We start from the raw sequence: 57008 nt of genomic DNA on the forward strand, positions 1-57008 counted from the left end.
CTTGATTACATGTTTACATTTCAGCTGTGTGCGTATAGTCGGTTGCTAGGTAACAGACACGACAGTAGATTGTCAAGTAAGTTAAGATTTCCTAACTTGAGATAAGAAAAGATGCTGTAAAATAAGATTCTTAAATTAAGATAAGATTTCCTTCTGTAATACGAATTTGTGAAATATCTTATCTTGACCTGTCAGATCTTAAGTTAAGACAAAAAGATAAGAAGTTTCTGTAATACGGTCCCAGACGTCTAAAGAGTGTAATGCCCCTAAAAGCTCCCTCACAGAACGTTATTATATTAAATGGTTGTGAACACATTTCCTGATGCCTGAGACATTGTTTTACAATCATTATAAAAAGGTTTTGGCGTAAAACATATTTTTAAGCCAATCATGGTAGAGAAGATCATGCAGGGTTTTGTGAGGCAAAATAGTCCCCAAAGAAAACTTTATTTTGCCACTATTTTACCATCATAAACATTACATATAAAACTCAGAAGACTTGTGTAGGTTCACTGGTGGTTTTGGCTAGTAAAGAAAATATCTGTATTTATGTTGTAAACATGATGACCCCTGGTTCCTATCACCACCACTGTAAAGACCAATCAACCATTCAAAATTGGTGGAATTCTCATTAATATCATTGATTTCAGACGAACACTGGATGATCAGGTGTCTCCAAACATTTGGACATACATGCATAAAGTTCAAATGTAAGTTCTATAGTTATAGCAGTGAGAAGTTTGTGCCCTTAGGGATAAATCAGTCTTTTTACTGGTGAACAAATTCTATTTTAACTGCAGGTGGCTACTTTTTTAGGTCAGTCTAATATGTGCAGTTAATATCACCTGCTGTAAACGGACTCGTCGTCCTTCAGGTGAATCTACTTTAACAGAAAACTGCTGGGTCAAGCTGACATGTCTAACATTCATGCTAACGATTGCTGCAAACAGGCCACGCTGCTCTGGCGCACGCCTCCAATCAGGCTATTATACTCAGTGGCCTGTGAGAACATTTGGTTCTGTTTATGGCATTAAGCAGATAACAGTACTTAAACGTGAGAAAATTGCTTGAACAAACAGAGAGCAGAAATCCAAGCGCTTAATGATTTCAGAACGGTCAGCAGAGTCCAAGAACAACCTGAAACATTAATTTTGGTTTATTTTGCAAACGAGAGCCATGGCAGAGCGTCCCCTGTGTGCGGGACCGTGTTAACCCCGTGGGCTTTTGGGGCTGCAGACCAGGGCCAACACCACCGGGGGGCCCGCAAAGACAAATACAGCTAGAATAATAGTGAATGAAACTGGAAAATACACTTATGTCCTTCTAGATGTGTAGTTTTGCAGGGAGTTCTTTGCATCTTTTGTCCAACCAGCCATGCCAGCATACCAGCCAAATCCAGCAGGGAAGTGAATAAGAGCTTTCTTAAAGACGTCACCATATGGAAATATGGTTGAATAATGTTTTTAGTGAGTGGACACAGTGGGGTCTACAACACCACCTGTATACACGTGCAAACTCAAAACATCCCTGGTCAAATTATATGTCTTGTTGATTTTCTAAGTAAAAAAAAAGTGAGCACATCATCTACATAACCAAAATTTGGCATTTTTTGCAAATTTTATAGCATAACTTACATTTGCCCAACTCAAAAACTAAAAACAAATATAAAAAGCGCCATAACTTTTGCACAGGACTTATGTTATGTTTAATTTTTTTCCAACATGTTAAACTCAGCAAATAAACAGTGGTTGGAAACGTCCACTTTTCTATCTCTCCATAGGAGTCACTGGTGTTACCGATCATCACTGGTTTCTCTTTGCTTCACTCTTGTCATTGTGTTTAGTTCTGCTCCAGTGGCATAGCAGGGACTGCAGGAAGTTTTGGGCTGAGTGGATGCTCATTAGAATATTAGGCCACACCCACACAGTACTCTGATAGGTCTCATAAGCAATTTTAAGCCATGTTTTATTATATTTCTTGTTGTTTCTTTTTTTATTCAAACTTTGTTGGGTGTTTAATAGAACACTCTCGAACACAAATGTGTATCATATGAACATTTTCAATATTTTATACTGGAACTTTAAGCTAAAGGTAACAGAGGAAGTCTTGAAAAGGATGTGACTATTAATGTAAATTGTGTTAAATGGCAAAAATCCTTGCCCTTAGATGGAGTTAGTCCAGCGCCCTACAGTTCCTTAATACAGCCCAACCTTGGCATGAACAGAAACACTAAGTGAGGAAGCTGCGGGGCGGTTGGCTGTGTTTGGCCCCCACTTTTGTTCTGGGAACTATTTCTGTGTCTTCATTGGCCCCACAGGTTACTTAATGAGGGAGTTTCTCTGCATCCAGACACACACGCTGTCCCTGAAGGCACTAGTCCACACTGTGAGCCTGATGGGAGGCACGTAGCTGTGGTATTTTTCCTCCTCGGTGACAGGCAGACTAACAGGGCTGAGGATATTTGGTCTGTGCTCCGCTCCAGGCCTGAGGACAGTCTGTTTCAGACTTATTTCTGGACTGTGGACACCGCAGCGCATCAGAGATCTGCTGTCAAGGGCAGAAATGTCAGTTTTTTTCTCCACACTAGATCATTTAGCAGTGTGGGAAACCACAAAAAGACGTAAAATCTCTGCAGAATGATGCTGATGCGGCGAGGGAAGCTGGCTGAGCTTCACTCATCACAGTCTGGCTCATAAAAATTCAATGAAAGGCTTCATTTTTAAGAAAACATGCATCGTGTGACTTACAAAGCATATAAGCTGCCATTCAAAAGTTTGGAATCACTTTTCATATTGATAATTGCTGTTATTTTATTTCATGATGACTTGAGTGTAGATTGAAATGTTATAAACTAGATGCCAGAATGTATTTAAGACATTTGTAATCATTAACTGCACTTATTTATTTGCAATGATTCCTTGATAAGATACCTGCCTCAAGATTTACTCACCATTTTTCAAGTACAAAGAATTATGGATTTCATGTAAAGATATTTAATGATTTTATTTACCTTGATGATGTTATACAGCTTCTCTATAGCCACCCTTTCCAATCACACCTAACATTTCTTAACTCTAATAATAACTAATGATTTGAAAGGTATGAAGTAGTAAAGTCATATTGGATTCATTTTATACAAGTCATTTTGACACCATAGCAACCGCCTATCTACCTGCTACAAAATTGGTTTTATTTTATTAAATACAGCAATTTTAAACTTTTGAATAGTTCTTTTTAGTAGTACACTCTCAGATCTCAGTACTAAGCTCTCACTGAGGTGGTGCCCTTCAGGATATAACTTCAGTACATTTAGTTAGAGAACATAATTTGTACCATATTCCTCTGCAATTATGCACATCAAGCACTTTATTATGAACACATGTACACCTACTCATTCACACAGTTATCTAAATAGCCAATTGTGTGACAGCAGTGCAGTGCATAAAATCATGCAGATACGGGCCAGCAACTTCATGTAATGTTCATCAACCATCAGAATGAAGGAAAAAAATGTAAATCTCAGGGATTTTAAGCCTGGCATGATTGCTGGTGCCAGACGGGCTGGTTTGAGTTTCACAGACAACAGGCTCTAGAGTTACTCAGAATGGTGCAATAAAGAAAAACATCTAATGAGTGGCAGTTCTGCAGACAGAAACACCTTGTTGATCAGAGAGGTCAGCGGAGAATGGCCAGACTGGTTCAAGATGAGAAAAAAAGGCTCGAGTAACTCAGATAACCACTCGGTACAGTTGTGAGATAATGAACATCTCAGAATGCACAACACGTCGAACCTTGAGGTGGACGGGCTACAACAGCAGAAGACCATGTTGGGTTCCACTTCCGTCAGCCAAGAACAGAAAACTAAAGCTGCAGTGCGCACAGACTAACCAAAACTGGACAGTTGAAGACAGATAAAGCGTAGCCTGGCCTGATTATTGTCGATTTCTGCTGAGATGGCAGAAGAGATGGCATCCACACAGATGGCAGGGTCAGAATATGGTGCCAACAGCATGAATCCATGGACCCAACCTGCCTTGTGTCAGTCCAGGCAGGTGGAGGTGGTGTAATGGAGTGGGGAATGTTTTCTTGGCACAATTTGGGCCATTAATACCAATCAATCATTACTTGAATGTCACAGCCTATTTCAGCACTGTTGCGGATCATGTTCATCCCTTCATGGCCACAATTTACCATCTTCTAATGACTACCTCCAGCATGATGATGCACCATGTCACAAAGCCGTCTCAAACTGGTTTCATGAACTTGACAATGAGTTCCGTGTTCTTCAGTGGCCTTCCCAGTGACTGGATCCTGAATCCAATAGAATACCTTTGGGATGTGGTAGACAGAGGTGTAAGTAACGAATTACATTTACTCTCGTTACTGTAACTGAGTACATTTTTCCCTGTAGCGGTACTTTTTGGAGTAGAATTAAATTATAGTACTTTTACTCATATTTGAGTTAATTATTAATGAAATACTTTTACTTTGCTACTTTAATTTTCATAACGTTACAGAAATGTCCGGTTTAGTGGAGAAGGACAGAGGAGAACTGAACCAGCACACATGAGGAACAGACCAACATCCAAACGGTCATCTGTATTCATTTTACATGAACTAAAGAAAACGACGTTATTATCAGCAGCCACACACGAAACCTGCTGAGATCCGCTCTCAAAGCTCCACTCCAGCCTGAGGCAGCATTAGCCGAGCTAGCTGATCTGAGCTAAACAGGTACCGTGTTTACAAGTTTCTTCTGTCTTTTATAATGATTCTGTTTATTACATTGGAAATCTGCTGCGTATATTTTATTACAGTGTCTGTCAGCTACTTTAGTTAACAGGTGTCGCCCACAGCCCACAGGTTACCGTTTATACAGCCTAGTTTAGCTGCTGTTTTGAAGATAAAGGGTCGTTTACAGCTGTGAGACAAAAAATCTAGTGTAGGTTCTTCATCAACTCTGGACAGTGATTCTGTCGCACTGTCGTTAACTGGCCTGACCTGATCCCTCCCCACCTCCCCGCTCTCTCTCTCTCTCTCTGTCTCTCTCTCTCTCTCTCTCTCTCTCTCGTCTTGGTGTTTGTCTTTAACTGTGAGAGGCTGTTTAGCTGTGTGGCTGTTTAACTGTGAAATGCAGTAATATTGTCTGATTCTGTATGAAGTGATCTGCATGATTGTTGGTGAAATATATTATCAGTGAAGCTCTACAGTTCGAAGGCTGTGAATGTGTTTACTGTCTGTAGAGGTTCACACCTGTTAAAGTAAGTTAGAGTCCAGGGAGCCGATGGGCAGCAGGACTCTCACTAAAATTACATTATTAATTAAGCAATCTACTCATAATTTTGAGGGTTTTTTTTTTTCTAAAAATAAAGTTAATTAATCGGTAACATCATTCAGGGGTTCTAAAATACTTTACTGGAAACAGATAAACTAGGATGTCTTATATAATCATCTAACCATAAAATGCCTGCAGTGTAACGTAAACCTTGTTGCTGACTCAGCTCACAGAAAGGTGTGTAGATGTGCTCTAGCAGAGCGAACTGTGATCAGTCTCAGCTCTCAGAGGTTTAGCTTTAGTGTTTTTCTGTACAGATTATTTCCAGTGATGTAGCCGAGTAGCTCAGAAATATGTTCAGGTTGTGACAGTGGAAATATGAAAAAGTAACTAAGTAACTCAGTACTTAAGTAGTTTTTCAGCAAACTACTTATTTACTCTTACTTGAGTAATTTTATTTACTGATACTTTTACTTGTACTTGAGTAAATTATTACTACAGTAACAGTGCTTGAGGGGTAGAACAGGAGATTTGATACATGAAAGTGGACCTGAAAAAGTCAACATGGAACAGAATCTCAAAGGAATATTTCCAACATCTTGTGGAATCCATGCCACAAAGAACTGAGGCTGTTATGAAAGCAACGGGAGGCCCTACTCAGTATTAGTATTAGTAGTATTATTAGTAGTAGCATTACAGTTTGAGGAGAAAATAAACAGTACATGTTAGTCTGAGCTTAGCCTGGAAAAGGATGGCATGCAGGTAAGGGGAAAGGACCTGCCCCAGGTGGAGGAGTTTAAGTATCTCGGGGTCTTGTTCACGAGTGATGGGAAGAGGGATCGTGAGATCGACCGCAGGCTGGGACAGGCGGCAGCAGTGATGCGGTCACTGTACCAGACTGTAGTGGTGAAGAGGGAGCTGAGCCATAAGGCGACGGCCTACCAGGACAAGACGCCGGGGTCGTCCTAGGACCAGCTGGAGGGATTATATCTCCAGGTTGGCCTGGTAGCGGCTTGGGGTCCCCGGGAATGAGCTGGAGGAAGCTGCGGGGGACAGGGTGGTCTGGGATTCTCTGCTCTCCCGACTGCTACCGCGACCCTATCTGGACTAAGCAGTTAAAGATGATGATGATGATGATAAACAAGCTAAAATATGGTGAGCATGCGCTGCTGCAAGTCGCCCTATAAAGCCTGAAATTATCACTTAAGAGCCAGAGGTGTTGAGCGTGGAGTTTTTCAGACCATGCTGTATGTCTTTATGTATTAACGTCACAGGCACAGGCTCAAAAAGAAGGTATGGCTCGATGTTCAGGTCTCAAATGAAAAATCAGCATTATACTAATGAAGACATGACGACAGTAGTAGACAGTTCACTCGGAAGACGTGTCCTTTACAAAATTTTTACTGAGTTCTCTTTCAATTCTCTTTCAATCATCAGATTCATTCGCTCGGGGCAGGGGTCAAAAGCACAACCCATGGTACAAAATGTTCTTCCATACTTTCCATGTAACTACACTTCCACCAGAGGGAAAACTTACACAGTGTAGCTTTAGGTTGCATTGACTACACACACTCTGCCCCAGGATGGTGAATGTAATGTATCTTTAAGCTACACAATGGCACCTTAAGATCATTGTTGTACATTTGAGGGTACATTCATCCTCTGCCTTGTTTGTGTGCCACTCCTTCTGCACATATCTGGGCCAGGTGCATGTACAGTCCATGAGGGTAGAGTCCCAGTAAACTGCGGGTGAAGGACAAACACTGCCGTTCTCTCTCGGTCTCGCTTATCTCTGTCACCATGGAGAAACCGGAAACACAGACTGAGACACTTTCATTCAGGACGACGTTAATGTTTTGGCTATTCCCACAACTGAGTCAGAAGGGAAACTGTAGCAGATATGCATTTAATCTAAGCAAACATCCACCCCCATCACCCAGACACAAGAATGAAAGAAACACTAGCCAGGCTGAACAATTCAAAACGATCTGCAAAGCTAAGCAGAATGCAGTGCCTTCAGTCTGGGGTCAGTTTTAGTATTATTAAAGTTTGTCTATCATTAAAGTCTGTGAAGCTCAGCGTGAGTGTGGGACACAGGGCTCATTCCAAACTGTGGAGTTCTTCATGAGCAAAAACAGTGTTGGTGGTTGGTATAGTGTAGTGGGTAACACTTCTGCCTTCTACGCTGTAGACCCCCACTGTAGATCGGGGTTCAATCCCCCGCCTGGGCAAGCACCCTACACTATACCAATAAGAGTCCTTGGGCAAGACTCCAAACACTACCTTCACAATAAATGATTATATTTATGTTTTGATCGTTGTTTTGAAACCATCTCCTTGCTTATATACTCATTGTCCATTTTATTGGCTCCACTGACCATAGGAGCACTTTGTAGTTCTACAGTTACAGACTGTAGTCCATCTGTTTCTCTGAATACTTTGTCACCCTGTTCTTCAGGTCAGGACCCCCATAGAGCAGGTATAATTTGGGTGGTGGATCATTCTCAGCACTGCAGTAACGCCGACGTGGTGGTGGTGGTGTGTTAGTGTGTGTTGCGCTGGTGTGAGCGGATCAGACACAGCAGTGCTGCTGGAGTGTTTAAACACTGTGTCCACTCACTGTCCACTCTCTCAGACACTCCTGCCTTGTTGGTCCACTTTGTAGATGTAAAGTCAGAGACGATAGCTCATCTGCTGCTGCACAGTTCGGGTTGGTCATCCTCTAGTCCTTCATCAGTGGTCACAGGACGCTGCCCACAGGATGCTGTTGGCTGGAAATTTTTTGATTGGTGGACTGTTCTCAGTCCAGCAGTGACACTGAGGTGTAAAAAAACCCCAGCATATAGCAAAATATATCCTTATTATGCAGTGTTTTTGTGTTAGTTGGGCTTATCATAATGTAATTTGACATCCAGTTTAGCGTAGGTTTAGCGGTGGATCAGTTAGACTCGTACTTGTTTTGAAAGAGCAATCAAGTTTAACTCTCAGCTGTGTGTTAAACCCTTCAAGTTACTAGTTTATCCATACCAATGTTAAACTGAGACTAAACGGCTGCTAAGCTAATGATAGAGCAATTGCCCCACAGCGTCCAGGAATTTGGCATTGTTTCATCAACTCCAGCCACAGAACACACACAGGGTTTAGTCTGGGTTTCGTCTGGGTTTAGTCTAGGATTAAGTGGAGTTTAGACAGTGTTTAGTCTGGATTTAGTCAGGGTCTTGTTTTAGTGAGTTTACTTTGGATTTAGTCAGGGTTTAGTCTAAGTTTAGTCGGGGTTAAGTTGGAGTTTAGTCTGGGTTTATTCAGTGTTGAGTCTGGATTTTGTAGGGGTTTAGTCTGGGTTTAGTTTGGGTTTAGTCCGTATTTGGTCTGGGTTTAGTCAGGGTTTATATGGGGTTTAGTCTGAGTTTAGTCAGGGTTTAACCTGAGTTTAGTCTGGGTTCAGTACAGGTTAGTTTGGAGTTTACTCTGGGGTTAGTCTAAGTTTAGTCAGCGTTAGTCTAAGTTTAGTCAGGGTTTAGTAGGGGTTTAGTCTGAGTTTAGTCTGAGCTTAGTCAGGGTTTAGTCTGAGTTTAGTAGGAATTTAGTCTGGGTTTAGTACTTCACATGGGCAGACAGTTGTTTGTGTCATTTCTAAGAACAATTTAAATGAATTATCATGAATATTCTGTAGAGCACAAATGAGAAACGAGGCGTTCCACCCTCATTCTCATCTAATTAATGAGAGAAAGAGAGAGAGAGAGAGAGAGAGAGAGAGAGAGAGAGAGCATGAGATGGAGAGAAAGAAAGAAAGAAAGAAAGAAAGAAAGAAAGAAAGAAAGAAAGAAAGATAGATGTAGGGAAAGAAAGATGTAGGGAAAGAAAATGTAAAGAGGGTGAGACCATAAGAGAATGAGAGAGAAAGAGACAGACAGAAAGGGAGGAGAGAGAGAGAGAGAGAGAGAGAGAGAGAGAGAGAGAGAGAGAGAGAGTGTGTGTGTGTGGGAGTTAATGATGGAAATAAATTCCGGTTAAATAGATCCATTCGACTCTCACGTTGATAATAAACGGCGCTGTGGTGCAGCCGCCCTTTACCCAGTATCCTCCATCCACGTGAGGGAGGGATGAATGTGCTTTGAGCAGGAGAGAGAAAAAGAGGGAGAGAGAGAGAGAAACAGTGGGAGTCATAAAGAGCAGAAGGCAGTCGGTCACTCCTCTGGGAGTAATTAACGGAGCCCGATGTGTTCGGGTGGAGAGGGGTGGAGGGAGCTTATCCTCAGGTGATGATGAAGACTCCTACATATTTACACATGGACACTCTGTTAACACGTCTGACTCACTCGGTGGATGATGAAGATAACCAGACCATCACAGCCACCCAAGGCAGGCTGAATCAGCGAGGCTTTTAACAACTGTCTGACTGACCCGCAGGGCCCAAAACAGCACACTGAGACTCTGCTGAAACAGAGCGCTCTGTATGGAACTGAACACTCCTGCATTACAGGCCTGAGAGAGCATCATCAGCTCGGATATCAGCTACAAAGGCCTTTCTACCCCGAGATTTGTAATGGGTTAAGCAGTAGTCTATGCTAACCATTCTCAAAAGACACATATCATAGAATTGTTCTTGGTTTTTTTAATCAAAGTTTGATTTAAATGTAATTTCTATGTAGACAGTTTAGTCTGGGATTAGGTGGGGTTTAGTCAGGGTCTTATTTAGTTTGGGTTTAGTCTGAGTTTAGTCAGGGTCTGGGCTTAGTCAGAGTTTATTGTAAGGTTTGTTAGGGTTTAGTTTGGCTTCAGTCAGTGTTTAGTCTGGGTTTAGTAGGGATTTAGTCTGTTTAGTCAGGGTTTATATAGGGTTTAGTCTGAGTTTAGTATGGGTTTAGTCTAAGTTTAGTCAGGATTTACTAAGGATTTAGTATGGGTTGTGTCTGGGTTAAGTCTGAATTTCATCTTGGCTTAGTATGGGTTTAGTCTGAGTTTAGTCAGGGTTTATATATATATATATATATATATATATATATGTGTGTGTGTGTGTTTATGTGTAGATATGGCCGTGTGGTTGTTGATGCACAGAGAACCTCCCTGATAGCAAAAAGATAGTGGTCCACTGTCGGCCCGCTGATGGCAAGGCCGGTGGTCCACTGGCGTTTTGCTCAGTGTTTTCCAGGCAGCCCACCGGTGGTCATGGGCTGGATGTTAGGGAACCAGCCTTGTGACCGGAAGGTAGCTGGTTTGATCCCCTGAGCTGACAGTACGTGACTGAAGTGCCCTTGAGCAAGGCACCTAACCCCCAACTGCTCCCCAGGTGCCGTGGATAGGGCTGCCCACTGCTCCGGACAAGTGTGCTCACTGCCCCCTAGTGTGTGTGTGTATATGTGTTCACTAGTGTGTATGTGGTGTTTCACTGCACGGATGGGTTAAATGTGGAGGTCTAATTCTGATGTGTTCAGACACAGTTGGCTAAAAAGGTTCATTCATTCATTTATTAAGCAGAGTATTACTTAAAATTCCACTTATTATTGCTCATTTTCCATTCACAGTCCAAATTACTGATTTTCCCTTCCTTCCTTTGTTTGGTTATACTTTGTAAATTTGTTTAGTGAATAATTTTAATCGACCACAGTGTCAGTTTTCTCTCAGTTGTTAGTAATATTTGTAAGTTTATTTTAAAAAATCTCTGTGCATTTAAAATCTGTTTGGGGAGATTAAAAACTAGTTAGTCCTTGTATGCAGGACAGTAATCTGGGTGGTCCGAGGGTGGACCAGCAGTCAGCAGGCTGCAAACCATACCAAGCCAGAGGACCGATATGCTCACTGTCTGGGCTGTTGATGTGTTTAATTTAATAGTCTATTCAGGGGATCTTAACCTGATGTAGTACTTATTTATTTACAATGCTGGTTAATGCTTTGTAGCTATGTAAGTTCATTAATCCGTGTAGATATTCATAATAGATGAACGTTAGCATCTTCTTACACGAACCTGAAGTTAGCTTCTTAATTGCCAGCCTCTTGTTCGCATTTTCCCGTTCCACCTTAAATGCTGCAGCTTCGGGCAGAATGTAACTGCTGCACCATTTAAGGTGTAACGGGGAAATTCGAACAAGAAGCTGGCGAATAGGAAGCCAACTTCAGCTTCATCCTCTTTACCGTGTTTTGTGGTGGTTTTAGTTTATTTATATGTGTATTAAGATTAGAAGTGATTCACACACTGATGGATTTGCTGATGTGTCTCACTGTGTTTGTACTCGCGCTAAACTCGGTTTTTGACGTCAGGTGAAGACTGAATACTTTTCTGCTGGTCCGGACGGCTAATTATCACGATCAGTTATTAAAAAAATAAAAGCTGCCGAGAGCAGATCCATGCAGCCTAGATTAATGTATGTCTGAGGATTATAACAAAACAGATTTGGTGAAAATCGGTTGAGTAATAAGGAAGCTGTGGCTGATTTAATCCTGAGACTCTTCATCTCTCCATACAAGTCAATCTGTTCACAAGCGGATCTTGACCGCTCCAATATGGCGGACGTGCAGACGTATCGCCTCAGATAGAGAACAACAGACAACGCGGTATCGGGGTATGAATATCTATAGACACAAAAGAACACAGAGTAGCAGAAATGACCTCATTCAGTGCTGTACATCTTGATAAATCCTGCTCTACATCTACACTTCACTACAGTGACTTATCTGCAGCCCTGCAGTCTGTTCTCTCCATTGTTTTTTTTTTCCCCAAGAATTGTGTTTGGTCGCCCCCTGGTGGATACAGCCAGTCATTAGAAGAAGAATTTCCACCAGTGCAATTTAAACCAAGTACTGCCAAAAACCGATTTCTTTCAATATAACTAAAAATAATAAACAAAGAGCGTGTGCTGTGCAGAAGCACATGTTTATTCACTCTCTAGAATATACTTACTTTTGTTTTTTTTTCTGCAAAATAAACTTTCAGTGAGAGGAAACAGATATTCTGACGCTTTGGTTATTGTTATTTAGTATTCTTCCATTTATTCGCTTCAAATGCATACATAACACCTTTTGGCTTTATACTTGTATAAATGTAAAAGACAAACTATACCGTCATATACAAAAGCTTAAACAACCCTTGTCAAATTATATGATCTCTTGATTTTCTAAGTGTTAATACATTAATACATCTACAGAGAACACACCTCAACATGTTTTTTTTGCGCATTTTAGTGCACAATCTCTATTTATTAGCTAAATTTAACACATTGGGAAAAACAAACACCAAATATAAAATGTGCCATAACGTTTGCCACATTTTATTATTTATTTATTTTTCAATATTTCGGATTCAGCATATACACAATCATTGTGCACTAAATTGTGCAGATGTGTGTTCTCTGAAGAGGCTATGTTTACTTATTTACACTCAGACAATCAACAACATGTAATTTGACCGGAGCATCTCAGAGTGCCCAACATGTTGAACCTTGAGGTGGATGGGCTACAACAGCAGAAGACCACATTGGGTTCCTTTTCCGTCAGCCAAGAACAGAAGCTGAGGCTGCAGTGGACACAGGCTCACCAAAACCAGACAGTTGGAGACTGTGAAAAACGTATCCTGCTCTGATGAATCTGGATTTCTGATGAGGCTCACAGATGGCAGGGTCAGAATTTGGCGCCAATAGCATGAATCCATGGACCCAACCTGCCTTGTGTCAGCAGTCCAGACTGGTGGAGGTGGTGTAATAATGTGGGGGATGTTTTCGTGCACACTTTGGGCTGTTAATACCAATCAATCATCGCTTGAACACCACAGCCTATTTGAGTACGGTTGCTGACCATGTTCATCCCTCTATGGCCACAATTTTCTTCTGACTACTTGATGATATACGATGCCACAAAGCAAACGTCGTCTCAAACTGGTTTTATGGACCTGACCACAAGCTCGGTGTTCTTCAGCGGCCTTCCCAGTGACTGGATCTGAATCCAATAGAACACCTTTGGAATGTGGGAGAACAGGGACTCGCAGACTCGCAGCATGAAAGTGCACCTGAACTGCACTGGGATGCAATCAAGTCAACACGGACCAGAATCTCAAAGGAATGTTTTCAACATCTTGTGGAACGCAGGGTGGGATAAACGAAGAGCTAAATTATCTGCTTTTCTTGCTTTAAGTTTGTGAGGTTTTGAATCCACCCTGAGTCGCATAAACAGTGAGATTTTCTCCTCGTATGACTTGGATTTTAACTCACATGTTCCGCTGGCGTGAGGATCAGAACAAACCCTAACGCACGCAGGGCTGCAGACCGGAAAAAAACAGGTCAATAAAAGTCAAGGCATTGTTTATTTTAAAAATTAGCTTCACAGCTCCAACAACTCACCGTTATGGTAACAGTGGCAATGCATAGCACAGACATTCAGGAAGAAAAGGTACTCTCTACAGTTCTGAGTCCACTCACTGGCCACTCTATTATAAGGTTTAAGTACAATGTAAGGATCAAGTTTAATGTTTATTAAAAAAAAAATGGTTCTTCAAGGGTTCTTTAGTAAAAAAAACGGTTCTATATTGAACCATCAACACTCAAAGAGCCCACTGCGAGATTAAAGGGCTCACTGCATGGAGAAATGATTCTTCAGACTTCAGAGAATGTGCTGTATATGGTTCTATATAGAACCTTTTTGAAAAGGGTTCTCCTATTGTTTCAAAGCTTGTATGGTAACAATAGCCGAACCCTTTTTAGTGCTATGTCTTTAGTGTATAGAACCATATACAACACATTCTCTATCAATCGGTAGAACCACGTCACAATGCAAAGAACGCTTTAATCATGCAATGGTTTCCTTGTGTGTTCATGGTTCTATATAGAACCGTTTTCTTTACTAAAGCAACATTGGAGAACCATCTTTTTTAACAGGGTACCCCATCCAGTGTTGCACAGTTTGTAAGTCTTCCTCTACCCCATTCATTACTAGACACTTTCTGACCACAGGACTGCTGTTAATCAACTACAGTACTGTGCAAAAGTCAGAGACCACCATTCATTTAGTTCATTTCCACTCAAAACAGCCATTAAGTATAACTTAAAGAAAGAAATCTGCAGACACACCTTCAAAGTTCCGCCTCAGAAGCTGGTTGATCATTTTCTAAAGTAACCCAAACACATTCAGTGGTGTTGAGGTCTGGACTCTGGGGTGGTCAGTCCATTGTTCAGCTTCTTTGTTTGATGTGTCCGTCTCCTTTTCTCAGTGAGGTTCTTCTTGAACAGCTACACATCCTTTCAGACCCACAGCGCTGAGTCGTCTTCTCACAGTGGAAGGATGGACAGAAACACCTGTGGATGTTTTCAGATGTGAAGCAGCTTGATTTTCTCCTCTCTCTCAAAGATGAAAGCTTTAAGTGCTGTTTATCTGATGGGGGCAGTTTTTGGTGTCTACCAGGTCTTCCAGGTGGTTGTTAGGAGTCCCATTTAATAACTTTTTCAGCAGGTGCATTATCTTAAATCTAATCCCCTCAGAAATATCTTCTGAAAAAAATAACTTGTATTTAATGGTCGTTTTGAATGGAAATGAAATAAACAATCACTTGTTGCTGGGGTTGTTATACACGTCAGGGTCAGCGCTAGGTTGAGTTTGGTCCACCACCCAAAAATATCCAAACAAGAGCAGCTCTGTGGTCAGAAACTGTGCATCAACAGATGAGCTACAGTTTCTTGCTGTACAGAGTTACAAGGAGGGGTTTCTGATAAAGTGCCCAGTGTGGGTAGCTCAGCCTTTCAGTTCTGAGACGAGCTCACAAAATAAAGGTTAGATGATAAAGATTTACTGTTTTACAAAAGCAGAATCTTTGTACAGCTTCACTGATGTGTTTATATTTTACAGAATAAAGATAATCCGCCCACCTGAAAAAAAGACCAAACATCAGCAGACATTTTAGTTCAACAGACAACTATTGGAAAATAACACATTCTTTGCTTTTACGCAATCAAATAAATGCACAAATTCAAATATTCAAAATATGATAGCTTGCAAATTTTCCGTTCCTGTGTTCAGTTAGATGTAGCTGAACTAAAAGCAGACTGATGGTCCATCACCTAAACATTTACAACCTAAACAGAAAGCAAAATAACATTAGATCTGTCAATTTAACCGTATGTTTTGTACAAAAAACATTAATTACAATAAAAGACAATTAAATACATCTGAACTCTGCAATAACCATTTTAAAATGAATGTTTTTTTTTATTACAGAGTAATTTCTACATAACTCAGCATTTGAGATGTAAACAGAGTCATTCAGAGTGGTTTAGTGTGAAATGGTTGATTATAGAGACTCTGATGTCTTTACACTGGTGGTGATAGAAACCAGGGGTCACACAAATATAGACATTTTACTTACTATCCAAAACCACCAGTGAACCTACACGAGTCTTCTGAGTTTATATTTAATGATGATGGTGAAACAGTCATAAATCTGGAAAAAATTGACTGAAATTGTTTTCTTTGGGAACTATTTCATATTAGAACACCATGCATGAAAATCATAAAACAATGTCTCAGGCAGCATACCGATAACCATTTCATGTAGTAACTTTCTGTGAGGGAGCTTTTAGAGGTGGACGTCTGGTTCCTATCACCACCACTGTGAACAATTCTGACTTAATGAGTTTGTCTACAACAGAGCATTTCACACCAAACCACTCTGAATGACTTTGTTCACATCTTTCACTGTTAAATTAACCAGATATTTTGAGTAATTTAGAAATTTACTGAGGCAGCAAACTCCCAATTATGGTTAATAACTTGAACATTGATTAACCTACCACTGTTAGCTATCAAAATTATTGAAAAACAGTCATAGAATATCGTTTTGTCCTTTTAGGTGACAGTAAAGGTTCATTCACATTAAAATGCAGCAGCTTAGCCTACACTTAAACCTAAATTTCAATAGCACATGGCGTGGCTTTAGTACTATTAAGCTTGTGTTGCACACATGCTAAAATCCCTTAAGTGTACTGGAGGTCCATCATTACATGGAAGGACTTTAATTACACTCCGAGTCCCACTGTGATACAGAATTGATTAAATCTGAGAGGTTTTAGTCTTTTTGAGGTTTAGAGGCGAAAGTGTAGTCTGGACAAACTGTCGATATCCTCAAACACTGTGATAGAAAACGCAACAGAGGACAAAGCTGTCTACAAAGAGATCTCAGGGAGCGTTACTCACATATTCATGAACACACGCATGTAAAACACACAAACAAACACACAGAGCTCGTTCACACCTGGTCGTTTGTGACCTGATCAGACTTTAATCACACGCATTTATACCTGGTACCAACTTTTTTTTGATGCTATACAGAACCACATACAACATTCTCCAATCTGAAGAAGCTTTTTACCATGCAAAGATCTTTTTATGTACGCAAATGGGTCGGAGTGTTCATGGTTCTATATGGAATGACTGTCTTTACTAAACAAACATCCTTTTCTTTTAAATGTATCCCAACAGATATTTTATTTCATGCAGTTTTGGAGTCACAGTATTGAATTGGTCGAATGTGGCTTGTAGAGATGCTCTTACGTAAATAATGTCTGGCTAAATGTCTCAGACCACCTCCTGAAAGAGGTTTAAGTCCGTTTTAAACGCATCTTGGGTGTGTTTACACTCACACTTTTATGTAGATAATCTCTAGATATAATCCTGATACTCAAGACTAGTAGTGGGCGGTACAGCGGTTGAAATGCTTCCTCAGGTATGAGTTTTGTCATGACCGTTATACAAATAAACGCAGATAACGCAACCTAGAAATAGCACTAATGTTATCCCGTTTAGCTGAGTGTCTTAGTCAGAGATGTTTCAGTCACATTTCAAATGAAAATGCATCAGACTCTTGATCACTTCCCACTGTCTAATCTGCTTTAACTGAATTCATGCATTTTTCAAGGCAGCAGATGTAAAAGAACGGCTGTTTTTTTGGGCCTTAGCCCAACATTGACACCAGTACAACTGCCTCTCGTACCGCCTCCAGCAGTGTCTGGCGGTCAGGGGGAGCGAGTGTATGGATCGCATGTATGAGATAAATGACTTGAAATACTTGAGGAAGGTGAAGTTGGCTTCTTATTCGAAATCACTGTCTCATCTTAAATTGTGCAGCAGTTACATTCTGTCATCTGTACAGGTGCTAGAATGCAACTGCTGGTCCATTAAAGGTGGAACAGAAAATTAGAACAAAAAAGCTGCTGAGTAAGAAGCCACTTCAGCATTGTAGAAACATTTAGCACCAATTTTTGTTGGGCCTATGCGGCTAGTGTTACAAAGCAATATTGACATACGCTTATCTCCATGTTGTCCAGTTTTATTTCTACTATTTTGCACAACAAAAATATTTCAGATTTACTTTGGCAGGTAAAAATGGACATCCCAGAACTGTAAACCACTGTTAACTTACAGACAGCCTAAAATACCCAAGAAGTTTATTTTAGCATTAACTGTCAGAAACTTTAATTATACCATGATTCACATTTTTGGCTGTACCACCCACTGTTACTTAAGGCGCACAAAACGACGAGGTGTAAACACGGTCTCAGACACACACAGAAAGACAAACATTAATGCATATGTGTATGAAAGGCACATATACCCACACATGCATTAATTAGGGCTGCACGATATATTAGGAATGCACGGAATCTGTAATCAGCCAATTTACTCTGTTACTTTTCATTTACCATTTAAAATTGGTAAAAGTTTTGCTGATTAAAGAGTAAATAATTTTGTTATTTGTTTTAAGTGTGGTTTTTGAGTTAATTTAGCTCACAGAGCGCGAGCTTTGGGTTTACAAATAAAAATATATATATATAAAACAGCCATACAAATTCATAATCGGTGCATCCCCACAATATTGTGTCTCCTAATTGTTATCACAATTGCATGTCTTTTTTAAGAACCCAGTTAGGTAAACAAATAAATTTTCTGTCAAAATAATGCAGGCATGTCACCTCAAACTGATCACTTGTGTGTTTTGAAGCATATCAATTGCAATGTATGGCAATATAATAAAAATATGATAGTGTGCTATATTGTGCAGCCTTAATATGCATATATGCGAGCGATCTTACAGACACAAAACCTCAGTCAGAAACCAACACACACCCCTTTTGCCCTGTCCACCACTTGTGACCTCATCACCTCACTTCCTGTGGGATTTCTCTGTCCAGGATTTTTTTTGCCAAACTCCACTGTGCTTCTTTTCCTCCATCAACCCCATTTCAGTCCATAGCAGCTCCACTTTCAGACCCAGTGGCTTGTGGGATAACTGTGGGGCTTCATTAGAGATGTGCGTGCTGCTCAGGGCTTGAGTTTGAGCCAGGGATAAAGGATGGTAAGGATGGACAGGATGGACGAAGCGAGGCCGCAGGCTCCTACGAATCCGGGGCCAGTGGAGTACAGCCCCAGTTTGTCCAGTGGGATGAAAACGTCACACATGTTCTTCAGCAGGTCAAGCAGTAACGGAGGGTTACTCCGGAGCACCGAAACCAGGAGGCGCAGCTGCCGCTGGAGTCGGGCTGTCAGCACAGGGAGGGCGGGGAGTGGAGGGGTGGATGGGCCGAGAGAAAACTCTCCGTTCTCTGGACCGGGAGAGAGCGCAGAGGGGCTGGCTAGAGAGCCTTTAGCCGAAATACTGCGAGATTCCCTCTCCATCAGCAGCCGGATCTCATACGCATCCCGGGTCAGGTTTAGGATGAGCGCGAACAGGTAATATCTGCAGGTGAAACGAGTAAGAAAGAGAGATACCAGTGTGAAAGAAAATCTACAAGTTAACAGATTCTCTGCATACTTTGTTAGCCCCATTTTACCCTGTTCTTCAGGGGTCAGGACCCCCATGGACCCTCAGCACTGCAGGTACTATTTGGGTGGTGGATCATTCTCAGCACTGCAGTAACACTGACATGGTGGTGGTGTGTTAGTGTGTGTTGCACTGGTACGAGTGGATCAGACACAGCAGTGCTGCTGGACTTTTTAAACACCTCAGTGTCACTGCTGGACTGAGAATAGTCCACCAACCAAAAATATCCAGTCAACAGCGTCCTGTGGGCAGCGTCCTGTGACCACTGATGAAGGACTAGAGGATGACCAACACAAACTGTGCAGCAGCAGATGAGCTATCGTCTCTGACTTTACAGCTACAAGGTGGACCGACAAGGTAGGAGTGTCTAATAGAGTGGACAGTGAGTGGACACAGTGTTTAAAAACTCCAGCAGCACTGCTGTGTCTGATCCACTCAGACCAGCGCAGCACACACTAACACACCACCACCACGTCAGTGTTACTGCAGTGCTGAGAATGATCCACCACCCAAATAGTACCTGCTCTGTGAGGGTCCATGAGGGTTCTGACCACTGAAGAACAGGGTAAAAGGGGGCTAACAAAGTATGCAGAGAAACAATGGTGAACTGTACACTTGGTTTTTCGATGCACTACTGTTAATGTCCTCAAAGTCCACTACATGGTATAGCAATAAGAAAAGCCTTTAAACTGGACCTAAGTGTTCCTACGCTCCTTCAGCAGCTGATTTGGGTCTGTGAACATTTAGCATCACCCAAAGTCAGTAGAGAAGACCGACATTCACCTGAATGATCTCTGGCTCCATTTGTTCTGGTCGAGCTGAGGCAGCAGGCCTGTTTTTCCAGCCCACAGCACATTATCACAGGCAAAGTACATGGCTCTGTTTAAATGGGCCACAGTGATGCACAGCCTCAGCACGCAGTCGGATAAATGGATCGCACGCTTAGCTGCTTCCAGAGCCTCTGCCGAGTTCCCTAACCGCATCACTACAGAGGGAAAATACACAAAGAACATCAGTGATACAAAATGAACAGGGTTAAAGTACAAGCCACTGTCACCAGGATAAAACAAACCTTAGACGTGCAGAGATGATCTCAATTTCAAAGAGAAAAAGCATAAAACTGAACCTAGACAGAACTGACATGACAAAAAGGCTTAAAAAAAAAACAATCGTAAGCTTTGATCACACCTGAAACGTGTTGAGCTTTCATAAGAGAAAGGGTCAGGAATTGTGTTCAAAGCTTATCATCTTCTGACAAATGTATCTGGTAACCTCAGCAATAATAGCACTGATAACACCTGTTGCCAGCTGATAGGATCCCAGCAAGTGTCCTTATTAGAAATGTTGGTAACACATTACTGTAGGATATGGTTCATAAGGCTACAAGATGCCTACATAAGCTTGTCATGACAACTGACATAGGCCTACATAAATGTTTATTCCAACAGCCAATTTTGACCAAAGTTAGCTAAAGTAGCCTTTATGACAGACTTATTGGAATAAACATTTAGAAACATTTATGTAGGTCTATATTAGTTGTCATGACAAGCTTACGCGGGTGTCATGTAGCCTTATGAACTCTACCCTACAGTGAAGTGTTACCGAAATGTTTAACAGGCACATCTTAAATAAAGCTAAATCAATTCTTTCATAAACAATGATGCTCCAATTGGGAAATATATCAACTTTGGTCAGGCTCTCACTACTAACTTAAAAAGTCATGGTCCAATGCATTTAAACCAAGGATGCCCAAATATTTTGTCCTAGGGGCAAAAATGCAGTGTATGTGGGCCAAAAAGACCAAAAAACATGACATTATAATTTGTTACTAAAATACTTCAGAAATACAATATTAAAGCGAAAATAAGAATTGAATAAGATATATATACGCAGGGTGATTCAAAAAGGTTCATCCGATTTCAAAGCGCCATATTTTTTACAACCGTGTGGTGCCTAGGAACCAATCACAATCCAACTGAAAGAGGGGGTCATAGAGTTTCTGACTTTCAGTGGAAGATGGCTCCCTTCAGTCTGAGAGGAGATGAGACCCCTGAGCAGAAAGCGTTCTGCGTTCTCCACTTCAATAAGAGTGAATCCTTCATAACTGTGCAGTGTGATTTTCGTTGCCAGTGAACCTCCAACAGCTCAGAGTGTTCGTCGTTGGTTCCACAACACTGGATGATCTCCGAAATCGCACTGAAAGAGCCGTGAGTGCAGCGACACCCGACATGCTCAATCCAGTATGGGATGAATTTGACTATGGCGTTGATGTTGTCTGTACAGCTGGGGGAGGTTCATATAAACTTGCTCGTTTAAACCATCTACAGTTCACTGCATTGTTCTGTGATGATTCACAAGTAAAATAAATCATTTTGAAATCGGATGAATCTTATTGAATCACCCTGTAGTTTAAAAATATGATTGTTGGCTCACTGGGTGAGAAGGGTGGGATTTTGCAAAAAATTTTACTGCTATAAATTTAGCAGGCCAAAGCTACTCATAGGGCCAGATGTGCAAAAGTGTCAAAAAAAACCTTACAAGTGTTTTTTTTTTTTTCTTAACTTCATTCTTTAGAAGAAAGTTACGAAATTTGTTATTTTTTCCAAATAGTTTCTTAAGAATTCTTAAACACTTTTTAATTTTTTTGAGTATTGCACTTGGGCCTCATTCACCAATATCTTCCTCAGGTTTTTCTTAAATGTGTCTTGAGAAAGATCCTAAGAAAAAGTCTACGTCAGATTCATGACGTGTTCTTAAACTACAGAATTGTTCGCACCTTTGTGCTCTTGAGTGTGCAGATTCTGTTCTTACCTAAGAACAAATCCCAAATAAGAAAACATCGTGAACGTCAGAAACTTCGTGAAAATGAAAGTAGATTTTAGATCTTTCTTTTCTGAAGTTCTAAAGGCTGACAACTCGACTCATCACACAGAATGTGCTTGAGTTCGCCATAAAAAGGGCGTGGTCACTTCTTTGTGTCCTCAGTATCTTTGAACTTTGCTTTACGACTTTTAACTGTTCTTTGGCGCTGCAGCTTCGCTCTCCTTCGGCCGCGTTCAGCCATGTCTTTCAAAATCTCCTCGAACACAGAGCAGCCACAGTAAGTGTCTTCTAAATTTTTGGTACAGAACCCTCAGCCTAAATGTTTGAGGTCTCAGCAGCGCAAAATTATGAGGGATGTGGAGCTGGATTGACGTAAAAGTCGCATGAATTCCAATCGTCTTATCTGTTCACACTGACACACAGACACACATCTGAGTCACATATGAAGAAAAAGATCGGATTTGGGCCACTTTTACCTGCTGTGTGAACAAAGTCTGATTCAGCACTCAAATGGGGCGTGGTTTGGAACTCAGGTGCTTGACTACATATTTGGGGTCAAAGGTGTTTTTTGTAATTTTGTGGTAGCTACATGTTGCATACATTGTGCTCGGGGCTACTGTTTTTAGCACTGCTGCATGGATGCGTTTACGTTTTTGCACTGTTGACCAACATGGATATTAAAGTTGACTTGAACTTTATTTGAATATTGTTTTGACTTTTTTGCCCTCAGCCCACTACAAACATTGCACTGAGGCCCAAACAAGACAAACAGTTTTCGCACCTCTAATGTAGACGTAAACTGAAAACTCAGACACAAAAAACGAACAGTATGAATACACATTAACAGATGCAAGGATTGCATGGAAGATCTGAGGATAGACAACACAATAAGGCAAAGACTTACACTTTCTGCTGAGACTCAGGTGAGTTTCGAGCTGCTTTATTGTTTTCAGTAGTTCTGCAGTAGCGCCTCCTTTCTGCAGCGTGTAGCCCAGCAGTGTGCAGGCGTACTGGGCCGCCCTGTTCAGCACAACACAAACACAAACATTACTGAAAATGCAGACATTATAACATTTAAGCAAACTTCAACATATTCTACCAAAACAGCAGATGTGGGTAGTAATTAGTACATACTTAAGTACAAGTTGGATGGATTTACTTCTACTCAGGCATATTTGTTAGGGGAAAATATCTACTTAGTACTTCACAGTGAGTTCTGAATGTATTTGGATTATGTTTTATTTTATTCTATTGTATTGGGTCAGCTCCTTTCCTGTTACATACTCCTCTCAATTTGGAGCTGTAGCATTTTATTTTAGACCAAAAGGACCCAAAAAGAGAAGAACAGAGGGATACAGTCTTCAGTTCCTATGGTGTAAGATGAGTGAATGCTGGAAGATTAAGAAACCTTTTTAACTCAAGTAGTTTTGTAAGGCTACAGTTACTTTTACAGCAATCGTTGTGTCATAGCAGGCATGACACTTTTGCTTGAGGATGACTTTAGGCCACTTTACTCACCTGTGCACTACAGGAACAGTCACAGAAGCACACATGACCGATAGAGCTGGCCAATATGACAGTATTTATCACCATCAAGACAAATTCCATCACAATATGCTTCTCTGAGCATACTGTGTATATTGTCAGCAGTGGTGGACAGTAACTAAGTAAATGCAATTGGTTACTGTACTTAAGTAGTTTTTTCATGTTTCTGTACTTTACTGAAGTTTTTCCATTTTGGGTGACTTTTTACTTTCCCTCCACTACATTTCAAAGTCAAATATCTCAATTTTTACTCCACTACATTATGAGAGATCTGTCGTTCCTTTTGGTTTATGTGTGTATAAAGAACGTAATGTCAAAATGAATGAAGCATGAAGCAAAAACACCAATCAGGGCACAGCGCACTTTGTTTTGAGCTTGCTTTGACCTGTTGGTCATACCGACCCAGTGCAAGCATACAGTTCAACATCAGTGCAGCAGTGTAAAATTTTGGGAGTGTCTAGTCAACGTAAATGATGAACTAACCTAACTTTGTGTAAATAGACCACAATATAGAAATATGTACACATTGTGACTGACGTGTCATTTTTCTGAATTTATACAAACAATATTTCATTTTATAGTAAATTTGTTTTGGCTAGTTTATGTTTATGAACAGAGACCTACAGATGCAGTTTAGTAAAGGAAACTCATTTGTGAATCTGAGTTTAAAGTTTTTATTAAACTTAAGCTTGTAACTAAGTTCAAATAAATCTTAAATGGAAACTTTGCTTGTTTGTAGAAAGTGATTTCAGAGCCACTCAGTTCAACCTAATAGAAACGGTTTGCCTTCAGTGTTTTGTGCTTTTGATCATTTTAATAGAACAGCGTCACTAATTAACAACATTCTATTAAAAGACTGGTTTACCAAGAGTGACACTGGAGTATTTTCACCTAAAATGAGTTAATGAAGCGAGTCTTGTTATAAAAACAGTAATAATACATTAAAGTCATAATTAATCTTTTAGTACTTTTACTTTCGATGCTTAAGTACATTTGAAGGCAAATACTTCTGTACTTTTACTCAAGTGAAGGTCTAAAGGGAGGAACTTCTGCTTTTACTGGAGTAATATTTTACCTTGGGTCTCTCTACTTTAACTCAAGTACATGGTTTGTGTACTTCGTCCACCACTGATTGTCAGTACTAAAAAACACTTATTTTTTTGACCGTTTGACTAAAAAGAGGGCATAATTAGGCCTGTTTTAATGGATTTAGTGCAGCAGTGTGTAAAATGTTGAACACAAATAAATGAATTCATAGTTTTTGACAGTATTTTTAAAATGTGGGCTTATTTCATCTGTTATAACTTATCAGACGTCAGGAAAAATAAACATTGTGACATATCGTGTATTGTAAAAAACTATCTTAAGTATCGAGATATTACATTTTGCCATATCGCCCATCTCTAATCTTTAGTAATATAACCGGTCTAGCCTACTCTGCACAGGTTTATCCAACCCCACTGACCCACTAAAGAGGTCAATCGTTAGTTTATGATCAAATACTTCTGTCCAAAACTTTGTAAACACCCACTGATTCAGCTTTTCTGCTGTAATGAAGGGTATTAACAGTGAGTTGGACTCCTTTGCTGCAGTAACAGCCTCTAGTCTTCTGGAAAGTCGTTACACTAGATGTTAAAACATTGCCGTGAGGATTTGATTGAGCATTAGTGAGGTCATGTACTGATGTTGGGTGATCAGTTCTGGATCACTAACTCATCCCAAAGATATTGAATGAAGCTCCATCACTCCGACAACGCAGCTCAATGCTGGCGGCTTTACAGTTTAACCGTTCCACCTTAAATGGTGCAGTATTTACATGTAACTGCTGCTCTGTTTAAGGTGGAACGGGAAAATTCGAACAGGATTACTACCTAGCTAACAACACCGGCTGTCAAAGCTCTGAACTGAGGATAAGCTGAATAGCAAGCGTTTATTTTTACCTGAAAACTCGCTCTTTGGCTTGACTCTGAGCGCTGAATCGCACCCACGACTCCATCGCTGCTCCGCTCGCCTCGGTGCTACACGCTAACGGCTAACGACCTCGAGCTCGCAAACTTTCCCGCTCGTTTTGTGCGTTTAAACTCGAGCAGGACCAACTGACGATCTTCTGTTTGTAATCTCCAGTCGTCCCTGAGTGCGTTTGTGCCTCAGAGTGTTTACTTTGAGGTTAAAATATCAGTTCACTGCGCACTGACAGTGACCTCCTATCGACGGTAAGCAGACAGGGACAAACTTGTTGAAGCCGTTTGTTGTTGTAGCCATGCACGAGTCGCGAACGAATCATGTTGAACCGATTCTTTTGAACCAATCGATCGATTCGATTCACAAGTCCAACTGAATTGAACTGGATGTGTAGCGTCTGGCCTACGTCGGTGTTGTACGCTGAATAAAATGAATTTGAATCATATTTTTTATCGAATATTAATTTAATCACAACATTAAGTACCACATTGTAGTGTATCAGCCTCTTGAACGAGATTAACGTTTCATTTACTAATAAGGCTGTAGCTTATTTTTCCTGCTGTTATGTTTTTGTGCCATATGCATCCCAGAATCGACACTTGAGGTTTGTGGGTTTTGCTTAAAGGCGAATTCCAGCGTTTCTTCAAAATGATGCATAACTGCATAAAAAATGGTTGATTGTAGAGACTCGGATGTCTTTTCAGTGGTGGTGATAGGAACCAGGGGTCACCATGACTACAAAACAAATACAGCCATTTTATTTACTCTCAAAACCACCAGTGAACCTACACGAGTCTTCTGAGTTTTGTATGGTATATTAATAATAGAAAAATAATGGTAAATCTGGAAAAAAAGTTTTCATTGAGAATTATTTTCTACATGAACATTCTTCATGTGTCTCTCCACCATGAATGGATTAAAATAAATTGTTTTAGACCAAAATTTTGTCACACAACTACCTTAAAACATAGTTTCATGCATCAGGCAGAGTATTATATAGGATACTCTCTATGAGGGAGCTTTTAGAGGTGGACGTCTGGTTCCTATCACCACCACAGTGAACAATTCTGACTCAGTAAGTGCCTCTAGAACGGAGCATATCACACCAAACCACTCTGATTGACTCTGTTGACATGTCATGACATTTAATCATGCAGAAATTTTGGAAAATCGGTGGAGTTCCCCTTAAGTGTGCTTTTATAAGCCGTATTTCTGAAATATGTATCTTAATATGTGTTTCGGTGAGACAGGTAGGATCTTCTCTTGATGCTAACACAAACCAACAACTGTGAACTTTAGGACAAGGACACTGACTATGAAAATGAGTCATTGAATCGGACGTTCGATTCACTGAAACGGACAGTGCGAACGAATCGGTTCTTTAAACTGAATCGAACGCGATTCTGCCGTAGGCGCGAAGTTGCTGCAGTGTCCCAATCCTCGCTCAACTGACCTACATCAAGGAGCTTCTCCAATTTTCTGCCACAGCCTCATATTTACCGCGGAGTTTAGCGTTTTTAGACACTGATGGTCTTGCCAGACCAGTGTTTCTCATTTCGGCCCCCACAGTCCGCTTGCAGCCCACATTTTAGTGTTTTCCTGCTCTAAAACTCCTGACTTTAACTCAGCAGCTCATTCCTAAACCTTTTTTGGGGTAAATGTTAGTGTTCTAGCAGGAAAACGCTAAAATACACAGCTCATGTTAAGAGCAGGAGCAGGGTAACACTTACAGGGCCCAAATAATGGAAAAAACAAATTTTCCTTGCTCTTTTGGAATAGATGAGTTTGATAAAGCACATAAACACTATTAAAGTCTCAAAATGCATAGCTCACTTCCCAGTCTATACAGTCCATATATGGAAACTAAACTGCAAAAACAGGCCGATTTGAATACAGGATTTCTGTGACGTTACAAAAACCGAATAACTTACTTATATTCACCTAGTTTAGCCCCGCCCACTCACAATGAAGTTATAGGGAGTGTTTCAGCCCAGACTGCTTCTTGATTGAGGCACAATACAGGGCAGCCCATCAAAACAGGGCTTACATATATTAGTCTTAAAGGCACAGTAACAAAAACAGCCTGTTTAATTCTAAGTGATGTGTATATATATATATATGTCTCACTCCAGCAGCACTGCTGTGTCTGATCCACTCGTACCAGCGCAACACACACTAACACACCACCACCATGTCAGTGTTACTGCAGTGCTGAGAATGATCCACCACCCAAATAGTACTCTGCTCTGTGAGGGTCCATGGGGGTCCTGACCACTGAAGAACAGGGTAAAAGGGGGCTAACAAAGTATGCAGAGAAATAGATGGACTACAGTCTGTAACCGTAGAACTACAAAGTGCACATATATAGTAAGTGGAGCTGATAAAATGGACAATGAGCATAGAAACAAGGTCATAATGTTATGCCTGATCTGTGTATATATCACTGTTGTCAGAAGAAAACATCGTATTTCCAAAATGGCAAGACGGTAAATTTACAGGAGAAGGAAAAAACCTACTTTACTTTTAATGTAAGTGAATGGAACCAGACGTTTTTCCAAGTCATTTTTACTCATTTCTTTTGGTCAATTCTTCATGAAATTTCCAAACAAAGTAAAGGACAACAGGCATTTTCAAATTATGTCAAAAGCTGAAAAAAGACAAAAATGGAGATATGAGGTTTTCTTCCGACAACAGCGATATATATATATATATATATATATATATATATGTGTGTGTGTGTGTGTGTGTGTGTGTGTGTGTGTTTTCTGTATTTATTTTATTGGATTTGATTTTTTATTGACACCTGCACCCAAAATAAATTCCTTGTACATCTGGTACTTGGCAAATAAAGATTCTGATTCAGATTCTGATTCTGGTAAGACCACATAAACATCATAAGTGGACCTAAAATGCAAGAAAATGTAGAGTCCTTTAAATAAATAAGGAACCGCCTGAGTAAGCTGAGTTGTCTTGGGGTGAATAAAGAGATGAGACACGGAGGGAGCACGCAAAAACAAAGTGATTTTTTTCTCTCTCCACCATGAAAGGCCTAATATTTTTAAGGCTGTGTCTTCTGAACTGATACCATGATCCAGCCAGGGGAGGGCGCCAGGAGATTTACAAAAAAACAACAAAACCACTGCCAGGCCATGAGATACTTTGTTAAACTTCTCTACGTCAATTTTATTCCAGAATCTCTGATGAAAATAAATTAAGGAAAATATAGTATTCATGATCACACAATTAAGAAAAAAAAATCTCACACTTAAAAAAAAGTCTGGTGTTTGCTTGACGCTCAGCAACAGCCAGATATACCATTCAGATTTTATGTGTAGTAATTGCACAACATGGGTAAGAGGGAAAACTACATAGACGTCACATTCGTATGCCATTCTGGGAGAGGTAAGGTTTCCTTTCATGTATTTACTAAAAAAATTACTCTACAACGGTAATTGTTGGCAAAAAACATCATACCCTGTGTAGGTAAGTAAATACAACACTGTTTTCTGCTTTTCTACTTTGTAGAGAGTTTTTTTTACAGTGGTGGTGATAGGAACCAGGGGTCGCCATGACTACAACACAAATATAGCCATTTTATCTACTATCCAAAACCACCAGTGAACCTACTGAGTTTTATATGTAATTTCTGGGGGCTACTATGCTTCACAACCCTCTGCATGTACCCCTCCACCATGAATAGATCAAAAAACATACGTTTTAGGCCACAATCTTCTCAAAACCATCATAACACAGTAACTTTCTGTGAGGGAGCTTTTAGAGGTGGACGTCTGGTTCCTCTCACCACCACAGTGGACAATTCTGATTCTGTAAGTTTCTCTAAAACAGAGTGTTTCACACCAAACCACTCCTAATGACCTTGTTTTCACTGTAACAACTGAATTATGCATAAATCAGTGAAATTCCCCCTTCAATCTTTCCATGTGGCTGGACATTCCCAGTGAGTGTCTTCTACAAACTCCTCTTCCAACAGAGCTCAGTCCCCATCAAAACACATCCAGCTGCACTGCAAACAAAACTACAGTCCACAGCTGCAAAGCAAACACGACCTGGACATGAGCTTTGGACAAAAACCACAGCCAGGATGAAAGGATACTTTTACAGAATCCATTATTCTCTCAGCTAAGCCGACTAGCGTATCTCTGTATCGCTGTAAACTTTCCACCCAGTAAGCACAGCCCCTATTTCACCTACACTGAAAAACATAATGTGCTGAATAATGAGTAAAATGTATCACAGCGCTGTACAAAAGTCAGAGACCGTGCTTTAATCATGTTGGGTAAAAGCCTTTAAGCACAAGTTATTCATTTTTTTAGCATCAGGAAAAATATATATATAAATTTCACAGAAAAGTGTAGAAAAGCCTCAACAACTAAATATTATATATTTTTACTATTTAGTGTGTCACTCTTTGCCTTTGTTACACCTTCTATTCTTTTCAAGAGACCCACTTTCAGTTTCTCAAAAAAATCTTTTACATCTCCAAAGTTCAGTCTCAGAAGTTGGTTGAATTTTTCTGCTGGTTGGGGTCTGGACTCTGGGGTGGTCAGTCTATCGTTCAGCTTCTTTGTTTGATGTGTCCGTCTCCTTTTCTCAGTAAGGTTCTTCTTGAACAGCTACACATCCTTTCAGACCCACAGCGCTAAGTCGTCTTCTCACAGTGGAAGGATGGACAGAAACACCTGTGGATGTTTTCAGATCTGAAGCAGTTTGATTTTCTCCTCTCTCTCAAAGAGGAAAGCTTTAAGTGCTGTTTATCTGATGGGGACAGTTTTGGTGTCTACCAGGTCTTCCAGGTGGTTGTTAGGAGCCCCATTTTCTCTGTAGCTTTTAATCAATTTTTGAACTCCAATTTTGGAAACTCTTGTTTTGTCAGTTATTTTCCTTTGACTTTCCTTCATTATACAAGTGGATTATCTTACATCTAATCTCCTCAGAAACATCTCCTGGAAAATTAGCAACTTGTACTTAAAGACAAGTTTTTGGTGAGATATTAAATACATGAAGGTGGTCTCTGACTCTTGCACAGCTGCCAAAAAGTGAGTGAACTGAAAGACAATGCTGTATTGGATGTGGAAATGATGTACACACTGGAATCAAGTAAATTCAATGCAGCACTTTTTTCAGTGTATGCTGTATCTCTCTCCACCCTTCTCTCTCTCTCTCTCTCTCTCTCTCTCTCTGCCACACCCTCTCTGACATACTGCACACTCTCTGTTCTCTTTTCTATGAAATCTCAAGCCATCTACGAACCTATCGCTCTCTGTTCTTCATATCAACCCATAAAAATCTTCCTCGACTCTCCACGACTTCCTTATTTCCCTCTTTTTTTAAACTCTGAGGTACTACAGTTCTCCTGAAAGCCAACCTCAAAAAAAAAAAAGAAAAAGAAATGCTGCCCGTATATTAAAAAAGACCCTACTGTCAAGTTTAATAGTTTTTCACTAAGTACTACAGTATTATTAATAAGTCAGCCTACAAAGGTAACAGTAAGTAGCCTATATATGATGACCGTAACTGTGTGTGTCCTGCACATACAAGGATGGTTGGTGTCCGATCAACAAAATGAAACGATTTGGAGTGCTTAATCAAAATTATTAAACATAAACGCTGTCTACGTCAACAGTTCACAATACCGCCCATATTTAGAGATGGCAGTAAGAGGACTACACTGAATGCACTGGACTGACTCTGATTTAAATGTGTACATTGTTTCCATGTGAATAAATTGGACTACATCAACACAGTTATTGCTGAAAGTAAGTAAACCGAAGCGTTGATGTATCTCCTTCATGCGGAAATAACGTACACATTTGAATCAAGGAAACTCAATGCGCCACTTTTTCAGTGTACAGATGAGAAAACACAAAAAAACCCAGTAACTTTCTCTTCCTCTTCTTGGAGGACCACCGTCTGCCGTGTGCCCCCTCAGTGCTCGGACTGCTGCTTCCTGTGAAAGGGCGCTTTCAGGCGGCTCCAGAACGACTGCGAGCGGCGGCTCTTTCTTTCGTTCCCCCTCACCACCTCCGCCTCCTTCTGACGGATCTGCCGCACGAGTGCAGCGAAAACTTCATCGATGTAGTAGCGAAAGGCTGCCGACGTCTCAAAAAACGGACACTGGAATTCCCTCGCCAGCTCTTTTCCCTCCTCTACAGACACCTGGTGGAGAGATATTAAAACAAATAAGAATGCATACTCTCACTGGCCACTTTATTAGAAACATCTACCTTGTACTTCCACTCACTGACCACTTTATTAGAAACACCTACCTTGTATTTCCACTCAATGGCGACTTTATTAGAAACAAGTACCTTGTACTTCCACTCAATGGCCACTTTATTAGAAACACCTACCTTGTATTTCCACTCACTGGCCACTTTATTAGAAACAAGTACCTTGTACTTCCACTCAATGGCCACTTTATTAGAAACACATACCTTGTACGTCCACTCAATGGCCACTTTATTAGAAACACATACCTTGTACTTCCACTCACTGGCCACTTTATTAGAAACACATACCCTGTACTTCCACTCACTGGCCACTTTATTAGAAACACCTACCTTGTATTTCCACTCACTGGCCACTTTATTAGAAACACATACCTTGTACTTCCACTCACTGGCCACTTTATTAGAAACACATACCCTGTACTTCCACTCACTGGCCACTTTATTAGAAACACCTACCTCGTATTTCCACTCACTGGCCACTTTATTAAAAACACCTACCTTGTACTTCCACTCAATGGCCACTTTATTAGAAACACATACCTTGTACTTCCACTCAATGGCCACTTTATTAGAAACACATACCCTGTACTTCCACTCACTGGCCACTTTTATAAAAACACCAACCTTTCTCTACTCAATGGCCACTTTATTAAAAAACACCTACCTTGTACCTCCACTAACTGGCCACTTTATTAGAAGCACCAACCTTTCTCTACTCACTGGCCACTTTATTAGAAACACCAACCTTTCTCTACTCACTGGCCACTTTATTAGAAACACCAACCTTTCTCTACTCACTGGCCACTTTATTAGATACACCACCCTTTCTCTACTCACTGGCCACTTTCTATTAGAAGAGTTTTAATTAGAACATAATTATTGGTGCTCTATAACGTCCTCAGTCATCTCAAACTTATTTATGCATCATTGTACACATGTATCTGCAAACTGCTTTTTTAGAAAACACTGATTCCAGATTCTGAATGGTAATGCACATTAACACAAGGTAATAAACAAAACATTACAGAATCCTCAGCCTGGGCCTCCCAGTCCATCTGCGTGTTAGATGGGTAACGCCTCACCTGTCTGAGGTGAGCCAGGTCCGATTTGTTTCCCACGAGCACCACAGGTGTGTCCACGGTGCGGCGGACGCGGTAGATCAGCTGCTTAAAGTGGCGCGCCTCCTGAAAGCTGCGGCGGTCTGTTATGGAGTAGGAGATGATGAAGCCTTCGCCAGCTCGCATGTACTGATCCCGCATAGCTGTAAACTCGGCCTGCGCACAGCAGCAGATACAGCCATCATGAACTCACAGGCCGCTGTGCACACTTTGTATTAATGACGCACTATAATTAAAGCTGTGCTCAAACTGTTAACGCTAGGTTTATTATTAGGTTACTATTATAACAGCATTTTATACAGTAACTGCTATAGATTACTCAGTTACTACTATTCATTATTTGGATATTACTATGAATTATTTGGTAACTACAATTAATTATTCAGTAACTACTACATATTACGCAATATCTACTGTGAATCATTTAGTATCTACTATGAATTATTCGATGACTGCTACGAATAATTGCAAATATAAACGACAAACTCACTGTAGCCTCTTAACCTTTATATTAAGGGTCCACTATAATTGTTTTGCCTAACTACTAAGAATTATTCAGTACCTACTGTGAATTATTCATAACTACTATAAATTATTCAGTACCTACTATGAATTATTCAGTAACTACTATATATCATGCAGTATCTACTGTGAATCATTTAGTATCTACTATGAATTAATCAGTAACTACTATGAAGTATTTAGTAACAACTATGAATTATTCAGTAACTACTGTAATTCAGCAACCATCATGAATTATTCAATACTATGAAGTGTTCAGTAAGCAGATGGACTACAGTCTGTAATAATACATTTATATAGTGGATTTTAAGGTACACAGAGCTGTAGTGGAAACTCAGTGTGTAAAAAGCTCTATATTCACCTAATTTCTTTAACCTTCACTGTTTTTCCTCCTGTGCTTGTTTTTCCTCTCCTGCTTACCTGTCCTGCTGTGTCCAAGATGTCCAGGTTTGCCGGCTCATCATCTATGCGGATCTGCGTCTTGTACGCGTCCTCTGAGAACGTGGACACACACATAACATACATTAAAAAAGAAAAAATAGGATACATGTCATCATGTTATGGGAGTAATGGTACATCAACGTATCGGTTTCAAACGCAAAGATAAAAACAAAAAGACTTGGTGTGTCGTTATTGTTTTATATTGTCTACCACTGTGTAGCTCCTCCAGGTACAGTACAGTGCAAAAGTCATGGACCACCCTTCATTTATTTCAATTTATTTTCTGAACGATGGACTGACCACCCCAGAGTCCAGACCTCAACACCACTGAATGTGTTTGATTACTTCAGAAAATGATCAACCAGCTTCTAAGACTGAACTTTGGAGGTGTGTCTGCAGATTCTTTGAGGAACTGAAAGTGAGTCTCCTGAGAAGAATGGAAGCTGTAATAAAAGTAAAGAGTGACACAATAAATACTGAAATATTATATTATGATTAGCTGTTGAGGCTTCTGTGTAAATTTCTGTTTTCTGCTTTTTGGATTTAATGGCTGTGACTGGAAATAAAATAAATAAAGAGTGGTCAGCGACTTCTGCACAGTATGTTTTGTACATTTGTGATTAGCTTTAAAATAATTCTGGAACATATAATAATCTCAAATTTCACTATCATCAAATCATAATGAAATTTGAGATTTTAATGGTGCATTAAATCATCCCCTAAAGAATCGTAATCAAATCAAATCAGATTTTTAGCCCTGCAGAAAAGGCAACAGTCCCATGCAGTGCATAAACACAGTGTATATATTCTCAGCAGCAGCTGCTCTAAATAGGTTCATTATTTGGTAGGGAAATTATGTAACAGCTTGGTCAGGCATGGTGGGAAGAGTTTCACAGGAAGAAGCTTTACAGCCACATGAAACAGCAAATGACTGACATAAAACAACATGACTCGAGCATGCAATGGGTGGAAATCCACCAGAACAACTTCTAAAAAAGGCTTTAATGTCTTAAAGCTATTATCACACCTACCCTCTCCACTCCTGAAGGCTTTGATAATTAGCTGATAATCAATCAGGCATGTTAATGTAGGAAAAACATTGAGCGATTTAAGGTTTTTACATATTCGAGATACAGTTTGGAGAAAAATCTAATGTATACAGTTTTTCCTTTACCCCAAATGTCATCAATCAGCTGAAATATGTGAATTTTTCATTTATTCATCAGGCTCATTATTCAGTTATTACTATAACTTCATATTATATAGTAACTACTATAAATTATTCAGTATCTACTATGAATTATTCAGTAACTGATATGACTTTGGTAACTACTATTAATTACACAGTAACTACTATATATTACTCAGTGTCGACTTTGAATCATTCTGTGTATAAATAATTCAGTAACTACTACAAATTACTCATTTTATGCTATGAATTATTCGTTAACTACTATAAATTATTCAGTGAGTGCGTTTACATGCATTTAATAATCCGATATTTTGTTCTTAATCTGATCAACGTGTTTACATTCACTTGAGTAATCAGATAATGGGGAAACTCCGGGTCTACATGAGTTAGACAGTAATTGGATTTCTGCTTTACAACCAATAAATTCACGGAAGAACACGAGACATAAACGTAATGTAAACTCAAACTTCATGCCGCGGCTTTTTTTTTTAACATGGCGTCACTTTACCTGAAAATATGAACGTACATCATCTAGAAGATGAAGAATATTTAAATGCTTCATTTCGTCACAAATGTATTTGGTTTCAGTGTCACTCTAAAAGTGTTTTGCTGTGTCTCGTGGTGACGCTGCTGGCTTATTTCCGGTACCGCCGCCTGTTTTCGCACATGCGCAGACTGAGAAATCCGAAAGAAATCAGAGTAAGAGTTTACATGCACTGAGAAATCTGATTACTGAGCTAAAATCCAGCCTCTTTATCAGATTTCTTAATCGGATTTCTAGATCGGAGTATGGTGTTTACATGACCATTTGAATAATCAGATAACTGCAGAAATCTGATTACTATCCGATTGTTGAGTGCGTGTAAACCCACTCAGTGTCTACTGTGATGCTAATGTGTACGTTCTGTAGTTGTGAGATTGAGAAGCTGAGGTGTGGACCCTCATACAGGCCCATAGAGTGAAAGCTCATCTTCAGTTCACCCCAAATGTAGTTGATCAGCTAAACATGTTTATTGTCTTAAGTTTGCTTCTTTAGTTTTAGCTCTGGAGCTATGAAGCTAATGTAGCTAACAAGTAATGGAAGCTCATGTACACCAATTAGCATCACACAACTGCACACAACTAAACTCACCTCAAACTGTGTGGAGCTGTTCAGTAATCAGTAATTGTTCAGTAATTAGCACCATGCTAATTGGTGGGGTATAGACTTTACATGTTAGCTACATTAGCTCAGTAATGTACCTCAGGCCCCAAACATGTCTTGGCTGATGGACTACATCTGGGGTGAGGTAGTAATATGTAAATGAGATTTTTCACCAAACTATCGCTTTAAGGGGGGATGCGTAAGAGTTAATTATGTTTTTACTTTCTCACCTATTGTCGGGTCATGGTCCTCAGGAAACCTGTGGCTGATAAACTGCATGATGATGGCTGGAAATAACAAGAGGAGAGAGAGGGGAGGGGGAGAGAGAGAGAGAGAGAGAGAGAGAGAGACATTACTTACATAATCCAGGTATTATGACACAAATGAGTGAAAGCTCCTCCCTTTTTCTCTCTCTAATCCACGATTCTTCCCTTCAACTGACGGCTCATCATTCTCAGTCCACCCCACCTTCCAACACACACACGTTTGTTTTTATACCTTGTCAGGATGTGAAGTCGTGCATATCGCTGTTGTCGGAACAAAACCTCGTATCTCCATTTCTGTAGTTTTTCAGTTTTTGATATAATTTGAAAATACCTGTTGTTCTTTACATTGTGTGTAAATTTCATGATGAATGGACCAAAAGAAACAGCCCAAAATTATTCAGTAAAAAGTCTGGTTCCATTGACTTACATTGAAAGTAAAGTATGTTTTTTCCTTCTCCTGTAAAGTTACCATTTTGGAGATAAGAGGTTTTGCTCAGACAGCAGCGATATGTCGCATATGCATTATATATACAGTACTGTGCAAAAGTCTTATCCATCTGAATGGAAAATTATGTTTACAAACACAAACACACACACACACACACACACACAGACATCATCTAAACCACTTATCCTTCTGGGTCACGGGGGGTGCTGGAGCCTATCCCAGCTGTCATTAGGCGTAAGGCAGGATACACCCTGGACAGGTCGCCAGTCAATTATGTTTACAAAGAAATATAAATAAAATTAATACAATACGTAGACATAACATCAATGCAATATGTAGTGATTTGGTGTATGGTAGTGTGTTTGTTTAGTCATTTCCAAAAACCTCCTCAAGGAAGCCCAGAATTATCCGCAGTTATCATTCAATGCTTGGTGTAAAAAATAAATAAATGGTTTATATATTCAATATTTAATTAAATTAAATCAGGTGTGCTGCTGTTGGAATCCATGCAACGGCAGGTGTGCACCAAGAAGAAATTTCAAACCAGTAATTCATGTTACTTTTTACTTTATTTATATTTATTCACATTTATTCTAATATTATATAGTGTTTTTACAGACATAAATACATTTACTGCTGGGATGACTGGTTTTAAACAATGTGCTTAGATGTGTAAGACTTTTGTACAGTACTGTATGAAAGTATCTATATGTAATATAGATAATAATATGTCCATACCTTTCATATGTACATAATCATTACTTACACATATATAATACATTTGTGTGTGTGTATATATACATACATACATATATATACACAAATGTATTAAATACATGTACGTGCCTATATGTAATAACAATGTGTCCATATGTGTTTTATATATATCGCTGCCGTTGGAAAAAAACCTTGTATCTCCAAAATGATAATTTTACAGGAGAAGGAAAAAACATACTTTACTTTTAATGTAAGTCAATGGAACCAGACATCTTTCCAAGTCATTTTGTGCCACTTCTTTCGGTCCGTTCGTCATGAAATTTACAAACAATGTAAAGGGCAACAGGCATTTTCAAATTATGTCGAAAACTGAAAAACTACCAAAATGGATATACAAGGTTTTCTTCCGACAGCAGCAATATATGTAAGTGTCTGCATGTTATAATACGCCCCATAAATATATGTATATAAGCATTAACACTAATATTAACCCCAGGAACCAAAAAGAAATGGTTTTGCTCTTTCAGTTTTACAAATCACATGAATAATGATACAAAGAGCTTTGTTGAAAACTCAGATTCTGACTTTTCTGTCTTGAAAATGTATGAAAACAAACACACACACACACACACACACACACACACACACAGATCTGCTCCGTTCAGCTCCTCTGTGCTGTTCCCATGGAGACAGTCAGGGTAAAATAAAGTGAAAATATCTGTCACCTTAAAGTCCCCCGTGCAATGCAACCCTATACACATCCTCACCAGGTGAAACGTGCTTATCTCCGTAGCAACAGACTGTGGGAGTAAGTGGAGGGGGGGTGGTGGTTGCTAGGTGACTCCCTAACGACTAGACTGACTCCCTAACGACCAGACTGAGCAGAAGCCTCTGATTGCTGAAGCAGAGAGCCACCGCCCAGCAGCAGTGTGGGCGGGCAGGGGGGGCTGAGGGGGGTTGAGAGGGGCACCTCATGATGAAACAAACCAACAACAACAACAATCAACACAGGATGGAGAAAAGGCAGGGCAGTAGAAATTATAGTTGCATAATCCACTGACAAAAATACATTGATTGTGTGGCTTATTATACAGTACTGTGCAAAAGTCAGAGATCCCTTCGTTTATTTAATTTCCAGTCAAAATGGCTATTAAGTCATTAAGTTATTCATTTTCCAGTGTCAGGAAAAAAGCAGGAAACATATTTAACTCCTTAAAATCCCAGGCTTATTACATACTAAGGCTTATTATTCAGTAACTACAGGGACTTTCATTTAAGGGGTTAATAGAAAATGACACAGAAGCCTCAACAACTCAATATAATATCAAGTTTCGGTCAATCAGTATTTCATTTGTCCACTCTTTACTTTTGTGCAGTCTACTGTCACGTTAAAGGAGAATTCCTCTGATTTTTCAAAATTTCTGCATTATTAAGTGGTTAAGATGTAAACAGAGTCATTCAGAGTGGTTTAGTGTGAAACGCTCTGTTCTAGAGAGACTTACTGAGTCGGAATTGTTCACAGTGGTGGTGATAGGAACCAGACGTCCACCTCTAAAAGCTCCTTTACAGAAAGTTACTACATGAAGTGGTTAAGTCTCAATGTCTGAGACACTGTTTCATGATAGTTTGGAGAAGAATTTTGTCTGGTGTTTGGAGGCAAAATGTCCCCCAAATAAAACTTTACCACTGTTTTACCATCATCAACATTACATATAAAGCTCAGAAGACTCGTGTAGGTTCACTGGTGGTTTTAGAAAACAAATAAAATGGCTATATTTGTGTTGTAGACATGGTGACCCCTGGTTCCTATCACCACCACTGTAAAGATTTAAAGAAAGCTTTCGACATCAAACCACTCTGAGTGACTTTGTTTACATCTCAATGATTAAATTATTCGGAAATATTGAAAAATCAGTTGAATTCCTCTTTTCTTAAATCTTAAAACTAACCAGTTACAGCTGAGTCCTCCCAACAAAAGCTGTTCCTTAAAATCTCACTGACAAAGAGATGCTAACATTCACAGAACTACCCAAACTTCCCACACGTTTCTCTCCCATGAGCGTCTAAAATAAGGACAAGCACTCAATTTTGACCTTTTTTACATAATTTGAAAATACCAGCTGCTTTTTACTCTGCGTCAGAATTTCTTGATGAACCAGACCAACAGAATCCAAAATGACGTACAATAAAACACTGTGACATTAACTTACACTGAAAATTAAGAACGTTTTTTGGAAGTAACAAAATGTGAAAAGAAAAAAAAAGAAAATCTGACCTCTGAGATGTGGAGCAAAGCTTTCAAAAACCGATGAGTCTAAATTTGTAATTGGGATTTTTTGGACAAGCAGAAAATAATAAAGCATCTTCTGAGACTGGACTTTGGAGGTGTGTCTGCACCTTGAGAAACTGAAAGTGAGTCTTCTGAAGAGAATGGAAGCTGTAATAAAGGTAAAGTGTGACGCACTGAATACTGAAAAATGTGATATTATATTTAGCTGTTGTAGCTTCTGGGTAATTTTCTGTAAATATACATATTTTTTTGTTTTTTTTCCAGATGGTCAAAAATAACTTATATTTGAAGCTGTTTTGATTGGAAATGAGATAAAAGAAAGGATGGTTTCTGACTTTTGCTCAGTGTTGTATATCACAAATACACCAGTGAATTATTATTATTTTGTGTATTTGGTGTATTTCAAGTTTTGCCTGCATTATTTTGATTAAAATTATTTCAACTGGATGATGCCAATGCTGTGATTCATCAAAACACCCACAGAAATTCTCATCTGCGGCTGATTTGGACAAAAAAAGCAACTAGACTCATTTGCCTACTGCAGCCATCTGTTGTATCAGTATCACAAAGAATAACATTCTAATAATCATTAACAGATGATTTATTACACAGCTCTGATACAAACACTAACAAGACTTCAGAGACAATGAAGGGCACAGAATGCACATGCTGGAAAAAGGGTGGGGCTGCAGAGAGAGAGAGTGAGAGAGAGAGGAGAGAGAGAGAATGAGGAGAGAGAAAGAGGAGAGACAGGGAGAGAGAGAGAGAGACAGAGAGAGAGGAAGAGTGAGCGAGAGAGAGAGGGAGAGAGAGAGAGAGAGAGAGAGAGAAAGATAGGTAGAGAGAGATAGAGAGAAAGAGAGAGACAGAGAATGAGGAGAGAGAAAGAGGATAGAGAGAGAGAAGGAAGAGTGAGCGAGAGAGTGAGAGAGAGAGAGAGAGAGAGAGAGAGAGAGAGAGAGAGAGAGAGAGAAAAAGAAGGTGGAGAGGAGAGAGAGAGAGAAAGAGGAAAAAAGAAGGTGGGGAAGAGAGAGAGAGAGAAAGAAAGAAAAAAAAGGCAGAGAATTGAGAGAGAGTGAGACACAGAGAGAGAGAGACAGACAGACAGAGAGAGACAGACAGAGAGAGACAAAGAGGAGAGAGAGAGAGAGAAAGAGACAAAGAGGAGAGAGAGAGAGGGAGAGTGAGGGAGAGAGAGAGCGAGAGAAAGAAAGAGAGGGAGAGACAAAGAGGAGAGAGAGAGGGAGAGTGAGGGAGACAGAGAGAGTGAGAGAGAGAGAGAGAGAGTGAGACAGAGAGAATGAGAGAGAGAGAGAGATAGAGAGAGAGAGAGGTAGAATCTGAATGTCTCTTTTTGGTCACTCACCACTCTTTCCCACTCCTCCCTCCCCCAGCATGACCAGTTTGTACTCGCGGGAGAGAGAGCCAGTGCCCCGCGAAGACTCCATCAAAACAACTGCAACAGACAGACAAACCATAGAACTTAAAACCTACATTTAACCCTGTGAAACATTCAACTCAACCTCACTGTTCTTCCACTCATGTACACGTATATAAGGACGAACTCAAGACAAATACTGGGCATAGCATAAAACACAGCAGGCGCACTTCCTCACTCTCACACAACAGGCACGATACAAATAAACAAGGTCAAATGAGGACAAGCAAGACGAGGCAGCAGGAGAAAGTGCACTGCAGTACACTCAGAACACAGAGGCTGCGAAAAGAGAGCGGGTTACAGATATGAGCCTGTGTGTGCGTGTACCATGCCTGTCGGTGGTGTGAGTAAAACAAGGGGTATATAGTCTAAAGTACAACAACAAAATCAGAGAGGACCCCATGAATTTGGTCAGAAAAATCACAATTAGATATTTTCCCAAATCGTTCAGCCTAAAGCCTAGTACTGAGTAATTTATGATTAACTAAAACTAAATAACTCATAGTAGTTATTAAATAACTCATAGTAGTTAGTGAATAATTCATTGCACATAATGACTATTACAGCATTTACTACATAATTCACTGCATGTACTGTTAAATCTTTTGTAGATACTGAATAATTCATAAAACATACTGAATAATGTATTGTAGGCAGTGAATAATTCATAGTGGATACTGAATAATTCATACTGGTCTTAAATAATTCACTGTAGATATTGAATATACTTAGTATTTGCTAAATAATTCACTGTATGTATGGTTTAATTTATAGTAGATACTGAATAATTCATAATGGTTACTAAATAATTAATTGTAGATACTGATTGTACTCAGCATTTGCTATATAATTCACTGTATGTACGGTTTAATTCGTAGTAGATACTGAATAATTCAAAGAAATTACTGAATAACGTATTGTAGGCAGTGAATAATTCATAGTGGATACTGAATAATTCATACTAATTAGTAAATAATTGTAGATACTGGATATGCTCAGTGTTTGCTATGTAATTCACTGTATGTGTGGTTTAATTAATAGTAGATACTGAATAATTCATAGTGGATACTGAATAATTCATAGTGGTTACTAAATAATTCACTGTAGATACTAAATGTACTTGGTATTTGCTATATAATTCACTGTATGTACAGTTTAATTCATAGTAGATACTGAATAATTCATAGAAATGACTAAATAATGTCTTATAAATAGTAAATAATTCAAAGTAGGAATTCATAATAATTCATATTAGTTACTAAATAATATGTAGAAGACTGAATAACTCATAGGAGTTTGGTAGATACTTTTGGTAGATACTTAATAATTAATAGTACTTCCTAAATATTTTATGGCAGACACTGAACAGCTCAGAAAGGATACTGAAAAAAATAATAGCAGCTACTGAATAACTCATAGTAGATACTGAATAAAGTGTAATAGTGAATAGTTTATAGTAGTTAGTAAATAATTGATAGTAGATACTGGCAACTGAACAATACGCCCCTTAGGGTCTGTATGTGGGTCTAATCTTCAGTGCAACTCCTCACAGTAGTTCACAGTAATTACATAATTCATAAGACATATGATTAACAGCTGCAGTTTAAGGAGTTAATGTCACAGTTCATATGAATAACTATGTTATGAATCTAATTCTATCTTTTTGAGTGACCTTGGAAGAAAAATGTGAGAGTCTTACAGTCTGTGACCCTAAAAAGTAGCCAAGGCCAAAACTATCCAGCGCCACTCTGAGCGCTTAAAGATATTTTACTGGAAGGCTATTTACAGTGTGACCTTGAGGGGAAGAGTGCCAAACAGACCGGTCTGAATCAGTTCTGGTGTAGTTTAGATTTATTTGTACATTGTGTGGAGCATGATTTACTCATCAGTACTGTTCGGTGTTCATGAGCCCTACACTGGCTGTTTTTATCCTTTCTTGTTGAAGGTTTCGGCTGTATTGCAGCAGCGCTAATATCACTTTTAGAGGTCAATATTGTGCAGTTGTGGTCATGATCATGAGTGCAGCTTGCATGGACTTTTTTTTTTCACCATGGCGTTGGCTGTAATGTGTGACCATGTCCTTTTTTAGCACATTCTGAGTGTGTGCAGTTGACACTAGAGGCAAAGTTGGGTGCAGAAGAGGAAGTGACTCATCTGGCCGAGCTATTCATGTGACAATGTGATGCGTCCACTGGGCGGCTGCTACATTAACCACTGACAGTAACATGCATTTGCTGCAGCACTGTGGGGGATCAATATGAGAGCGCTGAACTGAGCACTGCTATTGACTGACGTTGTAAAAAGTCATGCAGAAAGGCTGGCATTGAAATCACCGTACACCTACCTATCTGGAGGGAATTCAATGCCACTGAAACAAATATGAGGCCTGGTTTCTAAGAGGAGTCCAGCTCTGGCACATTCTGGTGTTTTCCATGCTTGCATACACCTACCAAGCCTTGTTAGATGCCATCCTTCGTTTAGGTCATTTTTAGTTATTTATTTTCCAGCATCAGGAAAAAAGGCAGAAAACATATTTAACGGAAAAGTACACAAACTGTTAGTAATGAAGGTTCTGTGCAGGTACATTTTTGTTCATCAAGGCAATGTAAATGTTCCCTCAAAGGTACAACAGTGGCTTTAATGTCAAATTGTGCACCTTAAATAAGTTTTTCCAGGTGAAAAATATATATTTATACCTTTTTATAACCTAATGTTTTAAAACAGAACAATAAAATAGACGGTGTGTGTGGAGTCAGTATGACTTAGACAATATCATTTCAGTGGATTATGGTACAGTTATGTTCCCTGACTAAAGGTACTGAGATGTACCCTTGAGGGTCCCACCCCAGTGACAGTTTAGTACCTTTATTTCTGAGAGTGCAGAATCCCCAACAACTAAATATATTTTTTTCAGTATTTACTGTGTCACTCTTTACCTTCTTTGCAGCTTCCATTCTTTTCAGAAGACCCACTTTCAGTTTCTCAAAGAAATCCGCAGACACGCCACCAAAGTTCAGCCTTAGAAGTTGGTTTAGCATTTTCTAAAGTAATCCCAAACACATGCAGCGATATTGAGATCTGGACTCTGGGTTGGTGAGTCTGTTGCTCTAAGAACACCGGCAGCTTCTTGGTTTTAATAAGTATGTCTTCATCTTCTCAGCAGTGTGCTTGGGATCATTATCTTGCTTTAAATGATTTTCTTCTCAGTCAAACGTTTTCCAGAAGGCACTGCATCATCAGGCCTTCATTCAAAAACAAATTTTCCCTCCACCATGCTTGACTGATGGTTGTAGACATGGTTTGAAGAGTCTTTCACTGCTTGTTACCTCCACAGATCTCAAATTTAGACTCATCAGTCCATAAAACCTCACTCCACACCCCAGATGTCCAGTTGAGTATTCTTGAGCCAGTGTTCTTGTATATTGTCTGTCTCCTTTTCTCAGTGAGGCCTCTTGACAGCTACACATCCTTTCAGACCCACAGCTGAGTCGTCTACTCACAGTGGAAGGATGGACAGAAACACCTGTGGATGTTTTCAGATCTGAAGCAGCTTGATTTTCTCCTCTCTTTATCACAAATGAAATGTGTTATAAGATCTGATGTTCTACTTAGTGTTGGGAACATTTGTGTAATGTTCTGTTAAATATAGGTTGTCTGCTTTTTCTTAACGGTGAAAAACCTAAATTAATGCAATTCATTGTGTGATTACATGTATAATAATACATCTAAACAGCACAACAAAATGTCATTCTTGGTAATTCTTGACTTCTTCACCTCTGAGCTATTTAGTGCATACTATGAATTATTCAGCATTTACTATAAATTATTTGGTATCTACTATCAATTATTTAGTAACAAATTATTGCATATCTATTACAAATTATTAAATATCTACTATGCATCTAATGCGTGTGGACCCACACACAGACCCATAGAGTTACCAGGTTTAACAGATGTGTTAGGGAAACTGTGCTGGACTCCAACCCTAAAGGACCCAAGATGGGCTTAATATCACTAAATTTAGCTGAGGATGAGGTAAGCCTGGCTGAGGGCATGCATAATGAATTCATGTGATCCTTCAGGGATGTGTCATTACTTTATAATTAACACTAAAACCATTATTCCTTCATTTCACTTTAAACAATTATTGCATTCCCCACAGTCTTCCAGGCTGAAAAACACACTCCTCATTTGTCAGTTCAGTAAGTTTATGCTGTGCAGGTATGACAGCTTTACAAAAATTAACCTCATTTTTATAACTACACAACATACACATCAGCTTCATAGCAGATATTGAATAATTCATAACAGGTACTGAATAATTTACAGTAGATACTGAATAATTAAAAGTTGACACTGAACAAGTAGTGACTCAATAATTCATAGTAGATACTAAATAACTAAATAATTCATGATTGATACCAAATATTTAAAAGTGGCTAATTAATAATAAGTTATAATATTAGGCCTAATAGCTGAATAATAAGCCTAGGGTTTAAGCTTTATTAAGTCTTTTTTAGGTTCCCCTAATATATGTGTCCTGCCTGACGTTATTTTGGAATTAGTGAAGGGTAAATTATGTATTTGTGAACCATGAGGAACCACATTCTTGAGCTACTCCTGCGGCCAATTTTTTCCCCAAAAGTACATCTGTCTATGCTAAATGTCGAAAAGTATCCGGACAGTACTTCTAATGAGTGAGTTCAGCTACTTTAAGGTGCATCCACAGCTGACACAGCTTGTATAATCTCTAAAGAAAAAAAGCACTGATCAATTAAATGGGACATGAAGCAGCTGCATATGAGCCTAACGTCACCAACGGCATGGTGAGGGGTATAAAGCCCCCAGCATTGGGCTGAGGAGCAGTGGAACTGAAGTGATGGAGCTCCATCCAATACCTTTGGTATGAATGTAATGAATGTGATCCATTCAACATCAGTACCTGACCTCACTCAATCAAATCCTCACAGCAATGCTCCAACGTCTAGTGTAAAGCCCTCCCAGAAGAGTAGATGCTGAGAATGATCCACCACCCAAATAATACCTGCTCTATGGTGGTCCTGACTACTGAAGAACAGGGTGAAAGTGGGCTAACAAAGTATGCAGAGAAACAGATGGACTAGTCTGTAACTGTAGAACTACAAGGTGCTCCTATATGGTCAGTGGAGCTAAACAAATGGACAATGAGTGTAGATACAAGGAGGTGGTTTTAATGTTCCGTATATAATATATAATGTTATATATAATCTCTATATATACATATGTGTGTGTGTGTGTGTGTGTGTGTGTGTGTGTGTGTGTGTGGTCTGCATGGCTTTACTGGCAGATATTTATAGAGGGCGTGTTAAGTAAGAGGAATAGCAAAGCAGTCTGGTCAGTTCTCCCCGGCTAAAATGCCCAATTTGGGCCTAAATTTGCAGTAGAGATCCTGGACTGGTCAGTTTAGGCCTCGTTCAGGATCAACTCTGTGGATGGACGCTCAAATAAGCAGCTTGCCGTTTGAGAGCAGCACTTTCAGCGCATAATGTTACAACAACGTAGCCAGATTGAGGGAAAAGAGCGCCTAAGCACGAACTAGCCGGCCGATAACACTGAAATAAGTTGGAAAAGGTGAATGGAAAAACTTTGAAAAGCCTCTAAACACACAGAAAGGCTCACATACAATGAAAGGCTGCGAGCACAGGACCAGCATCGTGACCACACCGCGAAAGAGAGCCACGATTGTTTGGCAAATCCAACAGACCCGCACGCCTTATTAACAAAGCGAGGCTATTTTATGACAGGGGTTTACAGATTCGGCACGCTGTTCGTCCTGCTGGAGAAAGAATTCAGACAAACAGAGTAAAAAAAAACCTGAGGGCTCAAAACGAGGCTGAATTGGGCTTCCTATTCGCCGTTCCACCTTAAATGGTACAGCAGTAACACTGCAATTGCTGCACCATTTAAGGTGGACCGGGAAACTTCGAAACAAGGAGCTTTTTGATAGCAAAGGCGATCAAAAACTCAAAAAAAGTGTTTCAGCAACAGCCCAGACTAAGTTTACAGCCCAGACTGCAAACCCCTCACCATAAAGATGCAAGGGAGCGGGGAGGGGATTTGCTCCAGGTGCGCCAAAAAAGGACAGCTTTGCCAAAAACAAAAATTTCCAACACTTTTTTTTTTTTTGCAAACAACGAGTCAGTAGTTGGACTCTTGTTGTTGCAGCTACACATTAAAATAGAATAGAAAACAGAACGAACAAAACTGCTCACCTCGGTCACAGTATGTCCGTCTTCATCGCTCCCTTAGTATCAAAGCTGCTGATCATTTTGAAGGAGGATTAATAAAAAAGGTAAATTCCTAAAGCTTCATTCTCACCCACTGTAAACACATTCAGCCCCATGAAGGAGGCAGCGCTGCCGCTGGGTCCTAGAGCCAGTGGGGTTCAGGTCAGGGCCTTGGCTGCTGAATTCATGACAACAAACTGGGAAGTCGGAAAACTTCCTACTTTCCACCTTCGTGTTCTTCTACACTCTAAAAAAGATGGTTCTTCAAGAGTTCCCAGAAGTGCTCTTCTACTTTTAAAAGAACCATTCTCAAAAAGGCTCTATATAAAACCGTATGAAACACATTCCCCATCACTCTGAAGAACCATTTCACCATGCAAAGACACTTTTAAGCATGAATGGTTCTGTATAGAACTCATGGTTCTAAATAAAACAATGCCCTTTACTAAGGAACTCTTGAAGAACCATCTTTTTAAGTGTGTGTGCTCTGTTTGAGGTCAGAAAACACGATAAGTTGGCCCTTTTTTGACTGCTAACTAGACCTCTGAGGTGGTGTTGCTGGCGTTATGACCATATTAGGACCTCCAGGTCTGAGCTGCTTTACTCTGTGACAAAAATGAATGCCGTTAACGAAAATCGCTGCTGTGATAAACAGAAATGCCTCAAGGATGATATGATTTGAGCTGTGTACATTGTTCCCCCGAGGGTCACTGCATTCTGAATTATGAGGTTCTTTGGTAGCGAGTGAAACAGACGAGCTCGTCCAGAAGAACAGAAGACGAGCCAGTGCACCTGTTTTACAATGTTTTGGTTTTCGACCGAACGGAAGCAGAGAATATAGTTATTGTTATAAATTCAGTATTATTAGAAGCCAGTCCAGATGGTAACTACATGTTAATATTGGAGACGTAACGATTCACAAATTTTAATACAGCAAAAACAAAGAGTGACCGAGAAAGTGCTTTAAGTTAATGTGTTAGTGTCCATTTTCATTTTTAAAAAAGAACATTTAACATTAAAGGGTACAATGTTTAAAACAGCTTCGGTGTTCCAGTCTAACACTTTAGCCCTTAATTTTTACATGATCATTTTCCAACCCCTCTTTATCCTTTAGTACCAAACAAGCTGTTGTCAGTCGACTGACATATGTAAATGATCTCTCTTCTGGTTGGCTGCTGTGCACTATGCCTTATTGAAGAAGCAGTGACGTCACAAAAACATTGAGGTAATTTGAAATGGGCTGTTTTTGCTGCTTAGATTCCACATATGGACGGTATGGACTAAAGAGTTAACAGTATGCTTTAAATCTTTACCAATTTCCAAAATAAGTGGGAAAAAAATCAGTTTTCGACGATAAGAGTCCTTTAAAGTTATATTGTCTATCCTGATAAAAGTGATTACAATATACTGAAAATGAACTAAAGTTTAATTCGGGTTCATGTAGCCTGTTTTTCACATTGAGTGCCCCCAACTCTACCATTTAAAGGGGAATTTTGCTGTAATTCAGAGTGGTTTGGTGTGAAATGGTTGATTGTAGAGACTCAGATCTCTTTACAGTGGTGGTGATTGGAACCAGGGGTCGCCATGACCACAACACAAATACAGCCATTTTATTTACTATCCAAAACCAGCAGTGAACCTACACGAGTCTTCAGAGTTTTTATATGGAATGTTGATGATGGTAAAAAGTGATAAATCTGAAATAAGTTTTCTTTGGGGAATACTTTGTCTCACAACACCCTCCATGATGAGTAGGGTTCAAATTTGATCCCCGGTGATGCTACAGCCATCACTGGCTGGGAGTCTAAGACAGCACAATAGGCCTCGCTCTCTCTGAGTGGGTAGGATGGCCGTCCCTCTCTCCCATCACACCCCAGAACAGCTGACACAACAGAGCGCAGTTAGCGCTCTTCTCCAAGTGTGTTCAGCTGTCCAATGACATTGCATTAGTGGCAGCTTGAAAAGATGTGGTGGTGCTTCACATGACTTGGAGGAAGCTTGTGTTTGCCCTCACCCTCCTAGTGCTGGTGGTATCGAGTGATTGGGGGAGTCCTAACCAGTGGGGGGAATTGGATACGACTAAATTAGGAAGACAATTGGAAAAAAATATATGTTTTGGCTAAAATGTTCTTGAAAGTATCATAAACTGGGTCTCCAACATCAGGCAGCGTATTCGTGACCATTTCATGTAACAGCTTTCTGTGAGGGAGCTTTTAGAGGTGGACGTCTGGTTCCTACCAGCACCACTGTGAACAGAAAATCAACAGACAGACGAATAGCTACTCAAAGGGGAATTCCACCATTTTTTCTGAATTTCTGCATAATTCAACACTTAAGATGTAAGCAAAGTCACAGATCTGCAAAGTTCACAGTGGTGGTGATGGGAACCAGACGTCCACCTCTAAAAGCTCCCTCACAGAAAGTTGTTACATGAAATGGTTATGATGTCTGATGCCTGAGACATTGTTTTACGATGGTTTTTAGAAGGTTTTGGCCTGAAACTTATTTTTAAAACCTATTCAAGGTGGAGGGATACATGCAGGGTGTTGTGAAGCAAACTAGTCCCCAAAAGAAGATTCAGATTTTTCACTGTTTTACATTCCATTCCATATATAAACTCAGAAGACAGGTGTAGGTTCACTGGTGGTTTTGGATAGTAAATAAAAAAATATGTTTTTGGCCAAAATGTTGAATGAAGTATCATAAACAGGGTCTCAAACATCAGGCAGCATAATCGTGACCATTTCATGTAATAACTGTCTGCGAGGGAGCCTTTAGAGGTGGATGTCTGGTTCCTATCACCACCACTGTGAACAATTCTGACTCTGTACGTTTCTCCAGAGCAGAGCATTTCACTAAAAACCACTCTGAGTGACTCTGTTTACATTTTAACCATTTAATTATATAGCAATTTAAAAAAAAATGGAAGGAATTCCCCTTTAACAACGAATTCTATATTGCTTTTGAGAAAAAAACCCCTTCCAGCTCATTAAGAAGCTCCTCCTGAGTTGAAGTGGGTGTTTTCCTGTTCTGGAGGTGGGACCTGGGGCTGTATCTGCAGGCAGAAAGCAGAGGTGTCAGATCTAGTGGGTCAATTTTTCATTTTATTTTGTACGTTCATTGTGTTAACAAATATCAACATACAGTACAAGTCAGCATTAGTGTAACATGTTTAGCATAGACCTATAACAGCATTATGCACATTACGTGTCCTCAAAAGCAGTTTTCCTCCACACAAAACGTACCGACTCTGCATCGTCCAGTTGGGCCGATAATACGGTTACATGTTTTGTTTTCTTTTTTTTTTTCTTTGCACCTCAATTTATTGTACAACACACAACAGCAAAGAACTGAGAGGTTGGATTTAGGGGGGCGAAAGAGGGGGCGGGGGGAAATGGGCCTCCAAAAGGCAACAATAAAAAAAAAACTAAATAAATAAAAAGAAAGATTTACACCAAAATAACCCATCACCATTTTCAGGGAGAAGTTACATATGGGCAGAAAGTGCTACTGCCTTATAGTGCATTGAGACAAACAATACTTTACAACCGTTCATATTTATATTATTTATATATAAACAAGCTTTTGTACACCCAAGAACAGAGGAGGACCAAAGAGGCAGAAAAAATATATAAACTTTAGGACGCACTATTCCATTTGCTCTGTGTGCTATTAGCTTTCATCCAAACTGCTGGTAATGTAATTACACACCAACTCAGTCTTTAGAGATTTGATTTCAGTCAATATAGCATTACAGCGTGGCTATTTGATAAAAAAAGCCACTGAAAAACAATAATAATGCATTGAAATTGCTTGTTTCCACATGAATAAAAGCACAGTTTCTGCCGAAATTAACTGAGACAAAACTGTGCTGCATAATTTACACATTTGAATCAAGAAAATTCAAAGCATGACTGTTTTCAGTGCATTAACCATGTTATATCTACAAGAAACTGAATGTACTGAATATAAGGTGCCATATATGAATGTAAATTGTGTTGAATGGACCAAACATCAAGACAAATTCCTACTACATGTTCAAGTATATTTTGAATCAATTTGATTCTGATGATGTAGAAGTTAATGATTTATTCACGATTCCTCATTTTGCCTGATAGCAGAGAGAGAAAGAAAAGTACCACTTGAAGACATTTCAATCAACAGACAGGCAATTAGCTACTCAAAGGGGAATCCCACCATTTTTTCAGAATTTCTGCATAATTAAACAGTTAAAATGCAAGCAAAGTCACAGATCTGCAAAGTTCACAGTGGTGGTGATGGGAACCAGACGTCCACCTCTAAAAGCTCCCTCACTGAAAGTTATTACATGAAATAGTTATGAATATGATGTCTGATGCCTGAGATGTTTGATGCCTGAGCCTAAATCATGGCGACCCCTGGTTCCTATCGCCACCACTGCAAAGACACCACTGAAAAAGTCTCTACAATCAACCATTTCACACTGAACCACTCTGAATGACTCCGTTTACATCTCAAACACTGAATTATGCAGATATTTTGAAAAATCAGTGGACTTTCCCTTTAACATGAATGCATTTAACCTATTCATGCCCAACCATTAAGGCAAAATGCCACAAAACTTGTTCTGATAGTAATAATTTGATAGTAACAACTTGAATGAACATCTAACAGTATTCAATTAAGACTTTTTCATATTTTTATTCACAATCAAATTTGGATTTGTACCGTTTTTTTTTAAACAGTGATCAAAAGACTGAATTTAATGATAAATTAATAGATAACAACTCACATTATAGCCAGAATTTTAATTCGATTCGAAAACTTTTTTCAGATTTGTGCAGATAAGGACCCCAACATTTGAGATGTGGACATCAATGGGTTAAAGTTCCAGCGGACAGACCAAAAATTAGGTGTAATTAGTGTGAACACACATTTAACAAGCACAGATATGAGCTGATTCTTGCCTAAGCTGCTTCCCTCTCTCTCTCTCTCACTCTCTCTCTCCTCTCGACCACTCACTCAGTGCTGTGAACTCAGTCACACAGGGAATGAGTAAGGACATGTGAATCTGCCTCCGGGGCTCAGTGCTGCCTGAGTGACATCATTGGAAAGCACACATTCTCTCTCTCTCGCTCACTCACTCGCTAGCACACACACTCCCTCCCTCAGGTCTGACCCTCTTTGGGCCGTCTGTGTTAGCTAAGGGCCCACGGGGGGCCGAGGGGGGAGAGGGGGTGTGCGGCGCGCTGTGTGGGAGCAGATGAGTTTAGTGCTCCATCACAATCAGCACTGCTGTAACCCCTAGAAGGCTCAGCAATCACCAGCCATAACAAAAAACATGCTGGAGTTTTATATGAATAATTCCTAATCACAGCTCATTGAATCAAGTAGAGGAATGGCAGGGAAAGTGCGGATTCTGAACTTTCAATCCCTCCCATATTTGTTTTTGTGAGTAGAAAAGAAGATATTTGATTTTATTTTTTTGTATTTATGACTTGAAACTGTCAATACAGACCGCATGGGCTTGTGCAGAAGTTTTGGCGCCCCTCCACTGACACGTCTTGTTGATTTTCTAACTAAAAATAAGTTAACACATCATCTACACTGTAAAAAATGATTCAATGTTTTAGCTTAAAAAAGCAAATAACCTGGTTGGCTTAAAAATCTGAAGTTACTGCACTTCTAATATTAAGCTGACAGAGCAATAATATGTGTTTTACACTGTGTTAACGCATTTGAAGTTCAGTGAACTTTACATTTTTTACCTGAACTCAAAAAGTTCTCTGCAGACACATTTATTTTCACTTAGAAAATCAACAATACATCTCAACCTTTGCGTAAGACTGTAAATGTAACTCATTATGCAATTATGTGATTACATTTTGATAATTAAATAGTCTAACAGACTGACAGTAATAGCTAGAACTCTAAGGGTTTAGTTCAGTTTGTGCCTCTCGTAATGATATACAGCAGTTAAAGCACATTTTATTGGCTTCTTTTATGGGACAGCAGTATTTATCGTGTGCAAAAGTCCAGTTTGGCTTCGTTACGGGTCTCATCACAGCTATTTGGTTCCCTCCATATATTCTTTTCAGTAATGAAAATAAAAAAGAGCTTTAAAAAGTGCAAATATTTGCCTAAGTCTGCATATTTCTCACCGCGTTCTAATCAGTATTTTCAGAATTGAGGATGGGGATTATAGAAGCTAGGTGCATTATATGAGCTTCAGTGTTGTTTGAACGCTCACTCTAAGGGTGAATCTATAGAGCCGTGTAGGTTTTGTAAGAAAAACAAAGCCGAAGGCTACATAAATGCGAGCCTCTTATGATACATTTTGTACATTTTTGCTACAAGGAATAAGAAAAGCGGGCAAAGAGAGAGAATTCCTCAAAAAGACAAGCATCATCCACACTTAACCAGCAATAAAGAAGTGGAATTTGGAGGGATGCTAAATACACTGAGCGCTGAATCTGTGTCCATTATTTCCACATTAATAAAATCTACCACATCAACACAAATATTACCAAATGTAAGTAAACTTAATGTTGATTTGCATTCATGTGGAAATAATGAATCAAGTGAATTCAATGCGCCACTTTCTTCAGTTTAAAATCACTATGTACAACATGACTGAGTGGAAATGTGGGCTGTAATGCAGCTCAGATTCTGCTCAGACTGACATTTGCATGCTCTGTTTCTTTCACTCCTTTCTAAAAGTCACCCACTGATCTTTACTATTTGTCCTGCTTTGTCGTGAGTGGCGTGCTGGCGTCTGGCTCCGGACTGTGGAGCCGACCGGAGAGTGATGTGATAGGGCTTCAGTGTTTTATATAAGAAAGAATTAAACTACAATTTTCAACAACCCACTGCCCTCAGTACGCCCTGTTTAAAGAGCACAGCTGAATTTAATGTGGCGTGCGAACAGGCTCTGATTAAAAGTTTGACTTTTTATGTCATTCATTTAAAACTTTGTCACATCTGGGTGGTGTTAATAGTGTCATTTCCGCATCTCAACCCTTTAAAATCCCAGGCTTATTACATACTTAAGCGTTAGAACACGAGAGGGAGTGTGTTATCGCGAAATAACCGTAGATAGACACGACCTTGAGTGTTCTCTTGCTTTTATACAACAGTTAAATAAATAAAGTAATAAATTAATAAACTGGGCCATGAACGCAGAATTTAATATGTTTTAATGTTCGCAGTTCCTTCTGCCAAATTATAGTTCCTTAACAAGCAGCTTGTTGCTGCGTCAGAGTAACGAACTCCGCCCACTCGCTGCACAGCCGGCAGTTCGTTCTCCAGCTCCTCACACTAAATTCCCAAACTGTCACCACTGAGCAGCTTTTCAGTCGGCAGCTGTGACAGAAGAATAGCTAAACAACCTGGAATCAGCCAGAAATGAACCCAATACCATTCTCCAAACGTGTAGTCTGATCTTCAGAGTCTGACCAAATCAGACTGAGCCATAAAACTGCCACAATATCAAGTTCAGCTCAGTGTTGTCAGTTTTTGCCAGATCAGTATTAATGTTGTTTTGTTCCAGCCAGTCTGTAAAGCATCTTACAGCCCATTTAGTTTGGCGAATGGTGTTGAGTTCATTTCTGGCTGATTCCAGGTTGTTTAGCTGTTCTTCTGTCACAGCTGCCGACTGAAAAGCTGCTCAGTGGTGACGACAGTTTGGGAATTTAGTGTCGTCTCATCTTCAGAGTCTGACCAAATCGGCTGTCGGTCAAATGTGATCTTAAAAGTATCCATTTTCTGTTTGTGGCAAAGTAAGAAGTAAAAACGTTCAAATGGCTTGAGCGACTCCTACAGCTGTCAAAGTCGTTGCTTAGCAACGGCGTCTCAGTGGAGTGATACAGTGTTTGTGAAAAAAAAGTGTTGTTATGGTGAAATAACAGCACGGTTAGAACACTTCTCAACCAATCAGCTTGCGTGGTCAGAACTAACTGTTGTATAATAGGGATTATGATTCAGTATCTATATGAAAAGCACAGCAAACTAACTGAGTTAGTCCTTAAAAGAAGCTTAGACCCACTGACAGCTCCTGACCATGTACAAGGTTAAAATGTGTTGTCAGTTTACCAAAATTAAGCCCCTACGGGTCTGCAAGGGCGGGGGAGGGGGGCACACATCAGGTACTGAATAATTGACAATAGTTACTGGATTATTTATAGTAATATGCTTAATAAGTAATAGTATGTACTGAATAATTCATTGTAGCTACTGAATAATTGATAGTAGATATTGAACAAATTAGTGGTTGGTCGATACTGAGCAATGCTATAATTGTGGCTACTGAATAATTCATAGCAGATACTGAATAATTCATATTTACCCCTGAATAATCCATTGCAGCCACTGCTGAATAGTTCACAGTACTCATTCATTATATGTACTGATATGTAAGTCCCTACTGAATAATTCATAGTAGATACTGAATAATTGAGTAGATGCTTAAAAAATGTAGTGTTCACTGAATGATAAGCCTGCAGTTTAAGGGGTTAAACAGCCTCAACGGTGTTGAATAATGTAAACATTCACCTGGAGTGACTTCATCAAACTATTTGAAAAGTTTCATATAAACTGAAGTCCAACTTTACCCACTTTCCAGTTCCTATTATAAAAAGCGGAGTGGGAATTCGCAGCAGTGAAACTCGCAGCCGTATCACACTCATCTCTCCAGCGTATTACCGCGACCAGCCGAGAGAAGCTGAGCACAGACGATGAAGGAGCTTCAGAAGCGAGTGATCTCGACTGAAATCTACCTGTGAAGCTGCTTTAGGGGGGAAACTGAAACAGCCAAAAAAACAGTGCCATTAAAAGTGGCGTTGAATGAATCCTGTATGTATCAGTCTTTGCCAGACTGCTGCTTTTAATATACCGGATGATAAAGTTGCCATGACAACGTGCATGGTGAGGCACTGCGAGTTATGCATTCTCATCAGTGCACTTGGATAACCGTGTTCTCTTTGTTGTTCTCTTTTATATTCAACATTTTGCTCATCCACAAAAAAGTATAACAAAAAAAAAAAAAGAAAAAAAGAAAGAAATACACTTTCCCTCTAAGTTTCAGTCATTATATCAAATTTTGAGAAATTTTGGTATAAAATTGGTGGAAAGACTCAGACAAGCACAAAGATATGACACAAGATTACTAGCAGGTATTATTTTCCTTTGCCTTCTAGCAATGAATTCTAGTAGCTAGTTCATCCAAAGAGACGCATTCAGTCTGGATGGATCGAACTGTTTTCATTGCTCCTGCAAATTTATCAACACTTCTTCCCTCAAAGCAGTCAGCTCTGATTAATGTTAGCATTAGCTTAAGCAAAGTGATATGTTTTAAATCAGTAACTACGGTGAGTCGGGGGGCTGTTTTGTTCTTAAACATCCATTTTTCTACCCAACCAACAAAAAAAAAAGCTTGTCATTGCTCATTCTGGCATGCAGCGAAACAGAGTGGGTTGTAAATGGACCTGAAATAAACGTATGAACAGAACTGACTTCATTCCAACACGTACATCAGTTCC

General features: G+C 39.6%; 2 protein-coding genes across 3 annotated transcripts; both read right to left on the reverse strand.

Annotated features, from left to right (window-relative positions):
* Nucleotides 1–15022: 15022 nt before the first annotated feature.
* pex11b (peroxisomal biogenesis factor 11 beta) lies at nucleotides 15023–25678 on the reverse strand. Its single transcript, XM_036565992.1, has 4 exons — nucleotides 25379–25678; nucleotides 22798–22913; nucleotides 19854–20055; nucleotides 15023–18986 (listed from the first exon to the last, which is right to left on the reverse strand). The coding sequence occupies exons 1-4, from the start codon at nucleotides 25432–25434 to the stop codon at nucleotides 18572–18574; spliced, it is 789 nt and encodes a 262-aa protein (XP_036421885.1). The 5' UTR covers nucleotides 25435–25678; the 3' UTR covers nucleotides 15023–18571.
* Nucleotides 25679–30594: 4916 nt separating this feature from the next.
* Nucleotides 30595–47651, reverse strand: rit1 (Ras-like without CAAX 1). Of its 2 annotated transcripts, XM_036565993.1 has the most exons (6): nucleotides 47479–47647; nucleotides 41156–41245; nucleotides 36299–36355; nucleotides 33712–33785; nucleotides 32734–32925; nucleotides 30595–31577 (listed from the first exon to the last, which is right to left on the reverse strand). In XM_036565993.1, exons 2-6 carry the CDS (start codon nucleotides 41235–41237, stop codon nucleotides 31347–31349), a joined length of 636 nt encoding a protein of 211 aa, XP_036421886.1. In that variant the 5' UTR covers nucleotides 41238–41245; nucleotides 47479–47647; the 3' UTR covers nucleotides 30595–31346. The 2 variants fall into 2 exon arrangements, with proteins under 2 accessions (XP_036421886.1, XP_036421887.1); XM_036565994.1 differs by lacking the exon at nucleotides 41156–41245 and having other exon boundaries at nucleotides 47479–47651.
* Nucleotides 47652–57008: the final 9357 nt, after the last annotated feature.

Source organism: Colossoma macropomum, unplaced genomic scaffold, assembly GCF_904425465.1.
Source record: "Colossoma macropomum unplaced genomic scaffold, Colossoma_macropomum, whole genome shotgun sequence".
Taxonomy (NCBI): Eukaryota; Metazoa; Chordata; class Actinopteri; order Characiformes; family Serrasalmidae; genus Colossoma; species Colossoma macropomum.

Coding starts and splice junctions, on each gene's coding strand:
- pex11b (XM_036565992.1), bottom strand. CDS start 25,434: ATGGAGTCGTGGGTGCGATTCAGCGCTCAGAGTCAAGCCAAAGAGCGA. Junction 20,056..22,797: donor CCTGAGTCTCAGCAGAAAGT/GTAAGTCTTTGC, acceptor TTCCCTCTGTAG/TGATGCGGTTAGGGAACTCG. Junction 18,987..19,853: donor TGGAGCCAGAGATCATTCAG/GTGAATGTCGGT, acceptor TTTCACCTGCAG/ATATTACCTGTTCGCGCTCA.
- rit1 (XM_036565993.1), bottom strand. CDS start 41,237: ATGGAGTCTTCGCGGGGCACTGGCTCTCTCTCCCGCGAGTACAAACTG. Junction 36,356..41,155: donor GGGAGGAGTGGGAAAGAGTG/GTGAGTGACCAA, acceptor TGTTATTTCCAG/CCATCATCATGCAGTTTATC. Junction 32,926..33,711: donor TCTTGGACACAGCAGGACAG/GTAAGCAGGAGA, acceptor TGCTGTGCGCAG/GCCGAGTTTACAGCTATGCG.